This window comes from Giraffa tippelskirchi, chromosome 12, assembly GCF_054371585.1.
Source record: "Giraffa tippelskirchi isolate mGirTip1 chromosome 12, T2T-mGirTip1v1.2.pri, whole genome shotgun sequence".
In the NCBI taxonomy this organism is placed as follows: domain Eukaryota; kingdom Metazoa; phylum Chordata; class Mammalia; order Artiodactyla; family Giraffidae; genus Giraffa; species Giraffa tippelskirchi.
The window spans coordinates 60,311,474-60,383,562 of record NC_137286.1 but is presented as its reverse complement, the minus strand read 5'-3'; the positions used below and the strand labels follow the sequence as shown (position 1 = coordinate 60,383,562).

At 46.0% G+C, this 72,089-nt stretch overlaps 2 long non-coding RNA genes across 3 annotated transcripts; one reads left to right on the top strand and one right to left on the bottom strand.

Moving 5' to 3' along the window:
- Nucleotides 1-19,230: 19,230 nt before the first annotated feature.
- Nucleotides 19,231-30,383, top strand: LOC145530292 (uncharacterized). The gene is made up of 3 exons (XR_014071640.1): nt 19,231-19,538; nt 20,910-21,108; nt 30,179-30,383. It is a non-coding gene; the product is annotated as an uncharacterized LOC145530292 (long non-coding RNA).
- Nucleotides 30,384-57,917: 27,534 nt separating this feature from the next.
- LOC145530291 (uncharacterized) lies at nt 57,918-64,824 on the bottom strand. Of its 2 annotated transcripts, none has more exons than XR_014071639.1 (2): nt 60,338-64,824; nt 57,918-58,428 (listed from the first exon to the last, which is right to left on the bottom strand). It is a non-coding gene; the product is annotated as an uncharacterized LOC145530291 (long non-coding RNA). The 2 variants fall into 2 exon arrangements; XR_014071638.1 differs by having other exon boundaries at nt 59,032-63,832.
- Between the last annotated feature and the right edge of the window lie 7,265 nt (nt 64,825-72,089).

Here is a 72,089-nt window from a genome sequence, read left to right as displayed (position 1 = left end):
TCTTTACAGTGTCAGACTTTACTTTTACCACCAGACATATCCAAAACTGGGCGTCATTTCCACTTTGGCCCAGGTGCTTGAATCTCTCTGGAGCTATTAGTAACTGCTCTCTGCTCTTCCCCAGTAGCATACTGGACCCCATCCAACCTGGGAGGACTCATCTTCCCTTGTCGTACCTTTTGCTTTTGTTCATAGGGTTCTAAAGGCAAGAATACTGGAGTGGTTTGCCATTTCCTTCTCCAGTAAACCAGGTTTTGTCAAAACTCTTCACTATGACCGTCCATCTTGAGTGGCCCTGCATGGCCTGGCTCCTAGCTTCATTGAATTATGCAAGCCCCTTTGTCACAACATGGCTGTGACCCATGAACGGGTAAACTGGTATACAAACCCCAAATTCTGAGAGCCTTTGTGAGTCACATTTCTTTGTGAAGTCCTATGCATACATATGTGTGTAACTTCATCTGTTCTTTATTCTTGTTAAGTTTGATTTGCAGGTCTCCTGGTGGCTTAGTTGGTAAAGAATCTGCCTGCAATGTGGGAGGCCCAAGATCGATTCCTGGGTCAGGAAGATCTCCCCTGGAGAAGGGAATGGCTACCCACTCCAGCATTCTTGCTTCGAGAATCTCATGGACAGAGGAGCCTGGCTGGCTACAGTCCATTGGGTCGCAAAAAGTCAGCATGACTGAGCAACTAACACTTTTACTTTCAGAAGAAGAACTCAAGAGGATAGAGGGAAAAGATTTTCCCCCTCCTACGAAGGCAAGAGCCCAGAGAGCTCATGATCCTTTGTACAGCACACCATCCCTCAGAGGGCATGTCCCTGGGTTCAACAGGACTGCCCTCCCTATGACATGTGAATGCTGTACTGTGTACTGAGGGTGTGACGCCTCAGCCTAAGAGATCAGTACCCACCAAGAAGGCCAGTTACACCCATTAAAGAGTCCCCAATGTCTGAGCCCCATGAGCAGGCATCTTTGAGCTGAAAGCTTATTATAAGAGATCATCAGTAGGACCACCAACTTGGGGCAGAAGATTCTGGAAGTTTTCCTCCAGGCAATGAGGGGGGATAAAATCCAGAAATTACCTTCAGTTTCCATGCCTTTTTGCCCCCAGGCCCAGCTCAGCAGGAATCATCCAGGAGGTTTTGAAACCTGTCCATATGTTCTTTGACACTCCTCCTCTCAAGAGGCAGTCTGATTCTCCTCTCCCTGAGTCTGGGCCAGGTTGAATCACCCCTTCTGACAAGTAGAAGGAAGCAGAAATGATGCAGCGTTACTTGAGAAGCATGGTCATAACAGACAAGATAGCTTCCACCAGGCTCCTCTTGGGATCCTTTGTCCTTGGAAGCTGGCTGCCATACTATGGGGAAGCCCATGTGTATTGAGGGGCTACATGGAGATGTCCCAGTTGAGGTCCCAGCTGACAGCCAGCATCAGATGCCCAAAGTGTGAGTGAAGAGACCATTTGAGACAACTCCAGCCCTGCTACCATCTCATTGAAACACCACAACACATCCTGAGTGAGAATAGCCAAACCAGAACTGACAGACTGACCTCCTGAAGCACAAGAGATAGTGGTGGTAAGTGACAGGTGGTTTAAGCCACTAAGTTTTGGGGGTGGGGGTGGTTGCTCACGAAGCAATAAATACCCAAATGGTCACTGAGGCTAGTTCTCACAGGCTCTGTCCAACGTCCTACTCAACCACCGCTGCCAACCCTGGACTTAATCCAGATCAGGGTAGGGGCCCCCACACCCCCTAGCCCTGCTGATTGGGAGGTGCACGGGGTGGGCCGGATTCTGAGCTGCAGTGAGCTGCCGGCTCGGGGCTGCAGTGTCGGTTCAGTCCACATCACCGGGCTCTCATCCAGTCTCACCTGTGGGTCTGAGTGGACTGTGGGAGTCACCTGCATGGTCCTTGCTCCAGGACCAGAGGTGAGCTGGGCTAGTGAGTGGTTAACACCATCCCTGAGTAGCCCCTGGGACTGACTGCCTCCTGGGCTCTGAGGGCAGTGAATGTTCAAAGCTGAGAGGTGATTCTCAGAGTCAAAGCTAGGGGGAGAAAATGAACCCAAATGTGGGGAAACAGGAGAGGGGCTGGGAAGGGAGGCAGGGAAGGCTGGGGGTGGTATGCCCGCTTGATGATGCGCCACTGGGGTGAAGGGATGGGACGCATGGCCCAAGAGGAAGGGCAGGACCAAGGTCCCTGCTCCTGGACCCACTTCCCGTGCTGAATGCTGCCCCCTCGGCTAGGCGCTGCCAGGCTCTGGTCGTCCCCTTCTCCCCAAGACTGTCTAGGGCTGCCCCTTCCTACAAGCCCACCCTGAGGCTAGGACGCTGACGCCTGCAGCCAGGAGCTGTCCCAGCCCAGCTCTGATCGTTCTCGGCCCTCACCTCCCCCTTCAGGAGCTCCAGACCCTTGAGTACCATCGAGATGGCCAGAACAAGGGCAATGGTCTAGCCCCTTTGGACACAGGACTGAGGCCCCCTCCCCTAAAAGTGGGTCCCGCTGTAGGACCAGCTCTTTCTGGCCGCGGCTGCCCACAGTGGAGGTCCCCGCATGTCTTACAGTCCAGCCCCGCACAGGTTCCCCAAGCAGCTCCCCCTGCAGAAGGGGCAGACAGCTTTCCCCCAAGGCCCTGTGCCCCGCCTTGCCTTCTCCACTCGCCCACTCCACCCCTGGCAACGTTTTATAAAAACAGATGCTTTCCAGGAACGTCAGAGTTCATTAGGGAGACATAGAGCAGTGATCCGAGGCTGCCCACAGGAGCCGGACTGGAGGGGGCGCAGGGCAAGCCGACCACCCGTGCTGGTACACAGCCCACCCTGCAGGCCTTTGGAGGGGCTAGTGGGCAGGGGGCAGAGGAAGAACGTTCAGGGAGTTGACCTCCTGTCCCTGGCATGGGGCCACTCATTTTTACTTCTTTAGTTGTTTCACGGACACTTGTTATTGATTTGTACACTGTGGGTTTCAACAAAGACAAAGACAGAGCCCAGAGTTCCTGGGAGAGGCGGCCGAGCAGGAGGGGGCGGCCCCAGGCCTTTCGCTTCCAGAGAGGGGCTCTGGGAGGCAGGGTCTGCTGGGGGACTCCCCCTCCCACCAGGCTTTGGAAGAAGCCCCCTTCTGAGGGGACCCAGAGAAGGAAGCCCCAGGAGGAGGGGTGGCGGCACAGGTGAGAAAAAGGCAGGATTTCCCGAGGGTGCAGGGCCCTCCCTGGCCCCTGGGCCTCTGAACCCTGGCCTGTGCCCCTCCCTACTGACCTACTCCCCCAAATGCCCGACGCGCTGTCCAAACAGGAGTCGCAAATAAGGTTTTCACTCTCATGTCAAACCTTCACCTTTTAACTAAATTCAACTGGTACCTCTTGTTGTTTTTTTTTTTTTTAAGTAGCTTCGTGGAGGTATAACTGACATATACCAAGCCATGCCCATTCCAAGTGCGCGATGTGATAACTAAGATGCAGGTGGGCCTCCATGAAACCATCAGCGCCGTCAAAACAGTGGGCACATCGTCATCCCCACAATGGTTCCTGGGTCCCCTCTGGAGCCCTCCCCCCTGCCTCCGCCCTCCTCTTCACCCACATTCACCCACCCCCACTCTGGGCTTCTTGCTTGTACTGGTATTTTTAACTAAAATTGAATTTTATTGAACGGACTTGTTTGCTCACTCAGTCGTATCTGACTCTTGTGACCCCGTGGACCGCAGCACGCTAGGCCTCCCGGTCCATCACTTGTAATGAACAGAAATTGACCAGCAGTGAAACTGAGGCAGGGGCATCTCTGGTCCTTGGGGGAGCTGGGCATGCCTTCCACACACACCTGTGAGGACGGCAGCAGGCTGCCCGCTCCGGTTTTCTGGAAAGCAAGGGGAACGTGGGGCAACACGCTGCTGGGTGTCCACGGACCAGGTCTGTGGGAGAAGGCATGCTTTGGGCATCCAGTCTGCGGAGACGCTCTGAACCACCCTCACAGTCTCTTTTCCTTCCGAGAAGCTAAAAGGCAACTCTGGAGTGTGATTTAAAATCCCAGCCGGGCCCCAGGCCAAACGTGGGGAAGGTCCTTTTCCGTATGCCCGTTGCCAAGGCGACACCTCACAGCTCCCAGAATGGAGAGGAGCGCGCAGGGCCAGGTCAGAGACCGCAGGGAAAAGGCCGGCTGAGCCCGGCTAAGGGGCCGCCCCGCCCAGCTCCAGCCACTCCTGCTGGGACCCTCTGGTATTTTACACTTGACACCAGATATTTGGATTTTTAAGTACAATCTTCTGATTTTCAAAGTTAACACTTTGATTTAAAAAAACCCTCAGAGGATGCAGACCTAAGTGTTCCCAAACTGCAAGCGCCCGGCTTGCAGCCTCAGTGCCAGCAGAGGACCCCTCTCCTCCTCTTAGGCGCAGCTTTTGCCTGACTCTGGGAGCATCTCCATGTTCTCGGGCAGCTCCTCGCTTCGTTCCGTGTGGACAGACCTTCGCCAAGCCATCACGGTGCCGTGTGGACAGACCTTCACCGAGCCATCACGGTGCTGTCTGGTTCTGGCCTGCAGCCTGGGGAGGGAGCCGTGGAGATGGCTGGTCCTGTCCTGCCCTGCAGACATGCCAGGTGACGAACGTGGCCGTGGGGGTGCCGCTCTGCTCCCAGGGGGAGGCAGCAGGGAGGGGGACACGGGGCCTGGCCAAGAGGGGTAAAGAAGATTCGGAGGCAGCTCAGGAAGGGAGGGAGGGCAGCGGAGAGTGCGGGGTGCTCCAGGAAAGGCAAGCAGTCTGTCCAGCGGGTCAGAGGATGCTGGTGGCTGGGAGAAGGAAAGAGACAAGCGGCGTTCCCTGTGGGGTCTCTTCCAGCCCTCCTGTCTCTGTGCCTCATGCCCCCTCCAAAGCCTTCTAAGGAAGTACCTTTTTCTGGGTTCCAGGAGTGGGGGAAGGGGCCTGCTGAACTCGCCTGAGGGTCCTTGAAGCCAAAAATAGAGAGTGACCTAAAAAGTCATCTATCGAGCCCCCATGCAGGGCAGAGCCTTCTCTTCCATAGTACTATTTCATCGGCAGCCCCCTTCCCAACGCTCCATCAAATAGGCCAGGCCCCTGCTCTCCCCGCTTCTTACAGGCGTTGAGGGACTCTTCGGTTTTTCCCAGCACAAGAATGGAAGAAAGAGCTGCCAAAAGGTTACTGGAATCAGAACTCAAAGCATACTCGAGCCGGGAGAGAAGGGGTGAATACAGACAAGCTTCCTTTGGACAGCTGTGCCTACACTCTATAAAAAAAAGTGTCAGATTCAATCACCCAGGTTTGGGGGCTGTTGACGCCAAACATCTGGATCTTTGGACAGGCCCTGAAGACCCCAGGATGTTGCACTCCCCACCTGGACGTCTGCCGGCATCTAAGTGCGGCGCTGACTCTGGAGAGGGGTGCACCTGGCCAGGCCTCCGCTTCCTTGGAGGGGCCTCAAACCTCTCCCTGCAGACTGCACACACCTGGACTGCGGACGGAAGGCAAGGCCCACTCTGAGCCTCTCTCGGCTCTGGACGGCCCTGCACCCAGGATCAGACCCTGAGAGCTAGCGCGTCCTTCCTGTGCTCATGGATCGTGAGCAGCCATGGGCGATGTGGGCATCTGCCCTGACCTGGGAGCTACTTAGCCTTTGCTTCTGAGGGAAGAAACCCACTAATTTCCATTCTGACTCTCTACTCCCGTGGAGAAGAAAGGCTAATTCTGAGGGTCTTACTCCTGGAGGTGGGATGTGTGTTTATGTGCGTGTGAAGTTACGCTTTAAGCAGAAGCAAAACAATGCTAACCCTCCAAATAGTTTTTAGTAATAAAATGTCATTAATTAGAACTTGTCGTCCCCAATGATTTTCTAAGGAAGATATTTTTGACTGTCTAAAGGAGATGACTAGGGCAGGCTGACCTTATGAGGACAAATGCCCCTCCCCCTCCCCTGATTTCAAACACTCCCTGCAGGTAGGAGTGCAGTTACTGGAGCGAAATAGCTTGAGAAAGTGATGCTGCATCCTAGTTCCTCAACTGGTCAACCATGGGGTTACCACATGACCCAGCAACCCCATTCCTAGGGATGCACCCAAGAGAATGAAGAACATGTGTTCTTTCTGAAACTTGTTTATGAATGCTCCCAGCAGCATTATTCCCACTAGCCAAAAAGTGGAAACAACTTAACTATCCATCAACTGATGAATGAATAAATAAAATGTGGTATATTCGTATAAGGGAATATTATTTAGCAATAAAAAGTAGTGAAGTACTCAGGCACATTACAACATGGATGAATTTTGAAAACATTTTGGCAAGTGAGAAGCCAGATACAAAGGACAAATACTGTATGGTTCTCTTTACATAAAATGTCCAGAATAGGCAGATTCACAGAGACAGAGAGTAGATTAGTGATTTCCCAGGGCTGGGGTGGGATAGGGACGAAATGGAGGTGACTGCTAAGTGGTACAGGGTGCCTTTTAGAGTCACGAAAATGTTCTAAAAATGACTGTGGTGATGAAGGCACAACCCTGTGAATGCACTAAAAGCCATTGAATTGTACGTTGTAAGTGGGTGAATTGTATCTAAATAAAACTGCTAATTAAAAAAGACAAGAAAGCTACATCCTCAACATATTCCAGGATTCAGACTTTCACACTTCACCAACTGGTCCACACATCTGAAGCGCTTTATGTTTTGTAAGTTACATCCAGTATTTGGAATAGTGTTAAGACAGAATTGATCCCATCACCTATTCCAAAAGAGACAACAGAATAACAGAATATTCCTAGACATTAAAGGTCTAGATATAGTCATGATTTTACAGAGGAAGGATTAAATGTTTATCACCACTGAAACCAGCATTTGGATCCCTAAAAATGAAATGATAGACTGTTGATTTGATGTCTGGCCTTAGGCAAATGACTTACCCTCTCTGATTTTCCATTTCTTCATTTATAAAATAGGGATAATAATAGCATCTCTCTCCTAGAACCACTGTGAGGATTAAATGAGTAAAATATTCAAAGCACTAAGAAAACCATGCCCAGCATATTGCACAATGCATTGGCTGTTATTTGATTTCTGCTTCCAGGCCTTAGGATTTTGTTTCCATTACCTAAAATCCTCCCCTATGCTTACAAACTCCTCACCCCCCACTTTTGTCAGTCCCCTGCTTATCTGTGATAGAGCCCCATGCCTGACTACCCTAGCTGGGAGGCCTCTCCTGTTATAGGTTCATTCCTGGCATTTTCATTATCTGAGGTTGCTATGCCTAGATCTGTTAACTAGCTGGCATTTGTGTAGACATGAACACAGTCTTGTCTACACTGGACTCTGCCTGGGTCAGGGGCATCTGTGGAGGAATGAATGAATGATTCGGTGGGGGGATTGCTGCTGGGTGTGGAACAGGCCCTGGCGACGCCCCTGACCCGGGAGGCCCGCGTGGAGCAGCTGAGGAATCCTTCATCAGATGGGTGCATCCAGGGTGCTCTCAGGCCCAGAAGCACAGGAAATGGAGGGGCTGGACACTAGGAGCCACAGAAGCATCTTTCTTTGGACCAGAGGTAGAAGCCAAGCTCACCTTGGAGGAAGACTCTCTCCTCTTTGGAAGACAAAGCGATCAGTGGCTGTGTCCAGGGAAGACAGCCCCTGTTTCGAGAGGAGCAGCTCAGCGGCAGGGAGCTGACCTGCTCCTGGCTCTCTCTCACTCTGCAGTGGGAAGAAGGGGGAACAGGCTGAGGGCTGCTCCCAACCAGCTGGTCACCTGTCTCTCCCCAGATCCGGACCACTCGGCCGCTGAGCTGCGGGACAGTCAGGGACTGAATCCACTTTTGCTGGGCATGTGGATACCTCAGTCGAAATTAGAGTGGATGGAAAGAATGTTCCCCGCTGCAGTTATTAACGAAATGCCATGTCTGTTCATCATAGAAGATAAGGAAAATTCAGAGAACTGAATAGAAGAAAATTAAAATCTCCACAACTCTGAGAGGAGTACAGTTAATGTGTTGAAATCCTTTTTTTCAAACACTTAAAAATATTTTTTAAATTTTTATTTAACTTTTAATTTTTATTTTATATTGGAGTGTAGTTGATTAACAGTGTCACATTTGTTTCAGGGGTACAGCAAAGTGATTAAGTTATACGTACATGTATCTATTCTTTTTCAAATTCCTTGTTCATTTAGGTTACTAGAGTATCGAGCAGAGTTTCCTGTGCTTACGGTAAGTCTTTGTTGGCTATCTATTTTAAATATAGTAGTACGTACATGCCAATTCCAAACAAAATAGAGGCAGACAGACAACTTGTGGTTACAGGGCAGGGGAGGTCGGGGAAGGGATAGAGAGAGAGGCTGGAATTGTGACATCCTTCTGACTTCTCCTCCAACCACTGATGGTCGTGCAGGCTGAGACCTCCTTTGGACTCTATGGCTTGACTTTCCCTCTGAGTGTATATTTCCCTCTGAGTGTAACCTTTTCTCTGTGGAAGATGTTTTGAATGTCAAGAAGCCAGCTCAGGGGCTTACAGAGAGGAAAATCACCCCTCCAATCCTTCAGCTTCCCTATCAGATGTGTCCCAATCGTGACTTCCAAACTTGGGTGGGTGAAGTCTATGTGTCTTAAATTATACTGATTTAAGAGCCACGTGGGAAACAAGTGATTCTCCAAATGAGGTTTTTCTATACCTCAAGCGGCCAAGAGCGCCTGGGCCTGGGGGAGAGGAAATGGCCATCCGCTTCTTGGAGAGATCAGGAATCTCTAAGTTTCATGTTTTTTTTAACTCAATTAGCTTGGGAGTGGGGGTGGGGTGGGTCACCAGCTGCATGGTCTGTGAGTCATTTGAATTTTGAGCTCTGAACTATTTTAAGTAACGGAATTTTAAGTTTTGAGAGTTCTATTACTACTGTTGTGGGTTCTATTACTATTGTTGCTATTATAACTATTATTATTAATTAATTTTCAAATCTGACTTTGGAACAGAGTGATTATTTCTCCTCAAGATTTCAACATTAGATCTTGAATTTTGTAAATAAGAAGGCAATTTGAGGTATCTAGGGAGATTATAAGTGAAATTAGTGTACAAAGACAAAACTGATTGGGCTCAGCTTTCTTTGTAGTCCAACTCTCACATCCATACATGACTACTGGAAAAACCATAGCTTTGACTAGAAGGATCTTTGTCGGCAAAGTAATGTCTCTGCTTTTTAATATGCTGCCTAGGTTGATCGTAGCTTTTCTTCCAAGGAGTAAGCGTCTTTTAATTTCATGGCTGCAATCACCATCTGCAGTGATTTTGGAGCCCCCAAAATAAAGTCTGTCACTGTTCCCATTGTTTCCCCATCTATTTGCCATGAAGTGATGGGACCGGATGCTGTGATCTTAGTTTTCTGAATGTTGAGTTTTAAGCCAACTTTTTCACTCTCCTCTAGTTAGGTCTCCTAATTTGATCTCAGGGAAGAGTATTTGAATTGAAACTGTGCTGGAACATTTGGGGGCACAATCACCATAAATCCTGTTTTATTTGTTTATTAGATACCCATTGATAAATTTGAGCAGCCTATTGAACACCTTCCAGAAGACAGGCAGTGTGATGAGTCCAATGGGAACCTGTGTTCTTGGAACAGGATGCATGATTCACAGCCAGTGCTCCTAAGGGAAGTGGAGATGTGCCCTGATTTGTAGTATTTGTCTGTAGTGAAAGACTTCCACCAGCTACATCTAACTGTATCCAGAGTTGGGAAGAGAAGTACAGAGCACACTTGGTATGATATTTCCACTCTGTAAGTTCCATGGAGTCGGACATGACTGAGCGACTTCACTTTCACTTTTCCCTTTCATGCACTGGAGAAGGAAATGGCAACCCGCTCCAGTATTCTTGCCTGGAGAATCCCAGGGACGGCGGAGCCTGGTGGGCTGCCGTCTATGGGGTCGCACAGAGTCAGACACGACTGAAGCGACTTAGCAGTAGCAGTAAATAAACTCAACTGTAAAATAGAGTAAATTAATTAGGAAGCTATGAGTTTGATGAGATTTGAGTGTTATCTTTGTTTCTGACACAATTTATTAAGTTACAATTCAATTTCTGATTCAATTTTCAATAAATCTGTGTTTAATAGCCAGCTCACAAAGTCTCTGAAAATGTCACAGCATTCTCCATGAGCGGTAATGAGTTGGCTCCAGGACACTTCTCATCGATGATGTGGACGACCAGGTCTAGCAATGCCTCATCACCATCCTCACCCCCAGGGTGCCCAGAGAATGCAGCCTCCCTGCTTCTGCTAGCGCGTGGTCTGGCTATCCAAATGCCTGGCTGACGGCAGCCCAGAGTCACCTCCTGGCTTCCAGGTCTGCTGGACTTGGAGCCTATCTCTGAGACTTGTCTTCAGATGGGGCCAGGCACGTTCACTGTAAAAGGCTAGCTAATACAGAGCTTCTCTCTATTCCCCTCTGTATGCTGTGCTGCCTTCTCCCCCGCCCCTCCTCCTCTCCCCACACCACCTCCCTGACTCCCGCCCCTTCCTCCTCCTCCCCACCCCCTCTCCAACCACCTCCACCCTCTCCCCTCCACCTCCCTAAATCCAGGACTTCAAGCCAAAGTTAGCCCACTGTGTGCCCTTATTAAAAATCATTTGTTGGGTGAAGGAGCTTAAAAATTACAAAACCCCAGCTATACAAGAAATAATAATACATCATGGGGATGTAATGGTTAATAATGGGAACTACGGTTAATAATCAGAGAAGGCAATGGCACCCCACTCCAGTACTCTTGCCTGGAAAATCCCATGGATGGAGGAGTCTGGTAGGCTACAGTCCATGGGGTCGCTAAGAGTCGGACACGACTGAGCGACTTAGCCGCATGGTTAATAATATTGTATTGTATACTTGAAAGTTTATAAAAGAGTAAATCTTAAAAGTTTTCATCAAAAGAAAAGCAAATTTTGTGACTATGTGTGGTGATGGATATTAACTAGACTTATTATAGCAGTCATTTCCCAATATATACAAGTGTATTTTTTTGTTGTTTAGTCTTGAAGTCATGTCCGAGTCTTTGCAACCCCATGGACTGCACCTCGCCAGGCTTCCCTGTCCTTCGCTGTCTCCTGGAGTTTGCTTAGATTCATGTTCATTGAGTCAGTGATGCCATCCAGCCATCTCATCCTGTGTCCCCCTTCCTCCTTTTGCCCTCAACCTTTCCTCAATGAATCAGGTCTTTGCCAATGAGTCAATGTTTTGAATCAGGTGGACAAAGTATTAGAGCTTTGGCATCAGTCCTTCCAATAAATATTCAGAGTTGATTTCTTTTAGAAATTGACTGGTTAGATCTCTTTGAAGTCCAAGGGACTCTCAAGAGTCTTCTGTAACACCACAATTCAAAAGCATCAATTCTTTGGTGATCAGCCTTCTTTATGGTCCAACTCTCACATCCATACATGACTACTGGAAAAACCATAGTTTTGCTACATAGATCTTTTTCAGCAAAGTGATGTCTCTGCTTTTTAATACCCTGTCTAGGTTTGTCATGAGAGAAGGCAATGGCACCCCACTCCAGTACTCTTGCCTGGAAAATCCCATGGATGGAGGAGCCTGGTAGGCTGCAGTCCATGGGGTCACTAAGAGTCGGACACGACTGAGCGACTTCACTTTAACTTTTTACTTTCATGCATTGGAGAAGGAACTGGCAACCCACTCCAGTGTTCTTGCCTGCAGAATCCCAGGGACAGGGGAGCCTGGTGGGCTGCCATCTATGGGGTTGCACAGAGTGAGACACGACTGAACCGACTTAGCAGCAGCAGCAGCAGCTAGGTTTGTCATAGCTTTTCTTCCAAGGAACAAGTGTCTTTTAATTTCAAGACTGTAGTCACCATCTGCAGTGATTTTGGAGCCCAAGAAAATAAAGTCTGTCACTGTTTCCACTTTTTCCCCTTCTGTTTGCCATGAAGTTATGGGACCAGATGGCATGATCTTCATTTTTTTGAATGTTGAGTTTTAAGCCAGCTTTTTCACTCTCCTCTTTCACCCCCATCAAGAGGCTCTTCAGTTCCTCTTCACTTTCTGCCGTTAGAGTGGTATCATCTACATATCTGAGGTTGTTGATATTTCTCATGGCAATCTTGACTCCAGCTTGTGATTCATCCAGCCCAGGATTTCACATGATGTATTCTGCATAGAAATTAAATAAGCAGGGTGACAATAAGCAGCCTTGATGTACTCCTTTCCCAATTTTCAAACAATTCATTGTCCCATGTATGGTTCTAACTGTTGCTTGACCTACATACAGGTTTCTCAGGAGACAGGTAACGCCGTCTGCTATTCCCATCTCTTTAAGAATTTCCCAGTTTGTTGTGATCCACACAGTCAAAGGATTTAGCATAGTGAATGAAGCAGAAGTAGATGTTTTTTTGGAATTCCCTTGCTTTCTCTGTGATCCAGTGGATGTTGACAATTTGATCTCTGGTTCCTCTGCCTCTTTGAAACTCATCTTGTACATCTGAAAGTTCTCAGTTCACATACTTCTGAAGCCTAGCTTGAAGGATTTTGAGCATTACCTTACTAGCATGTGAAATGAGCACAATTGTAAGGTATTTTGAACATTCTTTGTCACTGTTCTTCTTTCGGATTGGAATGATAACTTACCTTTTCCAGCCCTATGGCCACTGCTGAGTTTTCCAAATTTGCTGACATATTGAGTGCAGCACTTTAACAGCATCATCTTTCAGGATTTTAAATAGCTGAGCTGGAATCCCATCACCTGCACTAGCTTTGATCATAGTAATTCTTCCTAAGGCCCACTTGAATTCCACACTCCAGGATGTCTGGCTATAGGTGAGCAACCACACCGTTGTGGTTATTGGATCGTTAAGATCTTTTTTGTATAGCTCTTCTGTGTATCCTTGCCACCTCTTCTTAATCTCTTCTGCTTCTGTTAGGTCCTTACTATTTCTGTCCTTTATTGTGCCCATGCTTGCAGAAAATCTCTTGGTATCTCCCATTTTCTTGAAGAGATCTCTAGTCTTTCCTATTCTATTGTTTTCCTCTATTTCTTTGCATTCTTCACTTAAGAAGGCTTTCTTATCTGTCCTTGCTATTCTCTGGAACTCTGAAATCAGTTGGGTATACCTTTCACTTTCTCCCTTGACTTTCACTTCTCTTTTTTTTTTGCTTCACTTTTGTTCATATTCTACTAATATTCTATATGTTAATAATATCAGAAAAACAGTATTTGTGGAAAGAGTCAAGTGGGAACATTGGGAAATCTCACACCTTGAAAAAAAGAGTACAAAAGTAGAAAGCAGGGCTTCCAACCTCCAGTTGGCATTTGCAATCCTTGGCTCCCTGGACTTACACTCAGGAAGAAGAAGGTGGCTGCAGAACCACTCTGTTCCTGGAGCAGCCAGCCAGAGACAAACGGGGCTCATGCTATCTAGAGGAAGCTATTGTCCCACATCTCCCCTTGCCCAGCAGCTGCTTCAGACATCTCACTCTGGCCAGGCCACCGTTGACCTTGACCTACCCCATCCTCTGGGCCAGAGTGGACAAGGATGCCCATGCTCCCCACCCACGAGGGAAAGAACCACTCTCTACCAAGCTAGTTCCTTGCTTGGTGTTGTACACCAGTGGAGTCGATCATATGCAGCAGGAAGGGAAAGGCCTGGCAAAGACTAGTCTTGCAGAAGACACACCTTCATTTTCAGAGACACAAGTGGTGATGATAATGAAGGTACCATTGACTTATTTTTGTTGGACAAAATCTTGAGAAACTGAACAAATGGGGAGGAAAATGAAGGGGAGAGATTGGAAACCCAGAAAATTTTTTTGGATAAACTTGACATGTAATGTGTAAACTAAAGTGTACAGCCTGCTACTCTAATGCATTTATATATTGTAATTTGGTTATCACAATAATATTTATCACACTACATATTTATAGTACAATATTATTATCTATGGGCTTCCCAGAGGGCTCAGTGGTAAAGAATCTGTCTGCCAATACAGGAGACATAAGAGACTCGGGTTCAATCCCTGAGTCGGGAAGATCCCCTGGAGGAAGGCATGGCAGCCCAGTCCAGTATTCTTGCCTGGAGAATCCCATGGACTGAGGAATCTGGAGGGCTATGGTCCGTAGGGTTGCAAAGAGTCAGACACGACTTAGCATGCACACATGCACGTCTGCCTTATCTCGCTTAGCATAATCTGCCCAGGGTTCACCCATGTTGTGAAAAGATGGCAGAATATTGTCCTTTCTTGTGGCTGAACAATATCCCATTGTATATATGTACCACATCTTTTTCATCCATTCATTCACTGATGGGCATATGAGTTGTTTCAAAATCTTGGCTATTAAGCAGTTGCAATTTGACTACTTTTGATTACTTTCGAAAACATAAAGTAACTTGAAGGTATCTATGAGTTGCCAAGTGCTTCACTTAAGGGATTGCTTAAAAATAAAAGTTAGGAATAATGTGTTATTTTCATATGAAGTGTCTATAAGAAGTGCTACCTGCTTACATGCTCAGAGGGCAGATGGGGGAGTGGGTGAGGAAGATATCTTTTAGCTACTACATTTAGGGCATCTTGGATCCACTGTCTCAACAGGCTTTTGACTCTATGAAGAAAAACCTATTAGCTAAAAATGTTTCAGTATTTTTTTTAGAGAAGAACATATTTTCCTTAGTTAAGTCCATCACAATAATTTCATTTCTTGATTGTTTTTCCACAAAGAAGTTTTAAAAGGTCCCTGTTTCCTATTGCCATTTTTACTTTATTGAAACTTTTATCAGGATCAATTTTGTGTTGGAATTTTGTGTCAGGCCTCTGATATTCCAAGACTCTTCCATCTCCTCCTGCTAGTTGATTTTTCCCAGACAGACCTCCTCCTCAGAGCCAGACACATGGCCCCTGGACAGCTTTGCCCTACACGCTTCCCAGACAGGCTCTCCCTGCCGCAGGCAAAGTGTCCTGGGGAAGCCTCTGATGAGTCCAGCCCACATTCCACGTTCATACCTCATCTGGTCACTTGGAGCTAATGGGGAGAACTACAAAGATCTCCCAATTAATCATGGAGGCTAGGGCAGACTCAGTAAGTATTAATAGAAGGAAACCCCACCCAAGCCTTCTAGAGTTTAGAATGGGACTCCTATAGAGGGCAGATGGAAAACAACTGCCATTAATGCCTTGGTTGCCACCCACAAATTCCAAATTATTTATTTTTGGCTGTGCTGGGTCTTCACTGAAGTGACGTCTCCAAAGCAGAAGCCCAGCACAGACATGTGAGTATCCACAGTGATGTCCCCAAGAAATGCAGAGGCACAGTGGCATCCCTGCGAGCCAGGAGGGCTGGCCAGTCAGCGTGGCCCGATCCTGTGCTCTGCAAGGCTAGATGGGCGCAGCCCGAGCCCTGAGTGTCTGGCATCTCCCCAAGGATAGAGGCTGTGCAGGAGGTGGCGGCGGTGTCAGGAAGGCCCTCCTGATGTTTGGCCCACTTGTTCTGACTTTCTCATCAGTCCTAGGGGAGCAGACCCTAGTGAAGGACACCAGGGGCCCTCATTAGCTCTGGTCCTAGCTCTTGGTGGGCTGTGTCAGGGGCAATAATGATGGCTTCTCTCCCCTGGGCTCCCAGCATCCTGCAGGGGGCTTTCTGAACACTATCAACCCTTGGGAAATCCTGCCAGGGCATTTTCTTAGCTGCGCTGGGTCTTGGTTTCCTCTTGTATAATGGAGTTATCGTGAAGCCATCTCACAGGACTCTTGGGAGAATTCACGTAAACCCTTAGAGCATGTTCTTGGCACTGAGTGAGAATGGCATGTAGGCGGTGTGACTGTCACCAGCTGTTGGGAGCTGGGACTGGCACTCAGGCTCACCTGGCTCCCCACTCACAGGCCTGCCACCCCCTGCTCCATCTCGGGTCCTCGGGGACTCTAGGTTCCTGCCAGGAGGCCTCCCACCTGCAGCAGGGGCGGCCTCTGGACCCTGGGCTGGACTCTGATGGACCGGGCGGGTCGTTCAGTCTGCCCCTAGGAGGGCAGGACTTGTGGAGGCAGCCTTTGGGCCGGACAACTTCTGACCATCCTTGAGGGCAGTGATGTGACAGACTTGGCCGGGTGGCCCAGGCTGAAGTGCTGGCCTAATGTCTCCACGCAGACTCCTCTGGGCCATAACAACCAACAACGACAATAAAGCAGAGATTAGAAAGGGCTTGGGTCCCCCTACGACACACATTCTAGGCTTCTCAGTAGTGGAAGACTGGCTACTCTGGTAGGCGAAGTAGGGGTTCCTGGGGAAGCAGGGTGGGCATTTGCAAAGACAGCAAGTTTCCAAAAGCCCCATGGCTCCTGTCCTGGGGACACAGCTGTCCCTGCAGGTCCCAGAAGACCTTAGCCCCCAGGCTCCTGCAGCCTTTTCCCTGATGCCTGTGAGCAACTCTAAGCCACACCCCCCATACCCATCCCCACCGCTTGGGGAGGCATCAGGCACACAGGCTTCCCTCCATTGTCACTTGTCTTCAAGGGGGCTCTAATCGCCCTCATCTGATAGAAAGCTGATGATCAGAGAAGCGTGATGAACCGGTCCACGGCACCCAGGGTTCAAACGCAGGTCCAGTGAAGCCTGTGGCCTCTTCAGAATCTGGAGACCTCTCCACCAAGGGTCGATCCCCTCTGCACCTCAGCTTTAGATGAGAGATGGGGAGATGGGGAGAGAGGCAGAGACTGGCACCTGACTGGTTCAGCCTGGGCCAGCCCTAGGTGTGTAGGGGGGGTGCCAGGAGCCCACCCCTGCCTCCAGGTCTGCAGGGCTCGCGAGCCATGGTGTGCCCTGAGCCCTCACCGCTCCAAAGGGCAACTCATTTCCTTCCAGGCTGCCCTGCGAGCTCCCTCTTCCCCAGCCAGCTCAGGTGGGCTCAGATACGGGGGACCAGAGACAGGTCACAGTTCCTGCCCTCAGGCAGGATGCCCGGGGCAGGGCTAGAGCCGGAGAAGCCAGGTCTTCTCCCCTCCTGTCTCTGCTGCTGCTGCCTTTTCTCTCTTTAGCCACAGAGGAGTGAGGAAGAGGAGGCCTGAGGAGGAATGGAGGAGGGAGAGGGGCCAGAGGGAAGGGGGAGGGAGAGAGTTGGGAGAAAGAGGAAGCCCTGAGAAGTTGGCCTAGACACTCAGCCCTGAGCTTCACGCTCCTGTCTGTAAAATGGGGTGACAGGTCCCTCTGTGGAGATGTTCTGGGAATAAGGGATAAGCATCTCACCCACCTCCCACCCTGGTCCTTCAGTTCAGTTCAGTCACTCAGTTGTGTCCAACTCTTTGCGACCCCACGGACTGCAGCACACCAGGCCTTCCTGTCCATCACCAACTCCTGGAGTTTACTCAGACTCATGTCCATTAAGTCGGTGATGCCATCCAACCATCTCATCCTGTCATCCCCTTCCCCTCCCGCCTTCAATCTTTCCCAGCATCAGGGTCTTTTTGAATGAATCACCTCTTCGCATCAGGTGGCCAAAGTATTGGAGTTTCAACATCAGTCCTTCCAATGAATATTCAGGACTGATCTCCTTTAGGATGGACTGGTTGTATCTCCTTGCAGTCCAAGGGACCCTCAAGTCTTCTACAACACCACAGTTCAAAAGCATCAGTTCTTCCGCGCTCCTTACCCCGGTGCTTAGAGCAGGTAAATGAAGGCTCTCCCGCAGGCAGGGGCGGGCTGCACTCTGGCCTCGGTGGCCTCTAGCTTTGAAGCGGGCATTTCTCAGGACTCCAGGAAGGGGCAGCCCGAGGCACTGGGCGGCCTGCTGGCAGCGCCCCTCCTGGTTCCCCGCCTTGGGGGGCTCCTGCTCCTCAGCTGAGGGTGGGCTGTGAGGAGCTCGGGGAGACCGCCCTGCCTGCCTCACGGGGCGCGGCCCTCGCGCTCCTCGGCAGAGGGGAGGGAGGAGCGGGATTCAGGCCGCGTCCGTGGCCGCCTCGCCCGGCCTGCCTTGTGCCGCCCAGGCTCAGGGGCCGCAGGCAGGCGCCAGGCCGAGGGCTCCGGAGCAGGACCGCGCAGACCTGCCTAGACCCTCTCACCTTCCCTCGTCCTCTCAATCTGCATATCTCACATCCTCTCCCGTCCACGGGTCCCCTCTCGAGCGCTCCATCCTGCCTCACCCCCTGAGCCTCTGTCTCCCTTTTCCTCTCCGTCTCCTCTGTGCCTCTGGGTCCCCTTCCCGACTCACACTGCTCCCCGTGCCCCCAAAAGGCCTGTGCACCCCCAGGCCTGTCTCGCGGGGACAGCTGTGAAGAATTAGGAGCTGGACCCTGAGTACCGGTCCCCAGTGGCCCAGGATGATTTATGTCTCTATGGGCGATCAGGCAGGTTTTCTTAATTATTTCACCTAATAGCACATGTCCTGGGGCCCTTGGGGGCTTTCTCTCCTTTCAAAGTCTTGACTCTCACCTGAAATGGACAGTTGTTTTTATTTTTAGAACAGCTCCAGCCCCCCCCCCCCCGCCCCGGAGCCATTACTGCCCCTGGGGCCTCCTCCAGGAGAGCATCTGCAGATGGGAGCCTGGGAACCGGCCCCCCCACCCCAGCCCCGCCCCTCCTGGGGGTGCCCGTCCTCCCAGAGTCCCCTTGCCCCACACTGCACCAGGTCCCCAGACTAAGGGCCCATCAGGAGGCTCAGGGCCGACTCTCCCGAAATGAACCAGGCTGGCCCATGATGTCCGTTCTCTGCCCAGCCTTCCTACGTGTTGGCATCTAAGCCACCAGCCCTGTGTGCTGCCCTCATGCCAACCTGGGCTGCCAATGACCCCGTGGGCAGCCCCCATTCCAGGGGGGTGAGGACGGCACCTGCCTCATGCCGGCTGCAGCTACAAAAATTCACAGAGATCTGAGCAGGCTATAGGCACCGTGCGTATGGCTCTTCATCCTGCTCACAGCACCACCTGTGTTGCTGTTCACACTGTTGGCGGAACCCAGGGTAGGCAAGGCAAGAGCTAAGAGGCCGGAAGAAGGCTCGAGGAGCCATAGGAACTACAGACACGTTTATGCTCCCCTGGCTGGCCTGGCAGCCCTAACACAGCCTCTCTCCTGGCTGACGCCGCAGCCGTAGCAGTAGACACGCGATACTCTCTCCTCTCGTGGCTGATCCCACGGACACAGCCCTGACGCGGCAGTAAGGCCGCTTTCTAGGTGGAGCTCACAAGTGCCTACCGCACAAAGGCTCCTGTGAGCAAGCGAGTCCCCCGTGACGTGCATACGCGGTGCTATAAATGATCGCAGCTGTTACCTAGTCATCATTTACAAAACGCGGTGAGAGAGCTGAACGCGCTTTCTTGGCTCGTTTGCTCTCTACCCACACCGTGTTAAAACCCTCCACGTGGACGACTTCGTTTTTCATCTCAATGACCAGCAGAGGAAGTCTGTGTGTCCAAATATGGGTAGAGGGACTGAGGCTTCCAGACGTCAGATTCCTCTCCTAGAGCCCCAGAGCAGCTGAGGACGGCAGTGTGGTGGAGCCCACCCGCTGGCAGGGCTTGTTTTCTGATGCGCACGCGGGAAGGCCCTGCTGTCTTCTGCCTCCATTGGCGGATGTTTTCTCCCGAGGTGGGTGTGTGCTGTCAGGGGCCCCCCAGCGCGCTGGAGCACCACCAGTTCTGCTGGAAGTTAAAGGAGAGAGAGCTCATATTTCAGTTCTTTCTAGCTTGGAAAAGGCCATTGGAAAAAATCACCCTCCTCAGCCCCCAGCAGCTTGTGTTCACAGCTTAGCCGCGCTGGCAGGCCTGAGAGCCACCAGAGAGGCCCTGGGGAGAATCGGGCAGAGGGATCTCAGAATCTATCCTCTCTTAGTTTAAGCCCTTTGAACTGCAAGGTCCAGAGGAGCTGGGGCTCTGAGGCTGGGCAAGCACAGGGCCAAAGAGACTGGCAATGTATCCTACACACAGCGAGAGGCTGATCCATGCTGGTAGAAGCGCAGAACAGCAGGGCCAGGGGCTGTATGAAAAAGAGCGAGTTTCTTTCAACCAACAACCCCTTGATTGGAGGTCATAGGTGAGTGGAAGGGCTTCATGCTAGGGAACAGCCTCAGGAAAGCTCCATTCTTTATACTGGCTAAGAAGAGGATGAGGAAAAGGAGGCCTGGCCAGGGGTGCTAAATTAGCCAGAACTTGTAAGATTCAGATACCAGAAACGCAAGCCAAAGTATCTCAAGCAAAAACGGAAACACATCGATGAATGTAATTAAAAAAATTCAAGGCACAGCTTCAGGCATAGATGGATCCAGGTGCTCTCATAAGGCCTCAAGGAACTGTCACTCACTCACTTAGCTTTCTTTGACTCGGTTTCGCTCTCAGACAGATTTTTCCAAGGAATAGCCTTTCAGCAGTTCTAGGGCTATACATCACACACTGCAAACAAGTTTTTAGGCTACTTGGATTTGGCTTGAATTTGTCCATGTGTCCATCCCTGAGCCAGTCATGATGTCCAGCCAATGCACTGTGGTGACTGCTTTGGCCTTGGTTACATCCTTCCCCCAGAGCGGAAGCAGCCACGCCAGGCCACAGAGCCATGTGATAGTATATAGTGGTGCTGGGGTTGGGATCTGGAGGATAAGTGAAGAACTCTTATCAGATAAGGGGATAAGAACAGGGTTAAATCCACTTTCACCAAGACCCTTCACCCCACTGTGCCTCCATTTTCCTATCAGCTAGATGAAAGGGGCTCCAAGTCAAAGCCCCCATAACTTAGTGGTCTCAGCATTGGCTGAGCACCTGCCATGGGCCCAGGTGAGTTGTGAGAAGTTGGGGCAATGGAAGGACTTCAGATAAGAGTTCAGGACCCTCTACCCTCACTTTAAGTTCTATGCATGAGACAAAAGACACTGAAATAAAGACTGAATCCCTGCCATGGGCTGCAGGGCACCTCGCCTGTTCCCTAGCCTCTCCTGGCACCTCTATCAGTCCCTCCTTCTTGTCCCAGGGCCTTCAGCCAGGCTGTCTTCTCTTCCTGGAGCCCCTTCCAACCTTGGGCACCTGTCAAGTCCTGCTCATCCTCAGACCTCAACCCGAAGCACTTCTCAGGGAATCTGCTGTCACACTCCAGGCAGCCGCGGGCCTGCCTCGGGCTCCAGGGTGCCCGTGCCGCTCCAGGCCTGGGGAAGCAGCCTTGTGACTGCAAGGTGAGTGAGACAGAACTTGTGCCCACTCTGTGCTCCATCCACCTGCCGGAGCAAAGACGGTTCTCCTCTCCCCAAGGAGGTCCCCGCAGGGGTGCGCAGGCGAGAATGCACAGGAGACGTGTGGCTGGCCATCGTCCTCCTCGGCCATCCCTGTGTACCTGCAGCATGTCCTCCATTCGAGCCCGACCTTGGGCTGAGACCGACTTCCTGGGGAAGGAGGACCCACAAGGGTCCACTGAGGCCCAGGAGGGGAAGACTCACCTGGTGATGCAAACTCTGCTCTCAGAAGCAAAGCACCAGGCTCTGCCCCAGGAAGACTCAGAGTAGAGAGTTTACCCAGAGCAGATGGGAAGAGGGTAGGAGGGCATCCCAGGGGGTTCAAGAACATCCCTGGACTGTAGGATGGCTCACCCGCCTCCCCAGGGTCCAGGGAGAGACACCCCCATGGATTGAGGGATTCCAGGCCAGGGGCTGTGTGCCCTACCTCCCACCTACCTCCGGGACGTGGTCGTTGTGAGGAGGCCCGTCTGGTGGCCAGAGAGAGGGACAGAGTGCTGGAGGAGGCTGGGGAGGAGGCGAGGTGGCGCCTGCTGCCCTCTCCAGAGCCAGAGCAGCCCTGGGGCATCCGCAGCCCTCCTGGGCTCCCAGGAAGGCTGTGGAGGTAACTGCGAGGTCAGCAGCGTGGACATGGGCCTCGTTCTTCTGAGGGGTGGATGGAGGCCCCGGCCCACAGAGGTGACAGGGGTGTCACGTGCAGAGAGGACGGGCGGGAAGGCTGGCGTGCCGCCCAGCTCACCCACCCCAAGCTGGGGTGATGCAGAAACTCCCACCAGAATTAGACCTCCTGGGGAGGAGGAGAGGGAGGAGAGACTCCGGAACCCACTGCATGGGTCAGCACTCACGGGTCAAGGAACGTCCGGTGCCGGGGCCGCCTTTCTGTTCCGTGGCCAGCACCACACTGGCGTGAGGACTGTCCCTCTGTTGTAAGCCTTGGTAAGGCTTGCGAGTGATGCCTCCCATTCCACTCTTCTTTGTCAAGATTGTTTTCTAGAGCGCTGCCCTTTCCATGTGAATTTTACGATTGGCTTTTCTGTGTCTGCAGAAACCTTGCTGAGTTTTTTGTGGGAATTGCACCGAACCCATTACCAGCTTGGCTAGAATTGACATTTTTACTCTGCTGAGTCTTCCAATCCATGAGCACAGATATTTCTTCCTTTACGTAGGTCTTCTTTGATTTCTTTGATGAGCATTTTGTAATTTTCATCACACAAATCTTTCTCTTATTACCTTTAAGTGCGTAAAAAGACATACACAGAGCTTTTCAAGACGACGGCAGCTCTCCTTCTTTGTGCCTTTTCTTGCTCTCTTGCTGAAGTCAGCACCCCACGCCAGCAAGGACGTCTCATTGAGGCCCCAGTCATCTCTAATCTCGGCCAAGATGTCACCCTGCACAGGTTTACATACCCCTCGGGTCATGTCATTTCTGATCAGGTCCGCCAGGAAGTTCTTACGGGTACAGGCTTCTGCACTCAGGGCTCTGGTTCTGGCCGCGGATAGAACCACCCATCACCGTTCTCACCCGGATCCTTTCTCAGCCTTGTGTAATTCTTCCATCTCTTCCCTAAGCCTCAACTCCGAGGGCTCTGCTGGGCGCCCCCTGCCCTTCCCGGAGCCCTTGTCTCTGCCTCACACCCTCTTACTCACCGTGTGTCTGCCTGTGCTCCTCACCCGTGGCTCTCTCTCTTACACACACAAACACACACACACACACACACACACACACACACACACACACACACACACACACGCCCCTTCCACTCTTCTTCCTGTGGTCCGTTCACTCCTTCTCAGGCTGCGCCTCATCCCTAGTGACTTGCTTGAGGTGACCGCTGAGGTCTTCCCCACATCTGGCCAGGGACAAAGCACCTTGTTCCTGCCTCCCATGTTGCAAATGAGCCCTGGGGTGAATGGACACAGACTCCACCTGCTGCTCCCTTTCAGTCTATGGGATGAAGGTCGGGGAACGGTGGGGACCATCTCACACACAGCAGTCTGAACCTGGGCCTCAGTTCATTCTCGCAAGCTATGTGAATGAGGCTGCACTGTGGGGTAACAGGGTCACCGAGCCTACCTTGACCCGTGGATCTGAACCCTGTGGATGGCACCACCTCCTGTGTCCAGTAGCTGGTAGCCCGGGAGAAGCTCTGCAGCCTGGCTGCCCTGGCTGTGAGGCTCTGGACACTTGTGTTTCTCAATCTCCGTTTCCTCCTCACAAAGCAGGGTGCTAATCCCTACCTTCCACAGAGTGAGTGCCTGCCATGGAGACAAGCGCCAGTGCCAAGAGCCAGCCGAGGACGTGGTGGTGGCAGCTGTGACCACGATCTGCATTCATGTTTTGCAGGGAGGCCACCCAGCCCTGGGCTCCCCGTTTCTCTGGATTTGCTCATCCATGTGGCTCCTCGAAGCATGGTCTGCGGTCCCTTCCTCTGATGAGAATGACACTGGGTCTGAATGCCTTGCAGATCCACAAATGCTCACTCCCTGAGTCCCATTCCCCAGGCCTTGGGCTGCAGGAAAAGTGACTGAGGGGGTGACAACAAGGGGAATTGGGGCTCTTGCCTTCTTGTCCTGCTTTGGAACCCACAGGCCCATCCACAGTTCCAGTCCTTCGGAGACGCACAGCCAGGCTTGACTGCGCCCGGGAGGGAGGTCTCACCCTCTGGCCAGGCAGAGGATCAGATGGTCGCCAGCAAGATTCTGGAGCTGCTTTCTTGTATATGGGAGCCACTGGCCACAGGAGGCTACTGAGCCCTTAAAACGTGGCTGATAGTGATTAAGATGTGCTGAAAGTATAAATCCACACTGGATTTCAAAGACTTAGTGAAAAAAACGAGTGTAAGATATCTCATTTATTTCTTTGTTCAGTTGCACAGTCGTGTCCAGCTCTTTACCACCCCATGGACTGCAGCACACCAGGTGTCCCTGTCCTTCACCACCTCCCGGAGGTTACTCAAACTCATGTCCATGGAGTCGGTGATGCCATCCAACCATCTCATCCTCTGTTGTCCCTTTCTCCTCCAGCCGTCAATCTTTCCCAGCATCAGGTCTTTTCCAAGGAGTCAGTTCTTCACATCAGGTGGCCAAAGTATTGGAGCTTCAGCTTCAGCATCAGTTCTTCGGATGAATATTCAGGATTGATTTCTTTAGGATGGACTGGTTGGATCTCCTTGCTGTCCAAGGGACTCTCAAGAGTCTTCTTCAACACTTCAGTTCAAAAGCATCAATTCTGTGGCTCTCAGCTTTCTTCACCGTCCAACTCTCCCATCCATACATGACCACTGGAAAAACCATAGCCTTGACTAGACGGACCTTTGTTGGCAAAGAACTATCTCTGCTTTTTAATACACTGTCTCAGTTTGTATAGCTTTCCTTACAAGGAGCAAACGTCTTTTAATTCCATGGCTGCAGTAACCATCAGAGTGATTTTGGAGTCCAAGAAAATAAAGTCTGTCACTGTTTCCGTTGTTTCCCCATCTATTTCCCATGAAGTGATGGGACTGGATGCCATGATCTTAGTGTTTTGAAAGTTGAGTTTTAAGCCATCTTTTTCACTCTCCTCTTTCACCTTTATCAAGAGGCTCTTTAGTTCTTCACTTTCTGCCATAAGGGTGGTGTCATCTGCATATATAAGGTTATTGATATTTCCCCCGGCGATCTTGATTCCAGCTTGTGCTTCATCCAGCCCAGAATTCTGCATGATGTACTCTGCATAGAAGTTAAATATGCAGGGTAACAATATACAGCCTTGACTTACTCTTTTCCCAATTTGGAACCAGTCTGTTGTTCCATGTCTGGTCCTAACTGTTGCTTCTTGACCTGCATACAGGTTTCTCAGAAGGCAGGTAAGGTGTTCTGGTATTCCCATCGCTTGAAGAATTTTCCACAGTTTGTTGTGATCCACATAGTCAAAGGCTTTAGCATAGTCAATGAAGCAGAAGTAGATGTTTTTTCTGGAATTTTCTTGCTTTTTCCATGATCCAACAAATATTGGCAATTTGTTCCTCTGCCTTTTCCAAATCCAGCTTGAACATTTGGAAGTTCTCAGTTCATGTACTGTTGAAACCTAGATGGAGAATATTGAGCATTACTTTGCTAATGCATGAAATGAGTGCAATTGTGCAGCAGTTTGAACATTCTTTGGCATTGGAATGAAAGCTGACCTTTTCCAGTCCTGTGGCCACTGCTGAGTTTTCCAAATTTACTGACATACCGAGTGCACTTTAACAGCATCATCTTTGAAGTTTTGAAGTAGCTCAGCTGCAATTCCATCATCTCCACTAACTTTGTTCATAGTGATGCTTCCTAAGGCCTACTTGACGATGCACTCCAGAAGTCTGGCTCTAGATGAATGATCACACCATCATGGTTATCTGGGTCATTAAAATCTTTTTTGTGTAGTTCTTCTGTGTATTCTTGCCACTTCTTCTTAATATCTTTTGCTTCTGTTAGGCCCATACCCTTCCTATCCTTTATTGAGCCCATCTTTGCATGAAATGTTCCCTTGATATCTCTAATTTTCTTGAAGAGCTCTCTAGTCTTTCCTGTTTTATTGTTTTCCTCTATTTCTTTGCATTGTTCCCTTAAGAAGGCTTTCTTATCTCTTGCTGTTCTTTGGAACTCTGCTTTCAGATGGGTATGTCTCATTAATCATTTTTATACTGATGATATGTTGAATTATAATATTTTGGACATACTGGTTTAAACAAATTCTACTGTTAAAATTAATTTTATCTGGTTGCTTTGCTTTTTAAAATGTAACTAACAGAAAATTTGAAATGAGATATATGCCTTGCATTTGTGGCTCATACTGTATTTGCGTTGGATCACATTTCTGCAAACAGTATGGCCTATATGATGTGGCTTGTTTAGAGGCATGGTCCTGGGGGCCAGCGCCCTCCTCTTCCCTTGGTCTTCACCATCTTAGACCCCTCTGTTGTATCCCATGCTTTTTGGGATTCCCAACACAGAGAACCATCTACACTGTACCTCAAGCATAGGTAACACTTTTGTGCAGCTGGGAAAAAGGCATCTCTTATTCTATACCTGCATCCTTCGGAAAACTGGCACAAGAAGTGTGCAGACTATGATATCTACCATGTGGGTGGTGTCCCCTGGATAAAGGACCCTTTTGCAAGATGCAAACTTCTCAGCTCTATATGGCAACCCTGTCAGTCCCTGTCTGCTCAAAATGTATTGGAGGAATTAATGAGAAAGAGAAAATAGGTCCTCTGTCCCTTAATCTTGATGTTTCAGGCTGAAGTTCCATCTTTTTTCCAATGATTGACACTGAAAAAGATTGGTAATGTTTCAAGATTATGGCCTCATCCTCATTGCTGTCTGTGTGAAAACCATGTCAGCCTAGAGCCTTGGTCCCAACATTCATCCAGAAGGTTCACAGAGCCATGTTCAGTTCTGTTCAGTTGCTCACGCATGTCAGACTGCAGCATGCCAGGCCTCCCTGTCCATCACCAACTCCTGGAGTTTACCCAAATTCATATCCATCAGTTATGCCATCCAACCACCTCATCCTCTGTCATCCCCTTCTCCTCCCGCCTTCAATCTTTCCCAGCATCAAGGTCTTTTAAAATGAGTCAGTTCTTCACATCAGGTGGCCAAAGTATTGAAGTTTCAGCTTCAGCAACGGTCCTTCCAATGAATATTCGGGACTGATTTCCTTTAGGAATGACTGGTTTGATCTCCTTGCAGTCCAAGGGACTCTCAAGAGTCTTTTCCAACACCACAGTTCAAAAGCATCAATTCTTCTTCACACAGCTTTCTTTACAGTCCAACTCTCACGTCCATACATGACTACCAGAAAAACCATAGCCTTAACTAGACAGACCTTTGTTGGCAAAATAATGTCTCTGCTTTTTAATATGCTGTCTAGGTTGGTCATAACTTTTCTTCCAAAGAGTAAGCGTCTTTTAAATTCACGGCTACAGTCACCACCTGCAGTGATTTTGAACCCCCCCAAAATAAAGCCTATCACTGTTTCCACTGTTTCCCCATCTATTTGCCATGAAGTGATGGGACCAGATGCCATGATCTTAGTTTTCTGAATGTTGAGTTTTAAGCCAGCTTTTTCACTCTCCTCTTTCACCTTTATCAAGAGGCTCTTTAGTTCTTCAATTTCTGCCATAAGGGTGGTGTCATCTGCATATCTGAGGTTATTGATATTTCTCCCAGCAATCTTGATTCCAGCTTGTGCTTCATCAAGCCTAGTGTTTCTCATGATGTACTCTGCATATAAGTTAAATAAGCAGGGTGACAATATATAGCCTTGACGTACTCCTTTCCCTATTTGGACCCAGTCTGTTGTTCCATGTCCAGTTTTAACTGTTGCTTCCTGACCTGCATACAGATTTCTCAAGAGGCAGGTCAGGTGGCCTGGTATTCCCATCTCTTTAAGAATTTTCCACAGTTTGTGGTGATCCACACAGTCAAAGGCTTTGGCATAGTCAATAAAGCAGAAGTAGATGTTTTTCTGGAACTCTCTTGCTTTTTCAATAATTCAGTGGATGCTGGCAATTTGATCTCTGGTTCGTCTGCCTTTTCTAAAACAAGCTTGAACATCTGGAAGTTCACAGTTCACATACTGTTGGAGCCTGGCTTGGAGAATTTTGATCATTACTTTACTAGCGTGTGAGATGAGTGCAATTGTGCAGTAGTTTGAGCATTCTTTGGCAGTGCCCTTCTTTGGGATTGAAATGAAAACTGACCTTTTCCAGTCCTGTGGCCACTGCTGAGTTTTCCAAATTTGCTGGCATATTGAGTGCAACACTTTCACCCCATCATCTTTTAGGATTTGAAATAGCTCAACTGGAATTCCATCACCTCCACTAGCTTTGTTTGTAGTGATGCTTCCTAAGGTCCACTTGACTTTGCATCCCAGGATGTCTGGCTCTAGACAAATGATCACACCATCATGATTATCTGGGTCATGAAGATCTTTTTTGTGTAGTTTTCTGTGTATTCTTGCCACCTCTTCTTAATATCGTCAGCTTCTGTTCGGTCCATACCATTTCTGTCCTTTATTGAGCCCATCTTTGCAGGAAATTTTCCCTTGGTATCTCTAATTTTCTTGAAGAGATCTCTAGTCTTTCCCATTCTATTGTTTTCCTCTATTTCTTTGCAGTTTTCACTGAGGAAGGCTTTCTTATCTCTCCTTGCTATTCTTTGGAACTCTGCATTCAAATGGGAATATCTTTCCTTTTCGCCTTTGCTTTTCACTTCTCATCTTTTCACAGCTATTTGTAAGGCCTCCTCAGAGAGCCATTTTGCTTTTATGCATTTCTTTTTCTTGAGGGTGGTCTTGGTCCCTGTCTTCTGTACAATGTCATGAACCTCTGTCCATAGTTTATTAGGCACTCTGTCTATCAGATCTAATCCTTTGAATGTATTTCTCACTTCCACTGTATAATCGTAAGGGATTTGATTTAGGTCATACCTGAATGGTCTAGTGGTTTTCCCTACTTTCTTCAATTTAAGTCTGATTTTTGCAATAAGGAGTTTATGATCTGAGCCACAGTCAGCTCCCAGTCTTGTTTTTGCTGACTGTACAGAGCTTCTCCATCTTTGGCTGCAAAGAATATAATCAATCTGATTTCAGTGTTGACCATCTGGTGATGTCCATGTGTAGAGTCTTCTCTTGTGATGTTGGAAGAGGGTGTTTGCTATGACCAGTGCGTTCTCTTGGCAAAACTCTGTTAGTCTTTGCCCTGCTTCATTCTTACTCCAAGGCCAAATTTGCCTGTTACTCCAGGTGTTTCTTGACTTCCTACTTTTGCATTCTAGTCCCCTACAATGCAAAGGATATCTTTTTTGTGTGTTAGTTCTAGAAGTCTTGTAGGTCTTCATAGAACCGTTCGACTTCAGCTTCTTCAGCATTATTGTTCAGAGCATAGACTTGAATTACCATGATATTGAAGGTTTGCCTTGGAAACGAACAGAGATCATTCTGTCGTTTTTGAGATTACACCCAAGTTCTGTATTTCGGACTCTTTTGTTGACTATGATGGCTACTCCATTTCTTCTAAGGGGTTGTTGCCCATAGTAGTCGATGTAATGGTCATCTGAGTTAAATTCTCCCATTCCAGTCCATCTTAGTTCACTGATTTCTTCATAGAGCCATGGGCAGAAGGTAAATTCCTACCAATACCTCAAGACCCATCCTCAGGGTCTCCTCAGTGAAGAATATCTCCCCTCTGAGCTGTTGATATCACAGAGGTCCCCAGAGAAGGGGTACCTCTCTGAGTGTGAGTGTAACCTGGAGGTATCACCTCCTTAGATGAGAGACTGTTGTATTATTGAGGGGGCAGGTGCTAGTCCCGACTGGTACAGAGTCCTGGCATGCTTTTATCAAGGAGTGTTCACACACATCTGCTTAAAATCATTGAAGTTTATCATCTTGACTGACTCATTGGGCAGCACACATGGAAAAGTGGGAGGATGAGGTAAGCAAGGGAGGGTTGGGAGTGTGGCCTCATCGCTTTCACAGTCATCTCTGTTTTCACCCCCAGATGCCCTATTGTTTTCAACAAGTTTTGTTGATTAGTTATTAAAGTGTATAGATATTTATTTACCTGTGTCAAGGTTAATCTAGTCCTATATTGCATTAGTTTCTCACAATTGTAATGTAGATTTCATTTATAATATGGTTTATTAATGTTTACATTTATGATTTCCCCTCACTTTACATTTTTCTGTTACATAGAAATTAATCTGCATTATCCCCCAAAAATGTAAAAGAGTATGTTTTATTTCTGTACTTGTTTTTTGTCTTTCATTTTAAAAATATTTTATTTTTTTCCCAAATCTGAATTAATTTGATCATTGCTGGTGGGGGGTGAGGAGGGGTGGCAATAGGAAGTGAGTTAAGGGCCTAGCCAAAAGGAACCAAAACTATTTGCAGCCCAGTTTTCCAGAACTTTTTGTGGTTCCTTTAACCAAATGGATGTTTTGTGACAGTTAGTTTGTACAGTAAAATATTCTTCGATTCTTTTCTTTTTAGCCACTTAATGTGGCAACATGAAAGGAAGATCAACTTCTTAATGAAAAAAAGCTGAGATGGGAGAGGGAGTGGAGCCCATCAGGAGCACTTCCAGGCTTACATAAGTAACATTCCTGCTGCATAAACATCTTGGCAAATCCAAAGACAAAATCCCCATCCCACACTGCTGGCCTGAACAAAACTGTATGATATTAAAAAAAAAAAATTCTGTTGATGGTAACATTTTTCTGTCCAGAAACAAGTCATTAGTTGGACAAAGGAATCAAAATGCATCTGCTTAGTTCCCCAAAGTTCTAGTGGAAAATATTATCTAGAGAAAAAAGTTAGCAAGGGATAAGAGTGGAGGATTGTAATTTTTTAAGAGCAAAATTGAGAGAAATAGCACTTAAAGTCTCATGAAGTTCCTCTCATCACAGAATTGCAAACCCAAACCAAATTAAGCCATCCTCATTTGGAAAATGCCAACCAAAGAGTTAAAAATTCATTTTAATGAATTATTAATTCTACTGGAGATTTTAACCAAAATTGAAAGCTTTACACTTTAGTCTAACTCTTGAAATGACATGAAATTGAAATATGCAACTGGTGATTTGGGGATCCTAGCTCTTCTGTGATAGGTACACACCCATATATTCATATAAATTTTTGTTCCCAAGCAAAGAAAGGTCTTAGAGACCACTATCTATCTCACAATATATTATTAACAACATTCTAATTCCAAGAAGTTTTAATGCAAGCTGTGAGGAAGACTATTTTTTCTTACCAAGTGTTCAAGGCATAAATCAAAATCATATGTCAATAAAACCAGTATCCATGGTTCCTGAGCTACAAAGAATATCTGTATTTCTTTCTTCAATTCCTACAGGTCATAACTCATCATAAGTGGCCCCCTTTCTTCAAAACACTGAATAAACCAATTATCACAGAATTAATAGAGAAAGGAACTACAATTCCCCCCAATAGTACCCTAAAAGAACTTCAAGCCCAAATGGCTTCTGAGGGGAATTTGAGCAAACCTTTAAAAACCAGATAATTTTAGTGCTATAGCAGAGAAAGAAAAATCTTCCAACTATTTATTTAGCCAAAAATATTGCCAATTTGAAAATCTGACAAAGATTTTCTAAAAATTTAGAACAACAGATCAATTTCACTTATCAATATTGATATGAAAGTATTAAAGAAATATCTAGGCAAATAGAATCCAACAATATATTACAGATAATACATTGTGAGCAAAAGTTGTTGATTCCAGGAGTGCCAGTGTGGTTCAATATAGGAAATCCAGAAATATGATTCATCATGTCAATAAAACTAAGGATAAATATCATGATAGTCTCCTTACGATGCAGAAAAGACATTTGAGAAATGCAGCATTCATTCACACCAAAAATACTTTATTTTTTAATTAATTAATTTATTTTAATTGGAGGATAATTTCTTTACAATATTATGAATGTTTTTGCCAAACATCAACAGGAATCGGCCACAGGTATGTATGTGTCCTCCCATCCTGAAACCCCTCCCACCTTGCTTCCCACCCCATCCCTCCAGGTTGTCCCAGAGCACCAGCTTTGGGTGCCCTGCTTCATGCATCGAACTCACCCTGGTCATCTATTTCACATGTGCTAATGTATATGTTTCAATGCTATTCTTTCAAATCATCCCACCCTCACCTTCTCCCACCGAGTCCAAAACTCTGTTCTTAATGTCTGTGTCTCCTTTGCTGCTTAGTCCAGCACCAGCTTTCTAAATTCCATATATGTGTGTGTGTGTGTGTGTGTGTGTGTGTGTGTGTTTTTAATGTCTGTGTCTCCTTTGCTGCTTAGTCCAGCACCAGCTTTCTAAATTCCATATATGTGTGTGTGTGTGTGTGTGTGTATGTGTTTGTGTGTGTGTTAATATAGAGTATCTGTTTTTCTCTTTCTGACTTCACTCTGTATAATAGGCTCCAGGTTCATCCACCTCATAAGAACTGACTCAAATGTGTTCTTTTAATAGCTGACGAATATTCCACTGTGTATATGTACCACAACTTCCTTATCCATTCATCTGCCGATGGACATCTCAGTTGCTTCCATGTCCTAGTTATTGTTAATTGTGCTGCAATGAACACGGGGTACACGTCTCTTTCAATTCTGGTTTCCTTGAGGTATATCCCCAGCAGTGGGATTGCTGGGTCGTATGGCAGTTCTGTTCCCAGTTTTTTAAGGAATCTCCACACTGTTCTCCACAGTGGCTGTACCAGTTTGCATTCCCACCAACAGTGTAAGAGGGTTCCCTTTTCTCCACATGCTCTCCAGCATTTATTGTTTGTAGACTTTTTGATGGTGGCCATTCTGACCAGTATGAAATGACATCTCATTGTGGTTCTGATTTGCTTTTCTCTAATAATGAGTGATGTTTAGCATCTTTTCATGTGTTTACTAGTCATCTGTATGTCTTCTTTGGAGAAATGTCTGTTTAGGTCTTTTGTCCACTTTTTGACTGTTGTTTGTTTTTTTGATGTTGAGCTGCATGAGCTGCTTGTATATTTTTGACATTAATTCTTTGTCAGTTTCATTTGCTATTATTTTCTCCCTCTCTGAGAACTGCCTTTTCACCTTGCTTATAGTTTCCTTCGTCGTGCAAAAGATTTTAAGTTTAATTAGGTCCCATTTGTTTATTTTGTTTTTATTTCCATTGCTCTAGAAGGTTCTGTACTTTATGTCAGAGAGTGTTCTGTCTATGTTTTCCTGTAAGAGTTTTATAGCTTCTGGTCTTACATTTAGGTCTTTAATACATTTTGAGTTTATTTTTGTATATGGAGTTAGAAAGAGTTCTAGTTTCATTCTTTCACACAGTTGATCAGTTTTCCAGGCACCATGTGTTGAAGAGACACTTTTCTCACTGTGTATTTTTGCCCCCTCTGTCAAAGATGAGGTGTCCATGGGTACATGGATTTATCTCTGGACTTTCTATTTTGTTCCATTGGTCTATATTTCTGTCTTTGTGCCAGTACCAGACAACTTCACAGGTGAATTCTACCAAATCATTCCAGAAAATTTCAGAGGAAGGAAAACTCCCAAACTCATTCTATGAGGCCACCATCACCTGGATATCAAAACCAAACAAAGATGCCACAAAAGAAGAAAACTACAGGCCAATATCACTGATGAACATAGATGCAAAAATCCTCAACAAAATTCTAAGAAACAAAATCCAACAACATATTAAAAAGATCATACATCATGATCAAGTGGGCTTTATTCCAGGGATGCAAAGTTTCTTCAATATTCACAAATCAATCAAAGTAATACACCATATTAACAAATTGAAAGATAAAACCATATGATTATTTAAATAGATGCAGAGAAAGCCTTTGACAAAATTCAACACCCATTTGTGATAAAAACGCTCCAGAAAGTAGGCATAGAAGGAACATATCTCAACACAATAAAAGCCATACATGGCAAACCCACAGCAAATATTATCCTCAATGACAAAAAACTGAAAGCATTTCCTCTAAAATCAGGAAGAAGAAAAGGGTGCCCACTCTCACCACTACTACTCAACATAGTTTTGGAAGTCCTAGCCACAGCAATCAAAGAAGAAAAAGAAATAAAAGGAATCCATATTGGAAAAGAAGAAGTAAAACTCTCAGTGTTTGCAGATGATATGATCCTCTACATAGAAAACCTTAAAAATGCCACCAGAAAATGACTAGAGCTAATCAATGAATATAGTAAAGTCACAGGATATAAAATGAATACATAGAAATCCCTTGCATTCCTATATACTAACAATGAAAAATTGGAAAGAAAAATTAAGGAAACAATGCCATTCACTACTGCAATGAAAAGGATAAAATACTTAGGAATAAGTTTACCTAAAGAAACAAAAGACCTATATATAGAAAACTATAAAACACCAATGAAAGAAATCAAAGATGACACAAATAAATGAAGAAATATACCATGTTCCTGGATTGGAAGAATCAATATAGTGATTTGAGTATACTACCCAAAACTATCTATAGATTCAATGCAATCCCTATCAAACTACCAACAGTATTTTTCACAGAACTAGACCAAATAATTTTACAGTTTATATGGAAATACAGAAGACCCCAAATAGCCAAAGCAATCTTGAGAAGAAGAATGGAACTGGAGGAATCAACTGGCCTGACTTCAGATTATACTACAAAACTACAGTCATCAGGACAGTATGGTACAGACACAAAAATACTTTTGACTGAAATCAGAACCAAGACAAAGATGCCCGTGATTACTGGTACTGTGTAAAGTTTTATTAAAACTATTAGGCAAAGCAACAAAATAAGGAAATAATTAGAAACTGATGAATTTGAGAAGAAACCCAAGAAAGAGATATCTTTGTGGATGATATGATACTATTTTGGTATAACTCAAAACAATCAATGGAAAAACTAACACAAGCAATGAAAGAATTTGGTAAAGTGGCAGGTTGTTAAACCAATAAGCAACAATAGTGGCCTACAATATGTATGAATAAAAGCCATCTGGAAGAAGCAATAAATGAGAAGATCTCATTGATGACAGAGAGAAAAAGAAGACAGTGGGTACAAACTGAGAAACATCCCAACCTATTCTAGGCTCATTGATGATAGAGAGAAAAAGAAGACAGTGGGTACAAACTGAGAAACATCCCAACCTATTCTAGGAAAATACAAAACTTATGAAAAAAGTAAAAGTATAGTTTAAGAAATGAAGAGATATCCCAAGTTCATAGATAGGAAGACTGAACATCAAAGAGATGCCAATATACCCTAAAATAATTCATGAATCTAACACGAGCCCATTTTTTTCTGGCCCTAGACAGGTTGATTCTAAAGTTCAACTGAAGAACAAACAAGTATCCCAGATAACCTATAAAAAGCAATTGGAGAAACTAGCTTTATCACATACATAAAGACGTATTACCAAGTCTTCACTTAAAAAAGCAGTACAGAGTTAGTATCAGATAAGCAGACTAATAGAACAGAATCTGAAATCCAAAAATTGAATCAGTTCCTTGTACAAATTTAGTATAAATTTAGTATAAGGAATGAATTTTTAAAAATAGACTTTTAAAATAAATGGTGTTAGAGCAAATTCACAGCCACAGGGAAAAAGAGAAAACTGAATCTATCTCTAACCCTCTGTACTAAGATACATTGCAAATATCTCAGAATAGATGGAATATTTAATAATATGCAATAAATCATGTAAAATATAGGAAAAAAATGGATGAATTCCTGAAAATTTAGGGAGCAGGAAAAACTCTCCTAAACTATGGCTCAAAACCCAAAAGCAATAAGGAAAAGTCTAACAAACCTGACAATATATATATAAGAGAAAAAAATTGCATAGCAAAAACAAAGAAACAAAAAAACCATTAATAAAGAAGAAAGACAAATGACAACTATGGGAAAAAAATTCTAAAAAGAGAGAAGGAAAATGCTAATAACCTCATGGAAAATGGACAAGAGTTATGAACAGGCAGGTCAGAAAAGAAATACAAATGGCCTTCACACACATATACGATGCTCAATTTTCTTCACAATAAGAGAAATGTAAATGAAAATTATACTGGATATAATTTCTTACCTATTAGGGGGTAAAATTCCAAAAGTTTGATGACAAATTCATTGCCAGAGGAGTTAAAAAAAAAAACTGCCACAACCCTATGGAAAGACAGTTGGAAATATTAGCAAAACTGTATAAGTATTTGATCAGAAACTTTTACTCTATAAATCTATTCTAAAGATATACTGTTAAAATATGAAAAATATATGCACAAAGCTAGTCATAGCACAAAACAAGAAACAACTCAGTATCCATCAATGAGGTTGTATAAAATGAATGTATAAACTATGGTGCTTCCATTCAGTAGGGTACTATGCAGGTAAGAGCAATGAGAAATATATCCACTAGAGATGATCTCCAGAATTCATTATTATATAAAGAAAAATTATTAAAGAATACATTTGAAAAACTAGAATATGTTTGTATATATGGTTACCTATTGGAGAAGGAGGAAATGTGACTGGAAGGAACAAAGATGGAAACTGTATTTCTCTGAATGTAACTTGTCTCTGAAATATGACTTTACAGCATTGTAAATGTTTTACATGAACATAAAATGAAATAAATGGAACATTTATAAAGTGATTTCTAAAAATAGAAAAGTAAATTGGAAGAAATAATTTTATGTATCGAGCTGGTGACTTATTCATACAAAGAGGCATAACTGCAAATGTTTATAAAATGCAATAATTTCAGTGAAAATTTCTTTGTGATATACCCCCAAGGACAAAGAAACTACAAGGAAATATTAACTATTAATAATCATACACACACACACACACACACACTATATATATATAAGTAATTTACTAATGTTGTTAGGAATCAAGATTTAATCTAAAATCTTTGTGATCCTAAATTGAAATTTGAAAATATCAGTATAAACTCATAATGTGTTTTCTTAAAAAAGGTGGGGGTGGGAGGGGGAATTTTCTAGCTCTGGTTCACTAGCAGAGGCCTAAAAACAATAACCAACCAAGGAGCAATGAGCACCACTAATGATCAGATTTTGGTTTCTAAATTCCATTTTCCACCAAAGGAACCAGTTTCTCAAAAAAAGAAAAAAAAGATTGAACCCTGGTTGGATGGTTCTAAGTGACTGAATCCTGGTTCTAAGAGGAACCTAGAACCTGTCAAGTGTGAGAACAGGATGAAATCACGGACTACTAAGGTTGGGTCAAAAGGACTCGGGAGCCAACTTGAGAAGGCTCTAACTGAGCAAAGACAATACAAATTAAGCATCAAGAAGAACACCGATTACAACTGACTGAAGCATACCAAATGTTTAATCCATTAGTCACAATGATAAGCAAACAATTACAAACCCCAAACTTATTTTACCTTTGTAGGCTAATAGAATGCCAATTTGCTATTCTGAAACTGGTAAACAAAGGGAAAAAATGAAACATTTATCCTGCATGTCCTATATAAAATGTATCTTGGATTAATCAAATCACTAATGAAAGGAAGTTTCTCTCTGTAGATGTATTCAAGCCAATAAAAGAAGAAGGAATGATAGGAGATTTCCATTTTGCAACCTCTGCTAATCATTGCATGCATGCTTAGTGGCTTCAGTCGTGTCCAACTTCTTGTGTTCAGATGGACTGAAGCCCACCAGGTTCCTCTGTCCATGGAATTCTCTAGGCAGAATACTGGAGTGGATGGCCATGCCCATCTTTCCCACCCAGGGACTGAACCCACATCTCCTGCACTGCAGGCAGATTCTTTACCGCTGAGTCACCAGGGAAGCCCCTGTGCCACCACGGCATCATTTATGTCTGATAAAAACAATAGGTAAAGAACTGATAGAGAACTCAATAATGGATGAATCAGGCTAACAACATCTGAAACCACCAATAATTTCAATAGCATAGAAAGAGAGAACCAGATATTATGTGTCTCTTGATGAAAGTACATAACCCCACCTGTGACATATTCTTGCCAAAAAAAGCCAATCTGTTTATAATCAAGTCATTAGATCTACCCGTTTACAAGAAAGACTACCAATGGAAGAGCATGTTAAATAACACTACAGGGATGCAATCAGCGAAATCTAAATGTGACAAACAGAATGAATAACTTAGATCTTTAACAGAAAAATTAGAGGAGAGGGGAAGTTTATAGATTAAAAGAGGCTTAGGAGACTCATAGACCAATATGTGTGGAGTTTATTTGGATCCTGATTCAAACCAAGTAAGCATAAAATGGCATCATGAGATGGTGGAGGAAATAAGAGCACTGACAATATTATGACTTCATTGTTAATATTTTTAACTCTGATAATAGTAAGCTGGTGATTTGGCTTTTTTCTAAAAGCTTTATCTTTTAGTTTTATGTGTGCAGAAGTATTTACAGATAAAAAGATCTTATGTCTAGGATTTCCTTCAAAAGAATCCATTTGGGGAAAGGAAGGATAGATGAAACAAGATTGGTAATGAGCTAATGATTGTTGATGCTCAATGATAAATGTTCATTATACTTTGTATGTATATTTGGGTATGTTCAAAGCTTTCCTAAGATGGTAAAGTTGTTTTCGATATTTCAGCAGTTCCCAGGAATCTGATGGGAAGCCACAGAGTCCCCAACTATTGATAGCACTGGTTATGGCCTCAGAAAGCACTTAACCATCAGATCACCTGCCCTTCATCCTCAATGCCAGACTCTCACGGTTAGCACATCCAGAAATAGGAGGAGATCCATGTGGTTCATATACAAGTGGATATGATATATCTAAAGCACTCGCTAAGATGTGACATGGAATTTGATAATACAATAGGAAGTAATCATAATGAAATTTCTTTTGAAAAATGGAGAAAATGCATCAGTTCAGTTCAGTTACTCAGTCATGTCCAACTCTTTGCAGCCCCATGGACTGCAGCACCCCAGGCTTCCCTGTCCATCACCAGCTCCCGGAGCTTGCTCAAACTCACATCCATCAAGTTGGTGATGCCATCCAACCATCTCATCCTCTGTCGTCCCCTTCTCCTCCTGCCTTCAATCTTTCCCACCATTAGGGTCTTTTCCAATGAGTCAGTTCTTTGCATCAGGTGGCCACACTATTGGAGTTTTAGCTTCAGCATCAGTCCTTCCAAGAAATACTCAGGACTGATTTACTTTAGGATGGATTTTTTGGATCTCCTTGCAGTCCAAGGGACTCTGAAGAGTCTTCTCCAACACCACAGTTTAAAAGCATCAATTCTTTTTCACTCAGCTTTCTTTATAGTCCAACTCTCACATTCATACATGACTACTGGAAAAACCATAGCTTTGACTAGACAGACCTTCGTCAGCAAAGTAATGTCTCTGCTTTTTAATATGCTATCTAGGTTGCTCATAGCTTTTCTTCCAAGGAACAAGCATCTTTTAATTTCATGGCTGCAGTCACCATCTGTAATGATTTTGGAGCCCAAGAAAATAAAGTCTGTCACTGTTTCCACTGTTTCCCCATCTATTTGCCATTAAGTGATGGGACTGGATGCCATGATTTTAGTGTTTTGAATGTTGAGCATTAAGCCAGCTTTTTCACTCTCCTCTTTCACCTGTATGGCAAAACAAATACAATATTGTAAAGTTAAAAAATAGATAAACAAATTAAAAAAAAAAAAGAGGTTCTTCAGTTCCTCTTTGCTTTCTGCCATAACGATGGTGTCATTTGCGTATCTAAGGTTACTGATATTTCGCCCAGCAATCTTGATTTCAGCCTATGCTTCATCCAGCCCAGCATTTCACATGATATACTCTGCATATAAGTTAAATAATCAGGGTGACAATATACAGCCTTGACATACTCCTTTCCCAATTTGGAAGCAGTCTGCTGTTCCATATCCAGTTCTAACTGTTACTTCTTGACCTGCATACAGATTTCTCAGGAGGCAGGTAAGGTGTTCTGATAGTCCCATCTCTTTCAGAATTTTCCACAGTTTGTTGTGATCCACACAGTCAAAGGCTTTGGCATAGTCAATAAAGCCGAAGTGGATGTTTTTCTGGAACTCACTTGCTTTTTCATCCAATGGATGTTGGCTATTTGATCTCTGGTTCCTCTGCCTTTTCTAAATCCAGCTTGAACATCTGGAAGTTCTTGGTTCACATATTGTTGAAGACTGGCTTGGAGAATTTTGAGCATTACTTTGCTAGCATGTGAGATGAATGCAGTTGTGTGGTAGTTTGAACATTCTTTGGCATTGCCTTTCTTTGGGATTGGAATGAAACCTGACCTTTTACAGTCCTGTGGCCGCTGCTGAGTTTTCCAAATATGCTGACATATTTAGTGCAGCACTTTTACAGCATCATCTTTTAGGACTTGAAATAGTTCAACTGCAATTCCATCACCTCCGCTAACTTTGTTCATAGTGATGTTTCCTAAGGCCCTCTTGACTTCGCACTCCAGGATGTCTATCTCTAGATGAGTGATCACACTATCGTGGTTATCTGGATCATTACTATCCTTTTTGTATAGTTCTTCTGTGTATTCTTGCCCCCTTCATTTAATATCTTCTGCTTCTGTTAGGTCCATATATATAGGAAGCCCATAAATATGTATGATATATATGTATCTTAGAAAACTTATGAATTTTTGCCTAACTAAGAAGTTATGACATTTTGATTCCATTTGTTTGACTTAGTGTGACTAGAATGCTAGATTTCTAATAAAAAAATAGATATGCAACAAGTAACAAAGGTTTACGGTATAGCACAGGGAACCATAGTCAATATCTTGTAATAACCTGTGATGGAAAATTATTCAAGAATAATGTATGTGTATTTGTGTAACTGAACCACCTTGCTGTGTACCTGAAGCACTGAAAGTCAACTACCTTCAATAAAATATATATATTTAAAAAAGAAAATGTGAGAGTATCCAGAGAAAATAACACATTACAGGGGAAAAAAAAATTGAATGACTGAAAATTTCTCATCAGAATCCGTGAAAACTAGAAAGAAGTCACTTAATATTTTTCAAATGCTGCAAGTAAAGAACTGAATACAATACAAACATTCTTCAGGATTTAAGCGGAAATCAAAACATTCTCAGATGAAAGAAAATCAAGAATTGTCATTAGCAGATCTACTCTAAAATAATAGCTAAGGAAAGTTCATTTAGAGACAAAATAACAAAAAAAGTATCTTGAAACACCTGGAAAGAGAAATGAACAAGCGTAAACAAAAGAGATTTTCCTTCTCCAACTGAGGTTTCTAAATTATGTTTGATGGTGGAAGTGAAAATAATGACACTATCTGATGTGATTTTAAACATATATAGAGGAAATTTTAACGTAATTATATTATAAATGGGAAAGGGTAAAGGAATGTAAAGGGAAACCAGGTTTGTATATTTCAATAAACTGGTGAAATGACAATACCAGTAGGTTGTGCTAAGTTATTTTATGTAACATAATACATAAAAACAATCATTTAAAAGAGATAGACTCAAAAACTATCAAATTGGAATTGTTAAAAAACAATGCTCGAATAACTCACAAAAAGGCAGGAAAGGAAAACAGAGAAAACAAACAGGAAACAACAAAATGGTAGACTTAAGCCCTAACATATCAGTAATTCCATTACATGGAAATGATCCAAATACATGAATTATGAAATAAATTGGTAGAGTCTATGAAAAACATGATCCAACCAAATGGTGTTGAAAAAACTCACTTCAAATATGACAACATAGGCAGGTTGAAAGAAAAGATAGAAAAAGATATATCATGCAAAAGTCAAAGGAAAGCAGGAATGGTTATAGAAATATAAGCTAAAATAGGATCAGAGCAAAAAATAATTGCCAGAAATGGAGAGAGAGATTATATAAAAATATAAAATGTTAAAGAGTCAATCCACCAAGAAGACACAGTAATTCTAAATGTGTACGCAGCAAACAACAGAGACACAACATGTGTGAATCAATAAATGATAAAACTTAAAGAAAAAGTACACTAATTCACATTTACAGCTGGAGACATCAATATCCTTCTCTGAACAACTGATAGAAAAACTAGGCAGAAAGTCAGCAAGGATGGAGAACTCAACAACACCATCAAACCACAAGATCTAAATGATTTTCATAGGACCCTTCACCAAACAGCAGAACTTGTTTTCTTTTCAAGAGTCCATAAAACATACCAAAATATACCATACCCTGGGCTATGTGCTACTGCTTAGTTGCTCAGTCATGTCCAACTCTTTGCGACCCCATAGACTGTAGTACACCAAGCTCCTCTGTCCACACCAGCTCCCTCTTCACCCCTTCCCCCTCTCACCCCAGGGAGCAGAGCAAGCAAAGGAAACTCTTGTCTGTTCTCACTGTCCCCATCCCCCCTCCGCCCCCACTGCAGCAGCGGTCCCATAAAGCCTTGCCTGAACTTCTTGTCTGGCCTCTGATCAACTTCTGCTGATGAAGGAAGCCAAGAACCCCAGTCGGTATCAACAGCAACACTCTGAGTAGGTGCCATGGCCACCGTCTCACAGATGAGGGAGGCCAGGATGAAGGCCCTCAGGGTGACAGGCTGGCAAGCAGCAGGGGCTAGAGGGTGGAGCAGGGCTCTGCGGCCCTGAGGCCCACAGAAACCCCACGACGTTTCTCTCCACCTTCATACGTGAGACCGGCTACATGCTTTGTCCCCCTAGAGTTCATGCTTTCATCCTGATGCCCATTGTGAGGAGGTGGGCCTCTGAGAGTAACAGGCTTGTCACTTGGTGTCATGGGTGTTATGAGCTGGCATTGTGGGATTAGTGCCCTCCCAGAAGAGACAGAGAGCTCAATCCCCTCTCCCATCCAACGACACAGTGAGAAGGTGGCGTCTATAACCAGGAGGTAGGTCCTCGCCGAGAACAGAACCTGCCAGCACCTCATCCTGGACCTCCCGGCCCCTGGCGTGAGAAAGGAATGTCTGCTGTTTACGGCACCCAGCCTTTGGCACCTTTATAGCAGCCTGAGCCAATTAAAGTAGGAGTAGCGTTAGCCGCTCAGTCGTGTCCAACTCTTTGCGGCCCCATGGACTATAGCCCGCCAGGCTCCTCTGACCATGGGATTCTCCAGACAAGAATACTGGAGTGGGTTGCCATGCCCTCCTCGAGGGATCTTCCCAACCCAGGGATCGAACCCAGGTCTCCTGCATTGCAGGTGGATTCTTTACCATCTGAGCCATCAAGGAAGCCCCATGGGCCATAAAAAAAAATCAATAAATTTTAAAAAATTGATTTCATACATTAAATTCTCTGACCATAATGGAGTCCAGCTGCAAATCAATAGCATAAAAATAACTGGAAATTCTTCAAAAACTAAATAACAAACTTTAAATAGTCCATAGGCCATATATAAAGCCTCAAAGAAAAATTTGAAAATATATTAAAATGAATGAAAACGAAGATACTACATTAAAAAATTTGGGGAACACAGCTAACATAGTGCTGAGAAGAAAATTTATAACACTAAATGCATGCATTAGAAAAAAGTCTCAAATCATTAATCTAAGCTCAGAAAAAGAAAAGCAAAACAAATTTAAAGAAAAATAAAAATTGAGAAAAATCAACAAAATGAAGACCGATTATTTTAAAAGATCAACAATATTGACAAATCTCTAAGAAGATTGAGAGAAAAATAAAGAGCAAATTACCAGTATCAGGAATGAAACAGAAATATCACTACAGACCCTTACAGACACCAAAAGGGTAAAAAAGGAAAAACTCATTATGCAGAAATTTTTACAAGTTAGATGAAATTGACCACTAATTTAAACTATCACAACTTACCCAATTTGAAATAGATGATTTTACTGACAAATTAGATCGCCTCAAAATTAAAAACTTTTGCTCTACATCAGACTCTGTTAAGAGGATGAAAAGACAAAGCTACAGAGTGGGAGAAATATTTGCAAACCACATATATGGTAAAAGCTAGTGTCTGGATTATATTTTTTAAAATTCTCAAAACTAAACAGTAAAAAAACAACAATCCTCAGAAATTGGACAAAAGACATGAAGAGACATTTTATCAGAGAGGATATACGGCTTGCAAATAAGCACATGAAAAGATACATATCACAATTAGCCCTTGCTGCTGCTGCTGCTAAGTCACTTCAGTCGTGTCCGACTCTGTGCGACCCCATAGACGGCAGCCCACCAGGCTCCTCCGTCCATGGGATTTTCCAGGCAACAGTACTGGAGTGGGGTGCCATTGCCTTCTCCGAATTAGCCCTTAGGGAAATTCAAATTAAAACCACAACAAACTATCACTATGTATCACTACGTACTATTGAATGGCTGAAATAAAAATTAGTGACAACACCAAATGCTGGAGAGGATGCAGAAAAACTGCTGCTGCTGCTGCTAAATCACTTCAGTCGTATCCGACTCTGTGCGACCCCATAGACGGCAGCCCACCAGGCTCCCCCATCCCTGGGATTCTCCAGGAAGAAAAACTGGGTCACTAATAAATTGCCAGTAGGAAGGTAAAATGGTACAGTCACACTGGAAAGCAGTTTGGCAGTTTCTTTTAAACTTAAACATGTAACTAGCATTGCCCTCCAAGACATTCATCCCAGAAAAATGAAGATCTTCACACATGAAAAAATCTGTGCATGAATGTTTAAAGCAGCTGTATTCACAATAACCCTAAATTAGAAGCAACCCAGATGTTCTTCAGTGGGTGAACAGTGGAGCAAGCTGTGGCACTTCCATGCCCTGGGATACTACTGAGCAATAGTGACAACAGTTAATGATATATGTGCAGCACTCTAGATGAGTCTCCGAAGAATTACGCTGAGTGAAAAGAGCCAATCCCCAAAGTCTACATACTGCAAGAGCCCATTTATATATCATTCTTTGAATGACAAAATTATAAAGATGGAGAACACATTCGTGTCTGTCAGGGATTGAGGAGAAAGTGGGGAGTTGGAGGGGGTGTGGGAAGCTGGAAGGAAGTGGGTGAGGCCATAAAAGAACAAAGTGGTGATGGAAATGTTCCGCATCCTGACTGTAACAGTGTCAACATTCTGGTTGTGATGTTGTTCTATAGTTTTGGAAGAGGTAACCACTTGGGGGAAACTGAGTATAAGGTACACAGGATTTCTTTGTATTATTTCTTGCAGTTGCATGTAAGCTTACAATGTTCTCAAAATAAAAAGTTTAATTAAAAAAGTAAATGTGGATGCCAGATAGATAATAACAGACAAGATACTTGCAACTATGGGGAGTCAGGCTGACAGGGACAGGCTAAAGCAGAAGTTTGTGTCAGTAACTCAAATACTATGAACAACATTGCTTAGTAATGTATTTTCTGAAAGGATTTATCCTTAGTAAATTTCTGCACAAAACAACCTTCAATCTCCTTTCAACCAGCATAATAGTTTAGTTCTTAGAAAATACTGAGTAAATTAAAACCACACAAAATTTACTTTGTGTTTATATGTAAAATGGAGTTAGATTCTAGGCTCAAATAACAGTTCACCCAAATAATAAGACAACCAATATTGTCTCCAAGAGGCAGTACATTTTTTTATATTAATACCCAGCAACTCTCAAAATGTCTAGGGACTCCCACTGGTCCCCACTAGGTCAAAACTGTTCTCATAAATAACACTAAGATACTATTTCCCCTTTCATCTATTTTCTCCAAAGGCTAAATGATGTGATTTATCATGAAAACACAATGCAGAAGTGGATCTGTGAATCCAACTGCCTTCTGTTAACATTTAAAAAGACTGTGGAATTTATTTTACATTAGTAAAAATGTAAAACTGTATCACTTTTCTCATTAATTTTTGTTGTTACTATTGTTGCTATCTTGGAAAATAGAGAGTAAAGAGATTCTGAAATCAAAAAGTTTGAAAATTGCTGCTCCAGGGCAAGGAGCCCATCTTTTCACCTCAGAATTCCCAGAATCTAGTCAAGTGTCTCGTGGTCATCATCGATTAGTCCGTTACTCGTGTGAGACTCTTTGCGACCCCATGGACTGCAGCTCGCCAGGTTTCCCTGTCCTTCACCATCTCCCAGAGCCTACTCAGACTCATATCCATCGAGTCAGTGATGCCATGCAACCATCTCGTCCTCCATTATCCCCTTCTCCTCCCGCCTTCAATCTCTCCCACCATCAGGGGAAACAACAAAATGGTAAACTTAAGCGCTAACATATCAATAATTCCATTACATGGAAATGATCTAAATACATGAATTATAAGAGAAATTGGTCGAGTCCATCCTTTGCATCAGGTGGCCAAAGTATTGGAGCTTCAGCTTCAGCATCAGTCCTTCCAATGAATACTCAGGATTGATTTCCTTTGTCTAGATCATGATAGGCGTTAAATGAACATTTCATTTGTCTGAACAAACAGACTAGCACCCTGCCGGGGATGCCTCCGGGGCCCCAGTTCCGCGTGGTGCCCCACCTTGGCTGGCGCCTAGCCTCAGACTTAGAACTGGTGTGGACGAGGGGGATCCGACTGGGACTAGCTATAGGACAGTGACACCTTGACTGACCAAAACTCTGTGTTTGTTCAGTACCCGGGATTTAGTGGGTAGACGGTGGGCTTTATGAGCGGCAACCTTCCTCATTGGGCATCCCGCTGTATCATGGGTAGCACCTTTCATGGAGCTCCCACTTCACAGACCGGATCCCTGAGACCCAGCCTGATTCAGGAACCCGCCCAAAGCCACAGCTGGTGAAGACGGACCAGTGCCTTCTCTCCCGCCTCCAGGCTTCCCCAGCGTCCTTTGCTGTGCATCCCTCCTCCCTCCCACCAGCTTCAGGCTGGACCAAGAGCCCTAAGAGCTGTGACAGTGGGCTCTCTGTGACTCTCCCTCACACAGGACTCGGCCTGTGGTGGGTGAACCTTTCTGAAAGAAAGGTCAGGCCCTTGCTTCTCAGCCCAGAGGCAGCCCACCTTGGGGAGGTTCTCAGCATCAGCCAGCCTGGAGAGAAGCTCCCCCTCTTGGCTGCCACCACCCCTCAGTCGCACCCCCCCAAGCCCTGGGCTTGCCTGAGATCCCCAGGAGGCCCTGAGGCCAGCCAGCAGGATGCTCTCAGTGAGATACACTTAGGGCCCGGGGCAACGGTCCTCGCTCCGTTGTGAGGATGGTAGGGCACCAAATGTAGTATCCCCTGCACTTTCTTCACCCACTCACTGCAGCCTCTGCAAGGCTCAACTCACAGGCAGGGGCCAGTTAAATCTCACTGAGGTCCAGGGATGTTTGGTTTGCAAAATGCTGGCTGAAGGTGTCTGAACCACGCAGAAGATAGCTTACCCCAGGGTCGTTTGTAAGCAAAGAGTTTCGCCCTCACTATATCTTCATTGTGCCCATTGAGAGGCAAAGAGGGGCTGCCTCAGGCCACTGCCATCACCACCCAGCCCAGGGCATCTCTCATCAGCAGCTAGTTGTCAGGGCTTACAGTGTGGGACGTACTGTACCAGGTGTGCAAGAATGAACAAGACAGGGTGTGCAAGCGATTTTAGACCCAGGTCAAGCAGAAAACTCATATTATGGAGGGTAATCTGCTTTACTCAAAGTCTACTGATGTAAACATTAATCTCATTTTAAAAACACCTTCACAGAAACATTTGACTAAGTATCTGCATACCACGGTCTAATTGACACATAGAATTAATCATCACAGGCTTGAAGTGGGTGATGTTTGAGGGCTGGGCTTCGCTGGAGACTGGTGAGCAGAAACGCTGTGTGCCACTCCAGGGGGGATGTCGTGCCAGATCCTGGGGGGTCTTGAACGGAGGGTCCTCACTCATTTCCCTTGAAATTTCACCCCTTCAAGTTGCAATGCCAGATTCCATATCTACTGGTGATGTGACCACACTCAGGCAGCATGCCTGCAGATGTATTATAACTCCCTGGGGAAAACCAGGCTGTGGGCCTTGATTTTCTGCACTGATGGCCTTGGAGGCCTGGCTAAGTGCTTACTTCTGGAACTGAAATGATAAGGGAGGCACAGGTTTGTTTGTCATAAAAGATACTGAGGCTTCAAGCTTACCAAAAACCTGTCAGAGCAGCCCATGGAAATGCCCAGAGCACTTGTCCTATTGGTTTCAAGGCACAAGTCACTGAAGACCGTAAGAGGAAAAAGACTGACCACCCCTGAGGAAGAATTCTGTCTGCAGATGGCCTCTGGACTCAAGCTGAAATGTCCACTCTTCCCTGGGTCTCCGGCCTGCCTGCTCACCTGGCAGACTCTGGACTTGCTAGCTTCCATAATGGTAACAGTCACTTTTCTAAAGTAAATCTCTACAGGGTTAGAAGGAGAGAGAGATGGGTACACATGTGTGCGCCTGTGTGCTCAGTTGCTTCAGTCACGTCTGACTCTTTACAGCCTTAAGGACTGTAGCCTGCCGGTCTCATCTGTCCAGGGGATTCTCCAGGCAAGAATATGGAATCTTCAATTCAGTGTTGATTCCAGTACTCAACAAGAATCCTGGAATCTCCAGGCAAGAATACTAGAATCTCTTGCATGGGATTCTCCAGGCAAGAATACTGGAGTGGGTTGCCATGCGCTCCTCCAGGGGATCTTCCTGACTTGAGGACTGAACCCGTATCTCCTGCATCTCCTGCATCGCAGGCAGATCCTTTACTTCCGAGTCCCTGGGGAAGCCCCTGGATACATATGTGCATCCTAGTAATTCTGTTTCTGAGAACCCTACCACGTTAGCCTCTGGTAGCGCCTGTCAAACGTGTTCCTGTGAATGTGTCGTGCTGACTGCTCTTCTGCAGTTGGTGTGCACGGCACAGATTTTCACCAAATCTCAAACCCTCCCAGCCTGTAGGGCCCCCTGAGACACAGACACTGAAGAGGAGCTCTTGTAAAAATCTCAAAAGGTCGCATGGCTTTTCTGTGTTCAAGAGCAGTCTTCCTGCTCCCCTAAGACCATCCTTTGTAGTATGAGAGTGAGAGGGTGACTGGAGTGAAACAAACCTGTTGCCAGTTCCAGGCCTCTCTTCTGAGGGTACTCACCAGGAGCACCTCAGCTTCTGGGCACAGAGGCTGGAGGTGTGGACACGCCACGTCCCAACAACGTGTCAAAGACCGGAAGTTTCCCTCTAGTTCTTCATGTTAGCAGGAATCAGTATTCAACCTTAGTCACTGTGTTTAGGAATGTTTTACATTTGACCGCTGTGACCTTCCAAAAAAAGCTGAGAAACTCTTTATTCTAAAAATCAAATAAGGCAAGCCAAAAAATCCTAGCAGGAAGGAGGTGTTTTTAACCAACCAATTCTGTGAACCGGTTTAACGGGTGGTTTCTGCATAGCTGATCCGATGAGTCTTGCGGTTTCTTCAGCTCACGCGGTAGGCTGTGCCAGCACCAGGCGCTCTGGGGGAAGCAGCCTAAGACTGTCATATTGTGTGTGTTTTCTTTTTTGGAGGTTGTTGCTCTTGTTCAGTCGCTCAGTCGTGTCTGACTCTTTGCGACCCCATGGACTGCAGCCTGTCAGTCTTCCCTGACCTTCACCATCTCCTGGAGCTTGCTCAAACTCATGTCCATCGAGTCGGTGATGCCATCCAACCATCTCATCCCCTGTCATCCCCTTCTCCTCCCTCCTTCAATCTTTCCCAGCATCAGAGTCTTTTCAAATGAGTTCGTTCTTCGCATCAGTGGCCAAAGTATTGGACTTTCAGCTTCAGCATCAGTCCTTCCAATGAATATTCAGGGTTGATTTCCTTTAGGATGGACTGGTTTGATCTCCTCACTGTCCAAGGGACTCTCAAGAGTCTTCTCCAACACCACAGTTCAAAAGTATCAATTCTTCGGCGCTCAGCTTTCTTTATGATACACCGCTCACATCCGTACATGACTACTAGAAAAACCAAAGCTTTGACTATACGAATCTTTGCTGGCAAATCTTTGGAGGTAATTTTCACTTTACACAAACTAAAGTTCGAAGACCCCAAAGTCCTCAATGTGTTCAGAGTTACTAATTGTGTTGTTGTTGCTGAGTTACAGAATATGAGAAGTTGGTGAGGGAATGGCTGGGAGAGGGTGTGCCAACAGGAGCAGGCAGCCTGCATGGTTTGCCTGGGACCCGCCTTGGAGGTCGATGGGAGGGCATGCCCCTCTCCATCCCAGGCCAGGGATACTTCTATCCTAACCTGCATTCAGATCATCTCAAGGCCTCTGAGCCTGAAAGCTGAGCTGCCGGTCACTCTACTGGCTATTGTTATCACAGAGGCCTCTGAGTCTCCCGCTTGGCAGACTCCTGGCTTCATGCTCAGTCAGCCCGGCCTGGGGTGGCCCGTGATGGTTGCTCCGTTGCTGAATTATCTACGGTCCGGAGTCTGCAGTAGTCCTCTTAGGACAGGTGGTCTTTTTGTTCCCTCTCATAGCAGACGTTTAAGACAGATCAACCAGTCTACTTTGTTTTGTAAGCAGCGAGGATGAGGGTAACAGGAAGTTCCAACGAGCTCTCAGCTCCTGGGGAACGCGTGGTGATGGGAGTCCGTGTGCACAGCTATTTTCAGGAATCCAGGGATGCCCTGAATTCCTGTGTACACACCAACACACGCCTGACAGCGTGGGAGGCTGCGAGTCCAGTTCAACCTGTGGATATACTTTACTAATCCACCACAGAGTTATACTTTTTTTGAATTCAGTTACCAGTTTTAAAAATTGAGGAGTTTTACATTAAAATCTGTACTTCCGGTTTCTGAAAATTTGAGATCTGGCAGCACTAGGCTATATTCCCCAAGGCTGGCCCTGGGGAGCTCTCGTCCCCTTCAGGTAGGACAGTGGTCCTCAAACTCGGTCTCCAACTAGCAGCACCAGGTCCCTGGGCACTGGTTAGAAATGCACAATTTCAAGCCCAGACCCACTGTGTCAGAAACACAGCAGTGGGCCCGGCAGAGATTCTAACAAGCTCCCCAGGGGGCTGTGATGCCTGCCAGAGCTGAAGGACCCCCGAGGTGGAACCTGAGGTCTCCGTTTCCCACAGGTCCCCCTGCATCCTCAGGCCTCTTCCCAGCTTGCCCCACTCATCTACATGAAGTGCTGATGCTGTCACCCGCTGTGCTTGTGACATCTGGCTTCACACTGCTTTCGTGCTGGGTATTTTGGGCATCCCCGATGGACTGTCGGGCTTCCCAGGTGGTGCTAGTGGTAAAGAATCAGCCTGCCAATGGAGGAGAAATAAAAGACTTCAGTCCCTGGGTCAGACAGATCCCCTGCAGAAGGGAATGGCAACCCACTCCAGTATTCTTGCCAGGAGAATCCCATGGACAGGGGAGCCAGACGGGCTACAGTCCATGGGGTCACAAAGAGTGGGACACAACTGAAGTGACTTAGCATGCTGGACTGTCGGGCACCTGGAACAGCCGTCTGCCAGGCAAGGCGTCTTGTTCTCTGCATGTCTGAGGGCAGGGAGCAGGCCAGACTATGAAGCCAGGAGTGTTGTAGCCGCACCTAAGACTCCAAGAGGAGCTGAAGAGAGTGCGTGAGAGGAGGCGGGGGGAGAGGACCGTGGATCTGGTCACTTTAAGCATGTCTGGCTCCTTCCCAGTCTGGGGGAGATGCCCAGCACAGTTCTGCTTGTTCACACATGTGTTTATGTGTTTCTGACTTTCATCCTGCTCTGAGCACTTTTCTGTGTGCTCACCTGACTCTACCTCAGAGGACACCCCCCCCCACCGCCCCCCGTAGGGATGGGCTCTTAGCCTCTCCAAGCCTGGACGCACACTCGGGGTCACAGAGGGCAAGGTGGAAAAGACCAGGAGAGAGGTCAGTGACTGTCCTGTCCCCTGAACCCTCGCTCCAAAAGCCTCCCACAGTCAAGGCTGCCTCAGGGAAAGTGGGCAGTGTGTCTTCCCAGGGGTTGGAGGAAGTACAGCAGGCTCAGAGTCTCCCGGGTTAGACGTGCGCTGCCAAGGCCAGGGCACATGGGATTTGTCTCAGTGCCCCACCCTGGCACTGTGCGTGGCACACAGCAGACACGCCCTAGAGTCTGCTGGCAAAAAAAGAAATGAAACTGCTGAACCAATGTCGAGGGAAAGGTCCTCCTCTCATCTGCTCGCTCACTCCTTCAACTGCTGGTTTATGGTGTGTGGCACATAGGGACTGTTGCAGAAACCAGTAATCAAGAAATCAAGCACCACACTAGCAGAGTTGGAGAACTCAGGTTTATTACGCCGGCTGGCCCAGAGGAGTTAACACTCTAAGCTCTAAGCCCCGAACAAAGGGGTTACAGGGTTTTCATAGACAGACTATAGTGGGCAACTATAGCTGGCTTAAAGCTCAACATTCAGAAAACTAAGATCATGGCATCTGGTGCCATCACTTCATGGCAAATAGATGGAGAAACAGTGGAAACGGTGACTGACTATTTTGGGGGGCTCCAAAATCACTGCAGATGGTGACTGCAGCCATGAAATTAAAAGACCCTTGCTCCTTGGAAGAAAAGTTACGACCAACCTAGACAGCATATTTAAAAGCAGAGACATTACTTTGCTGACAAAGGTCTGTCTAGTCAAGGTTATGGTTTTTCCAGTAATCATGTATGGTTGTGAGAGTCGGACTGTAAAGAAGGCTGAGCACCGAAGAATTGATACTTTTGAACTGTGTTGTTGGAGAAGATTCTTGAGAGTCCCTTGGACAGCAAGGAGATCCAACTAGTCAATCTTAAAGGAAAACAGTCCTGAATATTCACTGGAAGGACTGATACTGAAGCTGAAACTCCGATACTTTGGCCACCTGATGTGAAGAACTGACTCATTTGAAAAGATCCTGAGGCTGGGAAAGATTGAAGGCAGGAGGAGAAGGGGATGACAGAGGATGAGATGGTTGGATTGTATCACCAGCTCAATGGACATGAGTTTGAGTAAACTCCGGGAATTGGTGATGGACAGGGAGGCCTGGCGTGCTACAGTCCATGGGGTTGCAAAGAGTCGGACATGACTGAGCGACTGAACTGAACTGCACTGATAGTGGGCAACACTAGCTGCTAATAGGCTGGTTTAAACTAAGGGGTTTTGTGTGCATGTGGGAACAGCAGTCAAGATGGGGAGGGAGATGCATGACCTTTACACGGACAGGCATGATTAAGCAGGTTTGCAGGGGCTGGGCAATTGCAAAGAGCAGGACAAGGGTGAGTGAAATAAGGTCCAGTTCCTCGTATTGTAAGTCCCCACTTTCTGAGACTACATGACCCACGTGATCCAGACTTTGCAAGGAGCAAGCTGAGTTACAGAGGCAGAATGAGCAGTAGGTTATGTAAAATTTTAACTTTTTCTCTTCATTCCCTCCTCTTGATGCTTCTATCACTCATTGTAAAAACCATCATCTCGTGTTTTGGTAGGACATCCAGAGCTCCCCATCATTTAGGGGGCTATTACCATTTGTAACTTTATGGATTCAATCCAAGAGGTTATGAACTGTTGCTGCTGCTGCTAAGTCACATCAGTCATGTCCGACTCTGTGTGACTCCATGGATGGCAGCGCAACAGGCTCCTCCGTCCCCGGGATTCTCCAGGCAAGAACACTGGAGTGGGTTGCCATTTCCTTCTCCAATGCATGAAAGCAAAAAGCAAAAGTGAAGTCTCTCAGTCTGTCCGACTCTTCGCGACCCCATGGATTGCAGCCTACGAGGCTCCTCTGTCCATGGGATTTTCCAGGCAAGAGTACTGGAGTGGGGTGCCATTGCCTTCTCTGGGTTATGAACTGGGTAATTGCATTGAGAATGCAAGGGCCAAACAAGAGTGCTGCAAAGAGCACGAAGAGAGAGGCTGTTAAAGGCAGAAGGTATGATGCCCAGCTCCAGATATTGTTCCAATTACCCAAGGGATTACCTAGTTTCTCTCTCCTTTTTATGATTTGTTCCCTTAGCTGTTGGGCCATGTCCCTGACTATTCCTGATTGGTTTACATAAAAGCAGCATTCTTCATTTAAGAAGAGGCAGAGTCCTCCCTTTTCAGCTGTCAGTAAGTCCAGCCCCCTCCTATTTTGTAAAACCACCTCAGCCAAGGAGTCTAGTTGGTCCTGTAATGAAGAGCATAGCAATAATACCGATTAGGGATCGAGGCCAGGGTTGTGAATGAAAATCCGTTGATATTTTAATAGTCAGATCATCAAGCCATGTGTTGACCTGCTGCCAGAGTGTGGCTGGAGTGAGGCTGAAGAATCCTCAGGCTTCTGCTGTGCATTGACTGGTCAGCTTCCAGAGTGACTAGAGCAGGTCCCAGCGTCCTTTGTGGGTGAGGGCCGTTGTCTTTGGAACCGGACCTTGAGGAGGTTTTTGGGGTCCTGAACTGCTTTCCAGGTGTCATCACAGGAAGTAGCTGCCATCTTGACTCTGGTGTGGTGGACCCAAGGGATGACAGCAGTAGGGGTTGCCAGGATGACCGTGTGAGGGCCTGTCCAAACTGGCTGAAATGTTTTTTTTTTTTCCTAATCTTTAACCCATAGCTCATCTCCTGGCTGATAGGGATGAACCCAATTGCCCTAAGGAATGGGTGTCCTTTCTAAGGTTTCTCGGGCAATATGGCAGAAGACTTTTCCAGGGCTCGGAGATATCGGGACATCTCCAGGTCAGCTAGTTGTTGATGGTCTCCCTTGAGCTTTTCCATCACTGGGGGTGGTCTCCTGTATAAGATCTCAAAGGGAGAGTAGCCTGAGGGCCTCGGGGTGCATTTATGGAGGGAGATGAGAGTCCACAGAATGGTAAGACAGCTTGTTCCAGCATTGCCTGGGTGTTGGCCGGGGGATATTCTTATTGTACTACTATTTGGAGAAACAAACTTAACAAGAAAGTTAAATATGGCCCAAAGATGAATAGACGTAGGAAAGCTGCTGAGGGGCTAGCCAGGAGAACCAGGTCCAGACATTGGTTCATGACATTAGTGTTTCTCTAGGTATGAGAAGATTCAAGAATTTGGACTCATAAAAATCTGTACCTGAAAATATCTATCAGAAGCCCTGTTTTGGGGAGTTTTGTTTGTTTGTTTGGTTGGTTTTTGGTTTTTCCCGGAGCACAGAGTGCCTTATTTTTTTGTCTCCACCCTGAACTCCTTTCAAGGGGGTGTTGAAGGTCAGCATCTTGTAGTGGTCATGATTTAATCTTTGTAGAGGCAGCTGGCAAGGGGCAACTTTCAGTCAGCAGGGCCCCTTCACAGCCACACATCTGACCATATTTGGGGGGCATTTCATGGTCATTGTGTCCCATGATGCTGGGAAAGCTCATTCCCAGGTCTAACAAAGATTCCATGGACAGGCCACTCAATATGTTGTCATAGACCAGGCCTCATAAGTAGCAAAAGTCTCTGGACCATACCTGTCTTACTAGCCTCTTGGTCCAGGAAAATATTTCCTCTTGTTGCTTCTTCCCATATCTAGAGTTACATTATTACAATCATTGATCATATGGAATTATATATCACACATTTGGTAATGTAAGAAATAATCTTCTGAAACAAGTTACATAGAAAGGAATATAGCTAGCAGTTATTAGTAAGGTCACAAGCAAGAGTTGCAAAGAGTCAGATATGACTGAGCATAGCACAAGCAAAAATTTAATTCAAGAACTTTCACTGGGTATAGCCCAGTGTACCCCAGGTCATCTGACTCAGTTAAATGATTATAGCCAAGTGTTCATCTCCTGGTTGTACACCATGGAGCATCTGACCTTTATCCAAGATTGGTTACTGAGATAAGCTTTAGAAACAATCTTAGAGTGTCCTTTTTAATAACTTAATTAAAACTTTTAGCAATGTAACATAATAAGTTACATAAGACTCAAAAGTGAGTCTTAGTAAGCACAGACCTTAATTAACAAAACTAGAACTTAATATTCAGTGAACCATAATTTTTTTTGATAACTCATTGTGAGGGCATTAACACTGTAGCCAGGGAAGTCTTTAACCCATCAAATAAAAATGAAGTCTGTCAGGGAGCTGGGAAAAGCCAAGCAGCCATCTTGGATTTCCCATAGCCCTGGCTCTTTGATTTTCAGCTGTTGTTTATCCATTTTTAATTTCCTAATTCAGGAGCAGATTATAGCCATGTTTTAAGGACATCAGGATAGCAAAAGTCTAACTGTGATGGGTTATTTTTGTAGAAGCAGAATGAGCTTTGTCTATATGTACCGTAATCTTAAATAATGTTTATTTACTTTACCAAAGTAACAAAAAGGTTTAAAAAATAAATGTATCCAGGAAGGGGAACACATGTAAACCCATGGCTGATTCATGTCAATGTATGGCAAAAACTATTACAATATTGTAAAGTAATTAGCCCCCAACTAAAATAAATAAATTTATAAAAAAAAAAAATGTAAATCACTTAAAGGCAAAGAAATTCATAATCTGTTATCAAAAGGTGCATTCTAAGAAAACTTTGTTCTCTAAACAGAGAGAAGACCAAATTCCAGTCTGGTCCCAGCTTACTGTTAATAACAAAATTTGTTTGTTTATCTGCTTAATCTTAGAAAATCTTTTCCATAAATTTTGAAGAACTAGCAGTATTCTTCTAAAGGCATGAGTGTAAAACCATAAAAGTCTTGTTTAAAATCTGATTCTATTGCATTGACAAAGAAACCTGGTCATAACACTTTAATATGATAACTAGAATTATAATTGACCACATTTTATCGGGGCATATCCTATCTATATGAATTTCACATGATTTTAGAATATCTATATTAGTGACATCAACCATCCAGTATAACCTGAAAAGATTTATCACCCCTTCAACAGTACTTCTTATGCAATTTAACATGTCCAACAAACCCAGGTAGCTTAATAGCTCTTTGGGATGTCTCAGGGGCCCTCTGAAGCATCCCAAAGTTACCTAGAAGTCAAGTTATTTAGGAAGTTTTGTCAATAAATATCAAAAGGGTTTATAACACTCAGTCAGGTAGGCTCATATGAGTCACTGTGAAATAATAGTTATTTGCTTAGCCAAAGGTAACAAAAGATTTCAAAGATAAATGTAGAACAGATCAATTGAGGTAAAGAAACTTAAATCTATTATTAAAAGCAATTCAACATCTGAAGACAGTATGTCCTCTTAACAGAGAGAAAGGCTGAACTCAAGTTTTGCACTGGCTTTCTTTAAACTCACTTAGGTAAACTTAATTAAATTTATTTAAACTTAATCAGTCCTAACCCATGCACAAAACTTTTTTTCAGGGTCTACTTTCCACAAACTTTTTAATCACTTTATGTAATAACCACCTGTAAGTCAGATCTACTTTTTTTTCCCTTTATAAAATGTAGTTTTATTTTTTATATCTTCTTTATTAAAAAAACATACATCCTACTTCTTTATTAGATTAGCAAACAAACATTAATACTTGATATTTAATATTGAATATGTCTCAGTTTCCGTGAATCTGAAATTTATTTAGGTTAATTTTCCTTGTATTTAGACTTGTTTGATTTGTAAGCACTTACTTTTCTTTAGGCCAATTAAATTAGAACTCATTTACAACTTCAACAATATTATCAGAAAAAAACAAAGGCATACACTGAGACATACATAAATCCAGACTGACAGACTGACAGAGATCTTATAGTTTTCTGTTTGAGATTTAAAATACCTCTTTGACCCCATTTTTTTTTCTTTGCTTGAATTTCTAATTTGCCCAAGGCTGAGGTCTCAGGCAAAGTTGGCTGTGTGTTTCAAGGACATGGAAAAGGTTAACTTCTAGCTTTTTCCTAGGCAGGACTTTAAACAAGCTAGTTGTTTTTAATTGCCTATGCAGAAAGAATTGGTTTTGCAGTTTCCAGAAAGAAAAATTTCTCTCTATTCAATCAGCAGCCACACACTCACCATCATTCAGAGGCTATCACAGTGCCTCCGTTTTCCCGAATCCCCAGGTTTCCTTAACTCTTGCTCCCTTCCTGGGAGCCCAAGGAGAGGATCAGTCTCCTCTTCTACCCATTGGGGTAGGACCTGACTGGGGGCTGGCCCCGGGGCCTTAACTGATCCTGTGGCCCTTATTAGTGGGTTGGTCTATCCCTCCAATGAGTCCAGTCAGGGCATCGAAACACTGGTCCGAAAGAGAACCTGGAGTACTGTCAAGTGGCACAACTCCTCAATCGTCTTGGGCTTCCTTCACTCCAGCCCAGCTGAACCACCAGTCCAGCAGCTCAAGGGGCCGGCATGGTTGGAATCTCACTGGGGCCTCCAGAAATATTGCAGAAACCGGTAATCGAGAAACCAAGCACCATACTTGGAGAGTTGGAGAACTCAGGTTTATTACGCCAGTGGGCCCAGAGGAGTTAACTCTCTAAGCTCTGAGCCCCCAACAAAGAGGTTACAGAGTTTTTATAGACAGAGCATAGTGGGCAACACTAGCTGTTAATAGGCTGGTTTAAACTAAGGGGTTTTGCGCATGCATGGGAACAGCAGTCAAGATGGGGAGCGGAATGCCTGACCTTTACACGGACAGGCATGATTAAGCAAGTTTACAAGGGGTGGGCAATTGCAAAGAGCAGGACAAGGGTGAGTGAGATAAGCTCCTGTTCCTCATATTTCAAGTCCCAGCTTTCTGAGACTACGTGACCTACGTGATCCAGACTTTGCAAGGAGCAAGCTGAGTTACAAAGACAGAAGGAGCAGGAGGTTATGTAAAATTTTAACTTTTCCTCTTCAGTACCAGGCCTGCTACAGACACAGGTTGGGGTGGGGCTTCAGTGACTGCTCAGTTTAGTAGAGGAAGCAAGGCCTGTCCATCAAGACCTGTGACCTGTGTGAGAAAGTGGAGAAAAGTGGGTGCTGTGGAGATGCTCACACAGGAGCTGTCAACCATTTCACTCCTGAACCACCAGTTGGCTTCTGCTGCCTCAGCTGACCTGGGTGCCTTCTGATCTCACCAACCCCACAAAATACAATCTGGGCCACCGGCTGAGAGGAAAGGAAGGGAAGAGAGAGGTGATCTCTAATTTGTGCAGGTGTGGTGCTAGGAGCCGGAAGTCCTCACCACCCCCAGGGGGAGGTGCGTCTGCAAGGGAAAGATGATCAGAATAATAATGGGCACAAATACTTAGAATGACTATTATCTTTACAGTAGCAGCAGCCACAGTATCAATAGCTGCTTCTATTTCCCAAGTTCTCACTAAGACCCAAGCCCTTGGGCCAGGCGTGTTTTCCGTGTTATGTCATTTACTCATCCCAACAATGGGAGTAGATATTTTAGCCTAAGTTTTCAGGTAAGGAACTCAATATTAGGAGTTGAGGCATTAGGCATCTTGTCAAACCCTAAGAGGTACTCCAGAAGGTACCTCAGCAAAGAAGAGAGGGCAAAGGAGAGAATATGGAATTAGAGACCAATAGCCTGTCTGAGACTCACCTGGCTCTGTCAGTTACTAGGCGCAGGGCCACCACCTACAGCTTCCCAGGTTGTGCACAGTACAGCTCCAGGAGGTACCATTCACTTAGACTACAATGTGAATGTTGCCCCAGGTTGGGCAATGTGGGGCCCCAGTGAGCTCACTCCATGGCCACCTAAACTTCCTCTTCTGGTTTTATAAGGTCTGAGCAGGTATCTGCACAAAGGTTTTGTAAGCAGAGCAGAGAAGGGCTACTCAGGTACCCGAGGCTCGTAGGACTCCTGCCTTTTCACAGGATGCCCCCTTGATGGAGAAATGTCCATGTGTCACCGAGATTAGCCAAGACTTGGCTGGACAAAGTAATCCAACAACCTCCCATGTAATGCTCTGGCCCAGGGATGAGCTGGAACCAGGGCCAAGAACTTGTATCTTTGAGATGCCAGCTCTTCATTGGTGAACACTCTCACCAGGACCTCGTTCCAGCAGGAAAGCCACCGACAGATGGTTCTGCTTTGCAGCATAATGGAAACTTAGGCCCACTTTCCTCTCCTTTAAAGTGTGTGCCAGCACCAGCCATTCTTGGAAGGAAAGGATACCCAAGGAGAAGGAGTTAAGAGCCAAGAGTGTAATTCATGGTGAGCTGCAAGCTTCCTCCCAGCAGGAGCTGGGAATGGGGTATTAAACTGGGTGTGAACCCAGCACAAAATCCTCATGAGATTCAGTAGCATAGGGCTTAGAGGGAGACTTCCAAATAGATGAAAATGAAATGGCAGCTAGCCTGTTTGTCCTTGGAAATCACAAGTTCTTATGGAAAGAAAAAACTGGCCTCAGATATGAATGTCCGGGCCTGGGGAGCAGCATGTCAGAAACTTCAAGGACTGAATGCCCTCCTGCAGTGTGCCATCCCAGAATTCATGCCCAGTCCACTCTGACCCTTTCTCCCAGTCACCCTCCCACTATTCCAGACTTGCCTGTCTCTTTGCATGAGGCCTCAGGCAGCACTCACCATGGTTTGGAAAAGCTCTGTGGGTGCTAGGCTTGCTCCCCCATCCTGAGACACTGCCAAGCAGGCTTGGAGGATGCAAGCCCCTAACTATTAGGCATTGGGGGTGGGGACATCTGTGTGGACCACTTTTGGAGTGTCCCACAGCTCCTAGTCTTGCTGTTCTGAGGACAACCCTACTCAAAGGAGTGGGTGACACAGCTTGCTAAGGGTGAGCTGGGACCTCTCTATGTTGCTGGTTGGTCTAGGGGCAAAGACCCCCAAGCTGCATCTGTGGATTTGTGGATGGGATTTGGAGATACCTGACGATCTCTGTTGCTCACCTGAATTGAAACTATCAGCAAGGAGGTTCAAGGCCAGCTTCTTTTTCTGTGGATCAGGCCACAGATTAGCTCAAAAGCCACATAGAGAGGGAGGCAGTGAGAGAAGGGAGTCAGAAAGACAGTTCCTTCCTGAGTTCACTGAGCTTTCCCATTTCTGAGTGAGTCCAGGTCTTCCTGAGCCTAGGCATTCCTTCGGGTTCCCTGTGTTCTTGTAATAAATGTGCCTTATATGCACATCTTTCCTTCTTTTGCCTATTTAAGTGGGTTTCTGCTAGTGACCACTGAAAACTAACTTGCCCCCACTGCCACTCCCAGTGGTGCGGTGGTGGAAACTGCAATTTAAGACATAATTTCCCAACCTTAGGATTAAAATACAGGGCTCAGACACGGAAACTTGCATGACTGCCTAATGACGGTCTGACATGCATGAAATTAATCCTTACAATGTCCTTTGAGGCAGTTATTATTTCCAGTTTGTAAGTAAAAGCATTGAGGCTCAGAGATGTAAGCAACTTGCCTGTGGTCACACCACTCCTGCTGACTCACTGTTTTTATTCCTCGCCTTGTTCAATTCACCCCTCAGTGCTGGAGATCGCTGGTCAGAAGCGCTCCCAGAATTAACACTAGCCAGAGCATGGTGGCTTCCCAGGTGGCGCTAGTGGTAAAGAACCTGCTTGCCAATGCAGGAGACGTAAGAGATGCAGGTTTGATCCCTGGGTCAGGAAGATCCCCTGGAGGAGGGCATGGCAACCCACTGCAGTATTTTTGCCTGGAGAATCCCTTGAACAGAGGAGCCTGGTGGGCTACAGTCCATAGTGTTGCAAAGAGTTGGACACGACTGAAGCACCTTAGCACAGCATAACACAGTCAGAGCATGACTCTGAAGAGTTGACTAGTCTCATTAAGGCCCTGACACATGTTTTAAATTTCATTTTCTCTGGCCCTGGGGAAGATGCTAAAGCAGCCAAGTAGACAGCAGCTGTGGACAGAGCCCTTCCTGGGGGGCTCACTCAGTTACTCTTCCCTTTAGACTGATCCTCTGTGTGCTGCTGGGGCTGTTGCTTGGAGAGGAGGAGGCGGGTCTGCCTCTGAGAGCTCCCAGTCCTGGTCGCCAGGCCAAGTGCAGCCTCAGACCCCCTGAGGCAGATTCACCAAGGGTTCCTGCTCTGAGATGCATTGAATTAGCATCTGCAATGTCAGTCCTGGTATCTGCGTGCTTGAAGGCAGATGCTAAGAGTTTTACACACACTTGGGCTTCAGGCTTGGGCACCATTTTGGAGATGCTGAGGAGCCTGCATCCTCCAAGTGAGCCAAAAGTTCTCCTCACGGGAGCGTCCCAAGTGCTTCGCTGACATTCCTTCCCTTCATTAGTGCTTTTGGTTTCTGTTGGAGCCACTCAACCAGGGAGTTGCTCAGGAAAGCAGATGTGGATGCTGCTGTCCTGCCGTCTTCCAGGAATGTGGGAGGTCGTCCTGGGCGCTTCTGAGAAGCGGGCTGTCCTGCTGACTGAGACAGTGAGGACCCCCAGAAACAACTGGGTGGTTTCCAAGCGCTGCAGAGGCCCCAGGCCCTGAAAGCAGCACTCATGGCTGTTGCCGAGGAGAAGAAGAGAACATCTTGCAGAGAGCCCCCAAGCTGGAGAAGATGGCAGTCACAGTAGAATCTATATAAAGGAGGGCCTGGAAGCAATCGAGCTGGACAGAGGCTCTGTGAGGTGGAAACCATCTTGCACCTCTTGCCAGGCTGAGAAAACTCAAGTCGTCCATCTCAAATGTGGTGCCAGGTGGAGAGCTGGAGTCAGCACCACAGGCCCTGGTGGTCAGGGGCTGAGCCTCCTCTCAGGTCCAACCTAATGAGCCACACAGTACTGCAGCCTGGGCTGAAAAGAACCTCTGATTTTTCCACAGAAATTGAAAATCCTGATTTCATATGAAATCTCCCAATTTTTAATAAAATGTTGGCAACTAAGTTAATTTACAAACAATATTCACAGCCAAATCACTATGTCTGCTAGCCGAATGTAGCCTGTGGCTGTTTGTGGCCCCTGTCATTGGCTTTATCTAAGAGGCAACAGGTCCATGAGGAGTGACCATGGGCTTGGTCAGAACAATGCCCTCTAGTGGGCAGCCTCACAGGCCAGGGCTGAAGGCCAGCCCTTTCAGAACCGACTGGACACACGCTGGGCTTGTGGGAGGGATAACCTAACCTTGGAGGACCCAGCTGGCATGGGGGCATGCTTGGCTAGGAGCCTTTCTTTATACTTGGAACAAATATCTGACTATCTCCTCTATGCCAGGCACTGGTATCTGGTAGTGTATTAACTTTCTGTGGCTGCTGTAACAAATCACCACCAACTTGGTGGCTTAAAAGAGTTCCGTCACAGTTCTCACAGTTCCCTCACAGTTCCCTCACAGTTCTCACAGTTCCCTCACAGTTCTCACAGTTCCCTCACAGTTCCCTCACAGTTCCCTCACGGTTCTCACAGTTCTCACAGTTCCCTCACAGTTCTCACAGTTCCCTCACAATTCTCACAGTTCTCACAGTTCCCTCACAGTTTTCTCACAGTTCTCTCACAGTTCTCACAGTTCTCTCACAGTTCCCTCACAGTTCTCACAGTTCCCTCACAGTTCTCACAGTTCCCTCACAGTTCCCTCACGGTTCTCACAGTTCTCACAGTTCCCTCACAGTTCTCACAGTTCCCTCACAATTCTCACAGTTCTCACAGTTCCCTCACAGTTCTCACAGTTTCCTCACAGTTCCCTCACAATTCTCACAGTTCTCACAGTTCTCTCACTGTTCCCTCACAGTTCCCTCACAGTCCCTCACAGTTCTCTCACAGTTCTCACAGTTTCCTCACAGTTCCCTCATCATTCTCTCACAGTTCTCTCACAGTTCCCTCACAATTCTCACAGTTCTCACAGTTCTCTCACTGTTCCCTCACAGTTCCCTCACAGTTCTCAAAGTTCCCTCACAGTCCCTCACAGTTCTCTCACAGTTCTCACAGTTCCCTCACAGTTCTCTCACAGTTCTCACACAGTTCTCTCACAGTTCTCACAGTTCCCTCACAGTTCCCTCACAGTTCCCTCACAGTTCCCTCACAGTTCTCTCACAGATCTCACAGTTCTCTCACAGTTCCCTCACAGTTCTTTCACAGTTCTCACACAGTTCTCTCACAGTTCTCACAGTTCCCTCACAGTTCTCAAAGTTCCCTCACAGTTCCCTCACAGTTCTCTCACAGTTCTCACACAGTTCTCTCACAATTCTCACAGTTCCCTCACAGTTCTCTCACAGTTCCCTCACCATTCTCTCACAGTTCCCTCACAGTTCTCAAAGTTCCCTCACAGTTCCCTCACAGTTCCCTCACAGTTCTCTCACAGTTCTCACAGTTCCCTCACAGTTATCTCACAGTTCTCACACAGTTCTCTCACAGTTCTCACAGTTCCCTCACAGTTCCCTCACAGTTCTCTCACAGTTCTCACAACTCCCTCAGTTCTCACAGTTCCCTCACAGTTCCCTTACAGTTCTCTCACAGTTCCCTCACATCTCTCTCTCTCACAGTTCACTCCCATAGTTCCCTCACAGTTCTCACAGTTCCCTCACAGTCCCTCACAGTTCTCACAATTCTCTCACAGTTCCCTCACTTCTCTCTCTCTCATGGTTCACTCCCATAGTTCTCTCACAGTTCCCTCACAGTTCTCACAGTTCCCTCAAAGTTCTCGCAGTTCTCACAGTTCCCTCACAGTTCTCACAGTTCTCACACTTCTCTCACTGTTCCCTCACAGTTCCCTCACCATTCTCCCACAGTTCCCTCACAGTTCCCTCACGGGTCTCTCTCACTGTTCCTTCACAGTTCTCTCACAGTCCCTCACAGTTCCCTCACAGTTCCCTTACAGTTCTCACAGTTCCCTCACAGTTCCCTCACAGTTGTCACAGTTCCCTCACAGTTGTCACAGTTCCCTCACAGTTCTCACAGTTCTCTCACAGTTCTCACAGTTCCCTCACAATTCCCTCATGAGTCTCTCTCACTGTTCCTTCACAGTTCTCTCACAGTCCCTCACAGTTCCCTCACAATTCTCACAGTTCTCTCACAGTTCTCACAGTTCCCTCACAGTTCCCTCACGGGTCTCTCTCACTGTTCCTTCACAGTTCTCTCACAGTCCCTCACAGTTCCCTCACAGTTCCCTCACAATTCTCACAGTTCTCTCACAGTTCTCACAGTTCCCTCACAGTTCCCTCACGGGTCTCTCTCACTGTTCCTTCACAGTTCTCTCACAGTCCCTCACAGTTCCCTCACGGGTCTCTCTCACTGTTCCTTCACAGTTCTCTCACAGTCCCTCACAGTTCCCTCACAGTTCCCTTACAGTTCTCACAGTTCCCTCACAGTTCCCTCACAGTTCTCACAGTTCCCTCACAGTTCCCTCACAGTTCCCTTACAGTTCTCACAGTTCCCTCACAGTTCCCTCACAGTTCTCACAGTTCCCTCACAGTTCCCTCACAGTTCCCTTACAGTTCTCACAGTTCCCTCACAGTTCCCTCACAGTTCTCACAGTTCCCTCACAGTTCCCTCACGGGTCTCTCTCACTGTTCCTTCACAGTTCTCTCACAGTCCCTCACAGTTCCCTCACAGTTTTCTCATAGTTCCCTCACAGTTCCCTCACAGTTCCCTCACAGTTTTCTCACAGTTCTCTCACAGTTCTCACAGTTCTCTCACAGTTCCCTCACAGTTCCCTTACAGTTCTCACAGTTCCCTCACAGTTCCCTCACAGTTCTCACAGTTCCCTCACAGTTCTCTCTCTGGCAGTTCACTCCCATAGTTCCCTCACAGCTCTCCCAGTTCCCTCCCAGTTCCCTCACATTTCCCTCACAATGCCCTCACAGCTCTCTCTCTCACAGTTCGCTCCCATAGTTCTCTCACAGTTCTCTCTTATAGTTCTCTCACAGTGTTCTCACAGTTCTGGAGGCCAGGAGTCAGAAACCAATATCACGAGGCTAAGATCAAGGTGTGGCTCTTTTTGGGGACTCATGTCTCACCTCCTCCAGTTTCTGGTTCCTGCTGACATTCCTTGACTTGTGGCCACATCACTCCCATTTCTGCTTCCATGGTCACAGGATCTCCTGCCACGTGTGCACCCCTTCTCCTCCTGCCTCTCTCTCAGAAGGACACTTGGGATTTGGTTCAAGACTCACTCAGATGACCCAAGATGATCTCCTCCTCTCATGATCTTCAACCACATCTGCAATGACCCTTTTTCTGGTTCCTAGAATTAGGAGTAAATATCTTTTGAGGACAAAGATGATTCAACCAGTTGCAGGTGGTAAAGAAAAAAACACCAAGTCCCTGGACTGGAAGTCCTTACTTTCTAGTGAGGTGGCCAGAAAAAGCCAGCAAGCCTGTCAGCACATAAAACAATGCCATGTTCTACAAAGTTCTGGGAAGAACAATCCAGCTCCTTCAGACACTGCCCCCAGACCTCAGGGCTGAGCCATGTGACAGGAGGGCACTGGGCCCCGTCCAGCTGCCCTGGCCCTACTCTGGCCACACAGGCAGAATCAGAGTGCCTCTGAGCTGCAAACCTGTGTTTCGTGGCTCACACCTGTTGTGGGTGATTGCTGGAGCCCCTGTGACTTGATGAGTGAGGACAGGACCTTTCCAGACATGGGGCGCATGCAGTCTGGCTGCCCTGAGAACGGGCAGGCTCTGTAGGGCTCAGCTGCAGTCTTGGCAAGTGCCAAGACTTCCAAGTGCCAACCCCCACTGGGGACACTCCCTGGCTCACAGGGGCACATGTCAGGGATTCCAAACCTCTCTGGTACTGAGCAGGTGCCATGGAGGGGCAGTGATGATGACTTTGGCTGAGGGAAGATTCCTCAGGTGAGGGCAGGGCAGCCATCATATGAACCCCCAAAATGTTACCTCCATCTTTTGGTGTCTGAGCTGGTAGAGCCATTTTACCAGTGAGCCCAGCCTTGGAAGTGCGTCTAGAAAAGGCCTGCAGAGAAGGGACCAGAATGGGGAGTCCTCAACACCTCAAGGTCACATGATGCATTTCAACACAGGAGTGCTTCCCCTCTCTCCTCAGGTCTCTCTGCCAGGCGTACACGGGCTAGTCTTATGTTTCAGATCTTACTCCTCCTCCAGGGATAAGAGGGGAAACCAAGCCCCAGGGAGTGATACAACCCATCCAGAACCCTTCAGGTCCCAGCAGACCAGCCTGCCATGCCCGCTCGCACCTGAATAATTGACATGCAATTTGTAAATAAAACTCCCAGTCCCTTCCCCTGCTTTTCGCCCTTCCTCTCGTTCACCCTCCTCCACTCACATCCACCCCCAGGACAATGGGAAACTCTGAACGGACTCTGTCCTGCCCAACATCTGAGCAGAGCCACAGCTAAGGGAGCCAAGACCTCTCCTTCTGGCCCCCAGGAGTGTAGGCGGCCCTCACAAATCAAGCACTTAGTACCTTTGTTGTGAAAGAGCGGGGTCATCAGGCCCGTTTCCTCATTCTCCTTAGGGGGAAGAGCTGTTGAGGCAGGTCCACCAAAGCTGAAGGAGAGCTTTGAACTCTGCAGCAAATGGCTGGAGAGAGACAGCCTGGCCCTAGGCCCCAGGCACTGCCGCAGGTCAGAGAATCAGGCTGGGAATGTTAGGACCATTGTGCCAGGAAGCAGCACGGCGCTGTGCCTCTGAAGCCAGGCTTCATAGAGAGTGGGACAGAGCTACCGTGCCCGGTCCACCTACCTTGGCAAGAGCCCCTGTGGGCACTTAGTGTCCCCTCTTGGGAAATCAGTATAACAGCGGATCTCTCGCAGGACCGTTATGACAGAAGAGGTGATTTCAGCCTTGCTTCTAACACACAATCAGCACTAATTAAATGAGAGAATATTATTGTTATTGTTGTTTCTATGCCATGACCTTGAGAAAGGCACTTCCTCAGGCCCCCTGGTGCTTGGGCAGACCTATTATTTGTTCGACTCACGGTGGGCGGCAGGACGCAGGCAGATGATGAGACAGGCTGTCCAGGTAGCCATTTCTGCCCCCATTTCACAGACAAGCAAACTGAAGTGAAGGGAGGTTCAGAAACATGCCTGGGTCACCCAACGAATCAGTGATTGGTAGGAAACTGGAGCCCTGGTGTCCTAAGACTGCTGCATCCGATGGTACAGGAATCCTGGCAACACCTAGGGAGAAGCGTCACCTCCCCTCCCCCCAGTCCTGGATGTGCTCAGGAGGCCTGAAGATGGTGAGGCTGTCTCAGCACCTCCCAGACTGTGGCAGCCACACAAAGGCTCAGAGATGCACTTTGGGTCCTGGCAAAGCAACGCAGTGGGGCTGGCCTGGGGACCATGCAGGAGGCGGGAGCACCTAGACCCCGCTGACCCCTGCCAAACTTACAGGCTCCAAATCTCCTGGAAACTGTAGAGAAGAGCCCTGCCCACTGCAGAACATTCGTGAGGAGTTTATGTCCCCAGATGTTACCAGGTTTGAGCTATTTCCTCCAGATTGTTTGAACAAACCTGTGACTTTTGACCCATCCTGGTCTGACTGGCTAAAGAGGGTGAGTTTCTCCCTGCTTTTGAGATCCCCAGTCCACAGACCTCCTCCAGGAGTCGGTGATGGACAGGGAAGCCTGGTGGGCTTCAGTCCATGGGGTTGCAGAGTCGGACATGACTGAGCGACTGAACTGAACTGAATGGAGCCCACAGAAAGGACCATCCCTCTGGCCTCACCTTCTTCCTCTTCTCCAAGCATCACCTGGAAAGAGCAGGGGAAAAACCCCTAGTTGTTTCTGGTGGGGGAGCCAGCAGAGGGTATGGCTGCTTCAAAGGGGTTTCTGCCTGTCTCCATAGGCAGCTCCCCAACCCCACTCCCATCAGCCAGAAACTTCAACAGCACTGGATCTACTCTGAGCACAGGGGTCAGCCCGGCACCACTGTAGATTCTCCCTGCCCCAAATCACGGCCTGGCCTCTGTGGCTGTGTTATGGAAGAGGGTAGAGTGTGTGCGTGGTCACTGCAGTGGTGACCTTCAGGGCCCAGGCCCAAGGACAGGCTGCAGGGCTGCACCGCCAAGGGTGCCCAGGGCATCGGATCTACTCTCAGGATCAGCTGTTGTTGCAAACTCCCCCTGGTCGGTCTTACATCTTTAAAAGTAGCACTGCCATGTGGAAACGAGTGAACCTCACACATTGTTTGATCCTTGAACATGTGGCTGTGTGGTAACCAAGCCTCCATCCAGGCCCCACTGGGCATACAGCTAGGGGAGATATCTAGACTCCATATCTAGATATCTATCTCTCCTGCAGTTTGGAGTGTGCCTGACCTGTGACCAGCAGAATGTGGGGGAGAGACGTGGGCACCTCCAGGCCCCCCAGGAAAACCACCTCACACTCCTCTAGGCCCTCTGCCTCCAGCTGCCTGTGACCAGAGCAGACCATGAGCGTGGGGGAGGGTGAGTACCGGATGGAAGGATCCTGGGTTCCTCCAGCCGGGAACCCCTGCGCTGGGGCCCTGTATCAGTGAGAGGAAACTTCCAGAGCTTTAAGCCAAGTGCATACCATAGGCCCAACCAAGCCTGGGAGCTCCAGGTTGTTTTTACACTTGTAAAAATGACTTTAAGAATAGTACTCTGTGACACAGGAAAATTACGTGAAATCAACATTTCCGCGTCCATCAGTGCAATCTGATTGAAGACAGCCATACATGTGCACCCACTTTGTGTCTATGGCTGTTTTCACATCCCAGCTACAGAGATGAGCACATTCAGGAGCTTTCCTGAAGGGATGGAATGACTAGTTTTAAGACTTTGATATAAGGCAACATTGCCTTTGAAGGATTATCCTAAATTACATTCCCACTGATCATTTTCCACTCCCTGCTAATCCCAGGTGTGTGATACACACTCCCTGTAAAATGAGGGTTGAAACAGAAACAACAGCATGTCACTCATCATCCCTCTACAAAGGTTAAATTGCAGCCTGGCGCTGTTACCCACCAACGGTGCCCCTGAGGATGGAAAAACAGGCTGAGGCATGTTGTGCTTTGGATATAGGCACCTAGATAGATCACATGTATATCTAAAGAAGAGTTTCAAAGACCCCAAATTCTTGCATCTTCCCATTTACAGAAATGCATTAAAAGCATAAACTTGGGAGATCTAGTCTTTATGATGTACAATAATCTTTTGATGTTTGACTTCATGTTTTTCTTTTCTAGCAAAAACTCCTATGTACACTGACTCCTCTCTCAGAGCTATCTGAGATGCCAGCTCCAAGTCTATAGTTCTCAGGTCTCCAAATAAAACTGAAACAAGTCATGTGAGTTTTTTAGTCGACAAGGGTAAGATTTCCGTCCTCTTGGGCAGTGGTGGCACTGAAGTATCTGTGAACATATCCTGTGCTTGAAAAAGTATCTACTTGTGAGCAACTAGGCACCTTTCTCTGGGCTGATCTAACACACAGATATTTTTGATAATGAAGGCTGGCCCTGGGGGAATTTCTCCTTACTCAGTCACTGGGTTGCTTTGAGAGTATCTGTGGATGGTACTTTCTCCTTCTGACAGGTGACAGAGTCCCAGAACTTTTCTGTGACTGTGCTCTCCTCCATTCCCTGGGTTTCCACAGTGCCTCCACACTCTGTTGGAAGTAAAATGCAGTTAGATGGTATAGAATTTTTATTCACAATAAGAAATACGTATCTAGTCTTCAATCTGTTTCTGGCACATAGTCCTAAAACCTTAGAATTTTCCAGGGATAAGAGCAGTAAAGATGTCTCTTGTAATGTTGATGAGTTGACTTTTAGCCTCACCTAAGGATGTTGGCTGGTTATCAGGAGAACAAATCTTGTGATTAGAGGGCTGGAACTTTAAGTCTGGGAGGGAAAAGGGGCTGGAGATTGACTCAATCACCAACTACCAATTAGTTAATATATCATGCCTATGTAATGAAGCCTTTATAAAAACCCCAAAGGACAGGATTCAGAGAGTGTCCAGGCTGGTGAACACGTGGAGATTCTGGGAGAGTGGTGAGCTTGGAGGGGGCATGGAAGCTCCATTCTATGTCCTTTCTCCATACCTTGTCCTATGCATCTCTTCCACCTGGCTGTTCCTGAGTTCTAGTCTTTTAACAATAAATCAGTAATCTTTTGAGTAAATAGGTTTCCTGAGTACTATGAGCAAATTAGTTGAACCCAAGGAAGGGGTCACGAGCCCCTCTAATCTATGGCCAAGCCAGTTGGTCAACTGACTATTGGTATTTGACATGTGTGTTGGGGCAGAGGAGGGCAGTCTTGTAGGACTGAACCTTTAACCTGTGAGGACTGATGTTATCTCTGGGTAGATGGTGTCAGAACTGAGCTGAACTGTAGGACACCAGCTGGTGTCTGAGAATTGCTTGGTGGTGTGGGAACCCCCTCCACACACAAATATTGGAATTGGTCCAGAACTGTTAGAAGATGGGCAAGGGAACCTGAGTACGTCTTCAGTGGAGAATTATACAGGTGAAAATCAGTTCTCAACACTGGAAGAATGAGGACACTGGACTGCAAGTTGGCACATCCTTGAAAAAAACCAAGAGCCTTCCATCTCCTTTGAAATTTCCTGCTTGTGTGATGGCCAAGGAGGATTCAAAAAGATGGGAGGCAGTGGCTAGAACACCTGAACTCCAGCACACAAACTTGTCAGGAGCTAAAGGAAGGAAGGAAACCATTTTTGGAAGCTGGTTAAATATAAAAGTATGAAGCACATATGGAAATTCTATCAAGCGATATCCACAGTGCTCTGATGAACTTGCAGAGAAGGAGGAGAGGGAAAGGGGCAGAGATGTGCTGAGCCAGTTCTTACTATCCGTGTGACTGATTGCTAAATACTATTTAGGAACTTCGCAAGCCTACTGTTGAACCACTGGTAACTTAAATTCAGCCATGGTGGAAGGATTCATACTCCAGAAATGGGTAGATGCCACAGATCAAGGCTTCATGAATTTTTCCCCAGAGATCTAATTTACCAGCACACCACTGGGTATAAGGAGTGGAGGAGTGAAAGAGAGTCCGTTCAGAATGAAGGCAATGTCCGGCAGAGAAAGAGCCTCCACTCAGAGGAGGAGAAGCAGCAGGAAGAAGTGCAGGAAACACACAAAGCAGATATTTTTCTCAGGGAAACTTTTCAGCTGTGATGCAGGCAGATTAGGTGACTTGTCCAAAGTCACAAGACTAATCGGTGCCAGAGTTAGCATTTGAAACCAAATGTTTCTGGTTGTGGTAGTTTTTGTTTTTGCTGTATTGGGGTCTTTGGGGTTTTATTTTACTCTGCCAATAACACACAAATGAATGATTGCAATGAATTAGCTGTTTGAAAGTGACTTTATAGGGTCAGTTCTACAGGCTACCTAACAAATTCAGAATTCATGAGTTAAAACCACCTCTTGCTTTTGGCTTGGTTTTCAATTGTTTTATTTTCACAAGCCAAACACAGCTTCAGTGGGCCCAAATTTGCTAGCATTAAGGGTTTCCTGTATGGCTAATTCTGCATGTAAAATCCTGGAAGCCAGTTCTAAAGATGGATTTTGAGAATGCATTGGTGTTACCCCTGGAGTCAAGCCTAACCTCTCAAGGAGGTCAACTTTCAAAATCAACACTCCTTTAGAAGCAAACAATCCTGGTAGGGTCAACCACATCTAGGGATATTGTGGTGACTTTGTTTTTCATTTTGTTTTTCAAATTTTTCACTGATTTTTATTACAGGGTCATTTGGCAACAA